The sequence below is a fragment of the Cornus florida genome, unplaced genomic scaffold (genome assembly GCF_030987335.1).
Source record: "Cornus florida cultivar Cherokee Brave unplaced genomic scaffold, ASM3098733v1 CherokeeBrave_3.0.0_Hap2_Chr08, whole genome shotgun sequence".
Taxonomy (NCBI): domain Eukaryota; kingdom Viridiplantae; phylum Streptophyta; class Magnoliopsida; order Cornales; family Cornaceae; genus Cornus; species Cornus florida.
In genome coordinates this window covers 6153783-6225871 of record NW_026775578.1, presented here as the reverse complement: position 1 = coordinate 6225871, position 72089 = coordinate 6153783, and the positions used below count along the sequence as shown (strand labels likewise).

The 72089-nt window shown below is 38.0% G+C and overlaps 1 protein-coding gene across 1 annotated transcript; it reads right to left on the bottom strand.

Annotated features, from left to right (window-relative positions):
• Positions 1-49818: 49818 nt before the first annotated feature.
• Positions 49819-65336, bottom strand: LOC132269095 (uncharacterized). Its single transcript, XM_059770124.1, has 6 exons — positions 64190-65336; positions 57919-57956; positions 57493-57651; positions 56117-56190; positions 55944-56006; positions 49819-50124 (listed from the first exon to the last, which is right to left on the bottom strand). Exons 1-6 carry the CDS (start codon positions 65200-65202, stop codon positions 50074-50076), a joined length of 1398 nt encoding a protein of 465 aa, XP_059626107.1. The 5' UTR covers positions 65203-65336; the 3' UTR covers positions 49819-50073.
• Between the last annotated feature and the right edge of the window lie 6753 nt (positions 65337-72089).

Below are 72089 nucleotides of genomic sequence, written 5' to 3'. Positions count from 1 at the left end.
TGATTTTGCCAATGGAAGGGGCAGCCTTTACTTGGTCTAATGGCAGGGACCCGGTTACTTTATCAAGGCTAGACAGATTCCTGATTTCTAGGGAGTGGGAATAGAAATTCCCGGATGTTGTTCAGGTGGCTCTTGTAAGAGTGACATCTGATCATGTTCCTTTAGTTCTAGATTGCGGGGGGTTTGAGATCTCGACGCATTGCATTCCGTTTTGAGAATATGCGGCTGAGTTTAGGGATTTCCAAGGGAAAATCCAATCTTGGTGGGAGGAGTCGTTGGCCACAGGTTCTTTTAGTTTTGTATTAGCCAAGAAGCTTCAGACCCTCAAAACTAAGCTTAAGAGGTGGAACAAGGAGGTGTTTGGGAATATTGAATGGAGGAAGAATAGAGCTATTGCTGACCTCGCTGAGATTGATCGTCTTAAAGAATTGGGACAGGATGTGGAGTCTCTTTGCGCTCTATGAGAGCTTCCTGTCAGGCTATTTTTGCTGAGATCGTTATTATGGAGGAGATTTCATGGCACCAGAAATCTCGGGCTTTATGGCTCAAAGTAGACCGGTTGGGGATGGTTTCTTTGCGAGTTCTCAAGGTTTGAGACAAGGAGACCCCTTGTCGTCTTTTCTTTTCCTTATCGTATGGAGGGTTTGAGCAGACTAATGACAAGAGCGAAGGATTTGGGTTTTATCAGGGGCTTCAAAGTGGGCAGAGATATAGCTCATCACATGGAGATCTCCATTTTGGCTGTTTGCGTATAATACCTTGGTTTTTCGTGATGCAGATGTCTCCCAACTTAGATATTTGACGTGCATTCTTGTTTGTTTCCAGGCGGTTTCAGGGCTAAAGATCAATGTTGGAAAAAGTGTGCTTGTCCTGGATGGGGATGTTTCGGATATTTCCTCCTCAGCTACACTTCTTGGGTGTGGGGTGGGTGTTTTTCCTCTTCCTTATTTGGGACTACCTTTGGGGGTCTCCTCTAGTAGGGTGGGGAGCTGGGATCCTGTAATTAATAGGTTTGAGAAGAGGTTGGCAGGATGGAAGAAGCAATATTTGTCGAGGGGGGGAAGGTCACTCTTATTAAGAGCACTCTCTCATCCCTTCGCACTTACTTTTTATCGTTGTTTCAAATCCCATGCTCCATCGTGGAAAGGAATGAGAAGATTCAAAGGGACTTTCTCTAGGGTGGAAGGGGTGAGGAGTTCAAGTATCTTGTTAAATGGGAGCAAGTTTGCAAGCCCTAGAAGCTAGGCGATCTAGGTATCCGAAAGTTGGTTCTCTTTAACAGAGCTCTTTTGGGAAAGTGGTTGTGGAGATTCGGTAGGGAACGACATCGCCAGTGGAGAAGGATTATTTCGTGTCATTTTGGGGAGGAGAGCGGTGGTTGGTCCTCCCATGGAAGATTTGGTGTTCGGTCCATGTTCCTATGCCTTTCCAACTTCGTTGGTCCTGCTTTCCCATGGAAGACTATATGGCTCTCCAAGGCTCCACTTACAGTAGCATTCTTTGTTTGGACTGCCGTCTGGAGAAAGATCTTGATGTTGGACAACTTGAGGAAGGGAGGCAACACTATCGTTAATTGGTGTTGTCTATGCAAACGAGACGGCGAGTCTGTGGATCACATTCTTATGCACTGTCCTATGACGTACAATTGTTGGAACCTCATATTCGACATATTTGGCATACATTGGGTAATGCCTCAGTCTTCCAAAGGACTAACTAACGCGTAAAGAGGATGCCTAGTGAGAAGCCAACCTCGCGATTACTGAAGGATAGTTCCACACTGTGTTTGGTGGTGCATATGGAAAGAGAGGAACAATAGAATTTTCAAAGGAAATGAATCGCCCTCGGGGACCTTGAAACTTCATATTCTTCGCTCTATTTTTTGTTATGTGAAAGGAAGCGCATGCTCCTCTACTGATGACTTAGTTGATCTTTTGGACACTATAGGTCCTTAGGTTCAGTTCTTGTTTTTTGTCTTTGGGACCCGTTCCACTTTTGAACGCTTTTCTAATCGATTATTACTTATAAAAATAAATAAATTTTTTTTTTTGAAACCCTTATATTCATCATTTCTATAACTTTCTCAAATGGCACTCCAACTTTGAGAAACAATCACCATCTGGCAACACAGATAGGCCGCAGCACGCACGGAGTATTGACCCTTAGCGATGATCCGATTGAAGAGCTCACCGCCGGCACAATTTGCTGGTTATATTGTCGATGTCAGCGGCGGTGTTTATCGGGTGCTTTGCCATTGACTTACACACTTGGCAAGAACAACAGATCCCTTAGTTGAAGACGCATTGAGCTCGATCAATGTCGGCATCGATGATTATTACGTAATCAATGAGTGGTTGTGGTGTCTTTTCTGCTTTCCGTTTTCCTTGGTTTTTTTTAATCTGGTTTCAATTATGTGCACTGATTTTGGCCCGTGTCTTGGAGTTGAACTTGGTGGTGCACAGAGGGGAAGAAAGATATAGGATAGGAAACTTGGTGATGACGAGATGGAGAAACATAGAACAGAGGGATTGGCGACGGTGGTGGTTCACTAGAATTTTCCGTGACTTGGAGATAGAAAGAGAGCACACAGATCCGTGAGATAAAATCTCGGACGTGAGAAAAAACCCGTAAACTGATTCATATTTATTTTTGACACGTGTCAAGTTGTTAGTGGTCCATGTCAGCACAAGGAAGAGATTCCTGCTTATGCGGCCTAAGGCAAACATTATTCTTCTTTATGTTGCACCTAAATTGATCCCCTTACAATCTACTTATCAAAGGAGACATGAACAATGCATTTCTCTCAACAACTCTGTAATTCACATATTGAACATTCTTCCCTTTAATTAACTAACTATAAGTTGTTCACTTTAAGATAGAAATAGAGAGAGAAGCTGGGAATTCAAAAATAAATAACAAGCAAGGTGGAAGCATTGCTAGATAAGTGGTGAGATTTTTTAATGACAAAAACATTAAAGATGATAGGAAATTATGACATTTCACAGGAAAATTAAATGTCTTTCTGACACCAACTTTTAGTAAGGGGTGTTTCTGTAGGTTTTTTCATACATTTAATATACCTGTAATTAAGGATTACCTCAGGGATGTCAGTGTAATTATATCATTATATCTCCCAGTACCATATCATTGTTTTTTTTTCTAGATGTATGAAAATCATATGTAAGTCTTTTCCTTTACTCCAACAATGTTTAACTATTGTCTTACTAAGTAAATCACCTCCATTGTGGATATTTCTAGCTTAATACCTTAGTTATCAGATACAATAGATTCATTTCTTAATTTAATTCAAAAGCCCTTTTCCATATTTTCATTGCATGACTTATTAATTTATTGCTACAAGTATTTTTGGAACATAAAATTTAAAATTTTGACTGACCTAGTTGATTGACGGGAAGGAGGGTGGTTAGGGTGATTTTGCAAAACCTCAAGGAAGGCTGACCACAATTTTTCAACTAGTTTCATCTGAAGGAAATTTTGAAAAACCACTAAGGATACTTGACCCTAAATTCTATTTCTGAAAGTCCTCAATAAGCCAAAGAATAAAGTTTCTAAAGGTGTAATGGTAAATTAAGAAACAGTACATAGAGTAGGCTGAGCCTAGTTGAGTTTACCTTCGGTAACCCTTTTCTGATGAGATCCTCATCAGTCATGTTTGCAAGACGTGGCATATCAATCTGCAGAAAAAGCAGGAGACATCAAACCAGTGATGGAATTTCTGGGGGTAAGAACCAAAGCAAGTAACATAAAATTGCTGTGAACAAAGGAAAGCTATAAAATTCACACACGTCCTCATCTTTGAATATAAATGAATAGTCTCGAAGACCCAGCGGCTTCAGGAATTCCTTCACCGATTTAGCCTGCACCAAATATGTATCACTTGTGAGTACCAAAAAACACATTATGCTATGTATTTGGTCCCCAATCCCTATTATTACTTTTCATTTTTTTTTTTTAAGTCTACAGCTAAGCTGATGTTTAAGATAATTTGGGAGCAGAATCTGCAGCTTCACCAAGGATAAATATATCCCTCCAGGGTGAATAACCAACATAAGTTTAGGCGATTGTTAGGAGAATTGGTGATAAATTAAACTGTTTCCAGTGAGACATAAGTTTTATTTTAAAGAAATAGAGTGATCGTCTAACCACATGATCAACATATAATAACTATAAAAAACAAGTCAACTCTTGAATAATTTCCGAACGGATTGAAAGAAGGGAGTAAAAAAAAGATATTTAATATGCATTGCACCAAAAGTACCAAGGACTGAAACCTAGTAGCACCTCCTGTACCTCCCAAAGTGGAAGGTGAGGGTTCAAGTCACCATAGGGGCAAATGGGTGTGAGTTTCTTGTTAAGTAATAAATTGCACCAAAAGTGAAAATAAAAATTACTAAATCCATAAACTTGAGTAGCATTTCTTAGCCCTCCCAAAAGGGGAAGGGGAAGGTGAAGGTCCCAATTCCGCTGTCACATTTACACCGATCTTACCCAGGAGAAGAAAGAACAAGCACCACCACCACAACCAAGCCTTTTCCCAATTAAGGCCATAGTTCCAGTCAATCCACCAGCTATTCTTTACTAACTATATCCCCGTTAACTTTGGTCTATGTCACCTTTACTAAACCATGCACTTAAAGGTTTACTTTGCACATCACCAAACCATCGTAACCAATTCTCTCTCATTTTATCCCCCAATTGGTGCTACTCCAACCATCTCCTGAATGTGATCATTTCTAATTCTGTCCTTTCTATTCTTACTGCACGCACATATGTCTCAACTTTCACATTTCGGCCACACCCACTTTATGCAAAATGTTATTTCCTAACTACCCAACATTCAGTACCATAGAGTATGGCTGGTCTAATAGCCGTTCGATATAACTCTCCTCTCAATCATAAAGGCATACGCTTATTACATAATATACTAGATGCACTCCTCCATTTAATTTATCACTTTATTTCTAATGATTAAGGTGATCTCCAATTTCTCCCCCATTATGAATTACTGATCCTAAATAATGAAACACCATAGCAAAATTAAAACCTCATTCTTTGTCACAGTGATAAATGCAACCACAGAAGTAAAATTTTGAAATTTGGAGAACAGTTAGATTAGGGAAATTTCCTTATTTCTTTTACCAGAAACTGAGGCTCAGCTGCCAACTCTTTTTCTAGCAGGTTGACTGCCCACAGGTACCGACTCCAGCTTTGGTGGATCAATGTTCATTTGCTGCAAATGCGTGTAGATACAGGGATCCATAAAGCACCCAGAACGGTCCTTAAGACCTGAAATAAAACCTTTCCACTTCTGAGTTCTCTGCTTAAAAATCCTTCATTAAAGCCTCAAAGTAAAACATATCTAAGACAAACTATACAAGCCATTGACATTCAATCAAAATATTATGTACAAAAGCTGCTATATATTATTATTTTTATTTATAATTACTACACACACACACACACACACAAAACTGCAGCTTTTAGATGAATGCAACTGTATCTCAAACAATTCATACCCGTCCGGCATTCAGACTAGTAGTCATATTGACTCCACCTGAAAAACAAATCACATTGAAACAAATCATATTAGGAAATTTGATAATAAAATTAAATTTCTTTGAATGAAAATATCATTGCAATAACACGGCCTAAGAAGGATTCATCGGCTAAAGGGTTTCCAGTTGCATATCTTCATAAAAATTTCTTTAACTTTATTCGTGTTCTTTTACTTCATCTTCATACCCCTCAACAGTAATATATTTATAGATAAACACATATATAACATTGTCATTTTCCCTGTTTCTTATTTTGCATTGAAATTACACACAATCTGAATGCAAAACATTTCCATTGATACTAGATAATATAAATACAGATTCCTCTCAACAAGTTATGCAAACTTCTAATTTTTGTCAAGCTGGTTACTGCAACAACCAAAAAATATCAATACACTACTGTGAGGGTCAAATGTGCAACTAAAACTTGCCTCTGATACAAGCAACAATCACACTCAGGCTTCCAATATTTAAAACTATTTATCACCAAAACTTACTCTTGTTTTAAAGCCTTGGGGATGAGCAGATCCGGGAAGCTACCCCACAGTAGGTTTGAGATCTCCTTCTACAGGAGATTGGTTGGTGTGCGGGAGTTTCCTCTCCCTAGGAAGGCCATTTGGTGCACAAAAGCCCGTTAAAGGTGACTTTCTTTGGGTGGAAGGTGGGCTTGGTGAGGATCTTGATGACAAAAGACCTAAGGTGAAGAAGATAAATCATTGTTAATTGTCGTTGCATGTGCAATAGAGATGAGAAGTCTATAAACCATCTATTTTTCCATTGTCTGGTGGCTCTGGAGGGTTAGCATTTGCTTCTTGTCATGTTTGGTGTTTGTTGAGTCATGCATTTTGCCACGAAAGATTTGCTCATAGATTGGCGAGGTTGTACAGTGAGGAAGCAAGCTCGAGACGATTGGAGGGTGGCCCCTCTTTGTTTGTGGTGGGGCCTTTGGCGGTTTAGGAATAGGAGATCCTTTCACGGGAAGACTCTTGTTTGGGCTTTAGAATTCTTCATATTTAGAACCTTATTTTTCAAATTCATGGTAGATTTTGTAAATAAGTGGAGGTTTTATTGGTTTTTGTGGATAGAATGAGGATATAGGGCTTTTCGTATATGGGCACAGCCTTTCTATGATATCTATACTTATATAAAATGAAAATAAAAAATAAAAAGAATCAACACAATCTTCATTAAAAGTTGAAATTTATCATTGCCACTTAGTCAACTAAGACATCACTGTGCAAGGATTTTGTGCAGGACCAACTGCGCTGTTCAGGGATGGACTTGAGCGAGGCCCAGTAAGGCACTTACCCCCACTGGATTGTTTTTAAAAATCCTACTTTTACCTATAAAAATCTTGGGTAATTTCATAAACGCCCCATAACTTTTATCTTTTGCCCCATTGCTATTTTTCTTTTGCCACGAGCGCTCATGCACATAAACACTAACCAAGAACTCCATTATCTCTAGTCTCCATCTCAACTATCCATGGCTCTCTCTTGAATAACTAAACAAATAATTTTCTTTCTATTCTTTTCATTGGCAATCCAACTTTGCCTCCAAGAAGTGCAAGTCCTAGGATGGTAAGAAAAGTACTAATTAATTTTTATAGTTGAGACCAAAAAAAAAAAAAAAAAAAACACCAGACTGTATTTATTAATTTATTTGCTTATGACCTAGCCATTGATCCTATTAGTTATGACTGTCACATAGAGAATGAGAAATAAAAATTTGGTATGTTGGTTTTTTTCCCCTGAAAATAACACACCTACACATTTTGCCCTTGTGGGGACTTGAACTCAGAACTTTTCACTCTGAGAGGTAGAGGAGATATCACTGAGTTACTACCCTTGGTGGTATATTTACCAATGTTTTAACATTTCAAAACATAAACTAGTTAACGACGATTGTGAATGTATTTTACAAAAATATTATCAATGCATAATTAAGTTTAATATTATTTAATTGATTTCTTTTACCTTATTATTATTTAAAGTCGCACCCACTGAAACAAAATTTTGGGTCCGTCACTGGCGTTATTGTTGTCAATGAATGCAGCAGAACAATGACAGCAATATAACATTCACAGTATAACATATGGTACTTGCATTTTGGGTATGGTTTAGCAATCATATCGAAATGGGGTAAAGTGTAGAAAACACCCATATTGTATGCTTACAGTGTGTATCACACACCTCATGTACAAAAAACATCCCCTTAAGTATGAATTTGTGCAAATAAGTCCCACCTGACACATTTAAGAAAGACTTTGTCCAAATTACCCATATGGATACAATTTACACATTATTTTAAAAAAATTCAATTTGTGAAATGACAAAAAAGGACATGAGGTGCATCATACGCACTCTAAGCATACTATAACGGTGTTTTCTACACTTTATCTTTCTTTTTTTCATTTTCTATTTCAGTAAAGATTATAAACCAATTTGTTGTTATGTAATGAATTATATATGTGTGTGTGTGTGTGTGTGTGTGAAAATTTAAGGAGTAGAGGGCAGCGCTACGGTATTCTTGGTGGCAGATGAAGGTGGGGGTGATTGAACACCCATTTGTTCCTATATAAGGAATTATATAAATATATATATATGTGAAAAATAATAACTATATTAAATTTCGATTGGGAATAATTTTTTCTTTTTTATAATTATAGAAAGAACTGAGGTTTTCACTCCATATGATATATTGTACATTTGACAACTGTGAGGACAAAGTTATATCTCAATATATACATATATATATATATAGAGAGAGAGAGAGAGAGATATTTTTACTATTATAAAGGACATGAGGGCTGTCATACACACTCTAAGCATACTATAAGGGTATTTTCTACACTTCACCTTTTTTTTTTTTTCTTTTTCTATTTCAGTAAAGATTATACACCAATTTGATGTTATGCAATGAATTATATACATGCGTGTGTGTGAAAATTTAAGGAGTAGAGGGTAGCGATATGGTATTCTTGGTGGCAGATGAAGGTGGGGGTGATTGAACACCCATTTATTGCTATGTAAGGAATTATATAAATATATATATATATATATATATATATATTTGTGAAAAATAATAACTATATTAAATTTTAATTGGGAAATTTTTTAGTTTTTTATAATTATAGAAAGAATTGAGGTTTTCACTCCATATGATATAATGTACATTTGACAACTGTTAGGACAAAGATATATATATATATATATTTAGATTTAGATATATATTTGCATTTGACCCGTAAAAAATACATATATTCGAACTTTCTAACTTATCAGTGGTATTGAGTCCTAAGAAATATGAAACAGTTAACTCATAGAGAGATAATACAGAGAGATAATATACTATTAAGGAACATATATAAAAAGATTTTTTGTTTTGGCAAAGGGGAGAGAAAATCCTTAAAAGTGGGTTAAATACAGATACTTTGCACATAACACCCCTCTACTGTGAGATTACGGTTAATTTCACTGACACCCCTTCAGGTTTGGACAAATATCACATTGAAACGCCTTTCGAAAATTACTATAATTCACATTACAAACGTTTGGTCCGTTTTTCACTCACACCCCAAAAGTTACTTTTAAAATGTGTTTTACATGTAAAAAGACATTGTTACCCCTTTGACTTTTTGTTGACTCATTAAAAAATTGAACTACCCATAAAACCCATATTACCTGACCAAAGTACCCATTGCAACTAGTCTCACACACACACTCTCATCAATAGCCACTATGACCATTGATCCCCACTGTAGCCGCCGCCACCAGTCACGTATATACACGCACATATATTATGGGTATTAAGCTTGTTTGGGCAATCGGCTTATTTGGCTACTCTGCACGTGATAAAAAGAAAAGGAAAAAAAAAAAAAAACTCTCTCCCATCATGTAATGACCACTCTCTCTGAACCACCAATGCCGAAGTGGAGGTAATGTTGCTTTTGCTCTAGGAGATGAAGGAAGTAAAGGAATGCATAGAGAGGGGATCATGTGGCTGGTAGGGATAAAGTGAAAACCTATCCATATGGAGTTGGACTTTCAAATAAACCAAATTAGAACATCACAGTCTCTTATCATGGAAGTTTCTGAAAATTAGTCAGTTTTCCCTATAAAGAGATTTTCATATTAGATGAAGTTCTTTGCATTTAGAAGTGAGTTTTGCATTTGCCACCACCAAAAACGCCCCCACAACCGGTTCACCAACCCCAAACCCATCACCACCACCAAAATCTATAGAAAGAGAAAAAAAATTAGAGAGAAGAGTTATATAAGCTCCACATGTCTCTTCACCAACAAATCGTTCCTACCGTACAACAAAAATGCAAGACCCAACACTGGACTGCCAGTTTCGACACCACCTGAGACTTTGGCATCACTTCTGTCTTCTCATCGTCGTTTAATTTGATGGTGTAATTGGCCGAATTCCAACTCGCAGCAGCGGCGCTCATCCGAGTGCTGCTCGATCGACCTAAATACGCCGTTCCCAGAATTCCAGAACTCGTAGGGGTTTTCCGGAGGCTTCGCCAGCTGTTACAGATGCTAACTCTAGAACACATGCATAGGGGTGTGTATATATATATATATTGGCTTGTGCAATTCCAATCTGTGTACAAACTTGGACGTAATCTTGTTGGTTTCTTAACCAAAGCTCATGAATCCATGCCCTCTGGCATATGATTAGATAATATGGTTAGACTACCAATAAAATTAAGCTATTTTTGCAATCTATATCCGATTATTTATCTGAAGGTCTTGCGCGATTCTTCCATCCAGTGAGTGACTATGAGAGAGAGGGGAGTGTGGAGGTTAGAGGAATGAATGAGCGCAAAATAGCCATTTTAGATTGCTGATATTTTGGAATAAAAATTATTTAAAAATTAGGAGCAAATTTGTCTTTTTGCACGTTTTTAATGGTGTCATTGACGGAAAAGTTATTTTGGACCTAAGTGATAGTAAATTTCGAAAGTTGTTTCAATGTGATATTTGTCCAAACCTGAGAGGGTGTCAATGAAATTAACCCATCAGATTATTACCATACACATCGCCTTGGGCATTTTCACAAGAGTAAATGGGTAAAACGCGCATTATAGCATTACTTATGACAGATTTCTATTTGAGGGGTGTTTCCGCACTATGTTAAATGAATAAGGGGATTATTAACACACTTTTTCAACAAGGGGTGAAAGTGCTACATGGAGTATACATTAGGGGTGTTTTCTGCACTTCACCCTATCGAAATGTATGGTATTTAGGTTTTGGGGTATGGTTTAGAGACATTTGAATTGAAGTTCCAGTCAAAATTCTTCTCTACTTGACTCATCAAAAAAATAAAAAAATCGTCTCTACTTGATATTATTGCTTGCCTAAATCCCTTGTTAAAAAATGGGAAACCTTGAAAGACATTCTTGACTGGGAGCTGAACCTTTGCAGTTCTTTAAGAATGAGACCTTTAACAGCCACTTTGCTAAATGCCTCTTTGGCGAGTATTGAACAATCTCAAATCTGACCTTGACAAACATGATCGATTCGAATATGATGACACTCTGATGGCATTGGGCACAGAGAGAGAAAAAGTTGCCAAGGAAGAACTCTAGGAGCAAATGTACAGAAAAATAGAGTTGTAGAGATTACTAAAATGTTAGGGTATACTAACACTTCAACAAAACTTTTGAACTCTTCCCTTTGAACGCATTCGGGCATTTAATAATAAGGTTTTTTACTTAAAATTCCAACCCTTTTAAATTGAAACTCAATCTTTTTAGATATTATAGTGTTCTTTCCTTGCCAACTTAAGTGCCTTAGTGTGTGTGAGTGTGCAAGCCAAGTGAGGAGAGGGCGAGGGCAACTACAACACTAGTAAGCGCACGAGGGGAGTGTGTTGGCTAAGGTGTGCACGGGAGTTAGGCTGACCAAGTACTTGCGAGAGTGAAAGCAACGTCTTGGTGCCGCACGGGAGCAGCTAGAGTGGTGCTGAAACTCTAAGCCCGTGACATTAGGGTGCGTATTCGCATGTTGCCTTCTATTCAGGCTGAGACAGACCTACTGGACTAGCGAGCGTCCTATAGTGTGTATTATATACATATATGGACTACTCTAGATATTGTTGAGTCTTCCTAGGATGTATCTGCGTATCGGATTACTATTTGGATTGTAGTAGATCAGGACTTGTATGTGGGCCTGACCCACTCCTTTATTTTTCAGGTGTTCGTTAGTTCTAGGGTTAGAGCTTGGACGTGCAGAGCAGATATAGCTATTCATTCCTCCGATTATGTAGAAATCTTCTCTATGTTAGCTTTGGACTTTATTTTTATTATTTCAGTTTTAGTTTGAAAGTTTTAATAAGAGGTCCAATGGACGGAGTCCTGAGTTGTAAACTTATGGAGTTTTGGATTATTGGATTTCGGTATTTATATTTTAAGGATTTTCAATTAACATTCTTTCAATTTATTATTTATATTTCTTATATCGTCTTGCATTCTGTGTTCGGTTACATATTGATTGTTTGATATTTCCCTCGGGTTTGGGTCTGGGCCTGATCAACCCGTGTCCTAGATCTGAGGGGTATCACATAATGTCATTATATATGTATTAAACTATATTGATGCATATTTTGGAGAATGGTTGATGAATACCTATTATTGTTTTATCAATTATGTTATTTGGAGGATTATATGCACCGGTATGGGACGGTGACATACTAGGGACGGATTAGTTCAAATACTAAGTCCTACCTAATCTGGGTTGGGTATGGATTAACTACAAGGGTTAAGTCCTACTCATATTTATGTTACGTCAATAAAATAATTGAATGACCTACTTTGGTTTCTGGATGGATTGTTATACATATGTCAGGCCACTATACTAGATGGATGATATTTTGTATTAGGAGTATACGGACCTTATATATTTAAGTTATGGTGCTATAGTATGAGCTTGAGTCTCAGGATCATGGTTAGGGTGCGTATATCACCTAGGATGGATAATTGGACATAGGTGTTGTTCCCTAGTAAGTCTAGGTACACATGACCACATAATGTGCGATTTGAATGGTATCTCTACTCAGGCTGAGACAGACCTATTGGACTACTGAACGTCCTATAGTGTGTAAATATATACATATATGGACTACTCAAGTTATTGTTGAGCTATCTAGGATGTATTTGCGTATCGGGTTTCTGTATGGATCGTAGTATGATATGACTTGCATGTGGGTTTGACTCAATATATTATTTTTCAGGTGTTTGTCAGTTTCAGGGTTAGAGCTTGGACATGCAGAGTAGATATAGACACTCATTCCTCCGACTACGTAGGATTGCTTTTCATATTTAGATTTAGACTTTATTTCAGTTGTTTCCTTTATAGATTGGGATTTTTATTGGGGGTCCACACGATGGATTCCCCAGTTGTTAAATTAATGGAGGTTTTGGTTTATTGGATTTTAACAATTATGATTTGAGGATTTTTAATTTAGAATTCTTCAGCTTTATTTACTTCTTTCTTATTATTCTCTTTGTATTCCGTGTTTATTTGCATATTAATTGTTTTGGTATCCCTCGGGTTTGTGCCCGAACTTGATCACCCGTGGCTCTAGAATCGAGGGGTATCGTATTATTTACTTATTTTGGTGGTATTATATACGACCATATGCATAGGAGTGAAAAAGCTAATAAATAAAAGTAATTATCAAAAAAATAAAAATACTCTTTTGGTCCAAATTATCCTCACTATTTTTAAATTTTCCACCCGTCTCCTTTCTGTCTCTACACTATCATGTACAGCAATCCACCTGCCACACGGCAACCGCACACCTCTCCATTCCAACCACCCTCATCTAAGACCTAAACCCAGCCCTCCACCATCATAGCAATATACATGAACCAAACCAGTAATGTTGAGTTTTGTGTTACATATTAACTAAAAGGCAATGACACAAAAGTGAAACATTCAAATGGCGGGTACAAAAATCAATTGATATTTATATCATTTTCTTTAAAATTAAGGACACAAAATGATCGAAGAATTAAATTACTTCTAATAGAAGAGGGGGTATTCATAATTAGCTTAATAGTAATAAGAAAGGACCTTAGTTACATTTCAACTAAAGTAGCAGAAGCTTTATGATCGGTTGAGAATTCGATCTGTAATAAATCAACCTTCGCAATAGCACGAATCACTGTAAAATAGGGCTATTGGTCGGGTAAGCCGAACCACTGGGACTGCGCTAATCTATGGCAACCTAAGTGTCTAGAGTCTTTTTAGAATGAAACGGGGTGTTCATAGAAGATTTGTTGGTTGTCACTTAAGCTATGAAATTAAGATGCATAAAATAAGAGCTTGCAGGAATTTAAAGGAGATGGAGTACAAGTAAAGATGACTAAGGAAGTGAATCTACTCCAACCTTTTACACATGCTAAGAATATGATTGATTTGGGGAATTAATATATATATGTGACCATGATACATAGCAACACATGGTTACTACAATATCTTCAAGAAATTCAAATAATCATAAGGTAAGAATAACCTATCAAAGCTTCACATGCTTGAGTTACCTAGACTATGGTGTAACCTTAGACATGCTCACTAAGCTAGAGATTATCAAACCCTAGATTAAATGGTAAAAACACATGGAATCAAGATGCAAGATTAACCCATCAAAGAAAGTCTTAAGCTATGGATTAACAAATTTCTCAAAAACCATTCCATAATCTTGTTTCCATTGTCACTATGGAACTACTAGCCATACAACCATGAGAACAAATGATCTAAAACAAGATAATTGATTCAATATGATCATTTATAAGAAATAATATTCATTACACATTGTAAAATGCTCTAGATTATGAAACTTAGTCCATACATATATTACATTCCCCAAAATAAATCAAAATTAATGCATGCTTACAAGGATGAGCTTCATCACCTTCCTAGATGGAGGTTTAGTTACCCATTAATGCTACAAGGAATGAAGAGGAAGAAGAGGATCCCTCCATTTCTGCACCTTTTGCTCCAAGAACACCTCTCCTTCCTTTAGAACTTAACAAATGAGAGCTTCCCTTAAAAAAATGATCTTCCCCTCTATATACATTAAAACCTACTCCCCATGCTGAAAATCCCGAGCTCCCCCCTCTGCATGAAGCTAGACCACACAAAAGAAGGATAAGGGGACCAAGATGCTGAAATTCAGGGGCAGTTGAGCTACCTGCTGTAGGTCGGCGGGCGCCCGCGGTGGCGCGCGAGGGACTGGAGTGTTTGGCTGGTGCCCGCGATGGAACGACGGGCGCCCGTGGTGGCTCGCAAGGCCCCGCGAGATGGGGCAGAGAGATGAGGGGTTCAGCGGGCACCCGCGGTGGCGCGGCGGGCGCCCGCAGGACCTTGCCTTTGCAACATAACAAGGCTTCTTGCAAGCCTTCTTCAAGCCGGACCGTGGACGCCCTTCACGACGGACACTCCGTCATGACTTCATAAAACGGAAACAGGAGAAGTCAGGTCCAAAAGATGACTCCCCGGCACGGTGCACGTATTTTAACACAATTGATGCCAAATCCGCTTCTTTGATCAAATTCAGGGAGACCGACCTGAAACAAGACAAAAGTGCAAAAATAAATTAAAACTATACATTAAATTCCATTAATGGACTTAACTAATGTAAGAAAGGACGCTTGAATATGAAATATTCGGCGCTTATCACTTTAAAACATTGTTTTGGTTCCAAAAAGGGCAATCCCTACACTACTTCCGAAAAAGCCGGTCAAAAGGCTATTCCTATTAGAAAATGACAAGTAGTGGAAAAGTTGAATGCATTTACCTGTTCTAATCTTGATATTATAATTAATGACATGATTACGTCATTTCCTACTCATATCAAACTTCCCCCTAATAAAGTAAAGTCTATTCCTTTGTGAATGCATGGAGAAGAAAGAGGCAGAACACAGATGCTTACAAGTTACTACTGGGTTTGACTCTGATCACAGAGTTCGAAAGGCTCCAATTATCAGCAACAAACCTTGAGATAGCACAATCAGAGAATGATCGAGATTGGCGTGTTGTCGATCCTTTTTTTCTTCTTATAGGTTTCATCAATTGGCCAGTTGATGTATATGTACATTATTAGATACACACATCTACAGGGTTACAAATGGTACAAAATTTAATTTTCTTCAAATTCTTTTATATGAATTCCAGTTTATTCCAAATAATTAAATGAAATTCCATTCCAAATAATTAAATGAAGTTCCATTTTAATTAGAATCCAATTCCTTTTCCCATTCTTATTTTAAATTCCAAGAGTTCGTTTGGTTAGCGTAAATTAAATTGAAAGGAAAAGAAACATAAAATATTTAAATTTGTTAGTAATTTGGTTCGTGCGAAAGAGAAAATTTTCAGAAAGTAATTTTCTCACATAAAATATAGTGAAATTTTACTCTCTCGCTAATGGATGAGTTTCTTTCTTTTGTAGTTTTTTTTTTTTTTTTTTTTTTCTTAGTTGATAATTAGACACATGTCTCCGCTGACACTCGAACCAAACATGAAAAGGTTGTTTTATCCACCATCTCATTCATCCCTCCTGAATCCTTCCCTCGAACTAAACATTGATAGCTAAAATCAATTTCTTTTCACTTTCATGCTTTCCAAACTCACAAAATAATATCTTCTCACAATTTTTTGGAAAAAATCTCTTGCTAACCAAATGCATGATGAAAAGTTGATTTTCTTTTCCTTCCCTTCACTTTCAATTTCACTTTCCATTAAAAAAATCTATCTACCCAAACCAATCTCAAAAGATTTGATTCGAATCGTCAATTAACTAAACTATAAATAAGTTGTTTACTTGAAGATATAATTAAATAAGGTAAATTTCACCTAGACTCGTGTGTGTTGTCAATACTTCAATGAGACCCTCTCACATTTGCAAATTTTCATTCACACCCGTATTTTTTCTGACACACATCAGTTTTCCCCACTTTAAAAGTCAACGCTGGTCAAACATACTTTTTGCAGACTTTAAAAAGAAAAAAAAAAAAATTATAATGCCTATATTGCCCTCTGTGGATGTGGTAAAGCCACGTCACCTAGTCAAATTTATGTGACCCCCACGACATCATTACTCCAACCAGGAAAGACAAAATCACACAGTTGAGTGTAAGATTGAATCGAGGAGTATAGCGACCCATGCACGAATTGTGACAACCCTTTTAAGTACTAAAATTATATTTTCATCTGATGATTTTTAACTGTCAAAGATTAACTGTTTAATTTTATTTGGTGTTTACTCAATTGAAGATTAATGTTTCATTTTATTTAATTTGGTATTTGTATTACATATATTTATATATATGTAATGTCCATTTGGAGCAGTAGCCGAATTGAGTATGTTGTCTGATCATGAGTTGATGTAGCCGAATTAGAATAAGAAAAATAGCAAAAAGTAATGTAATGATTTTTTTTTTTTTTTTGTGGGACTCACGTGATAGATATTTAAAGAGAGAATGAAATTTGGTTTTGTATACATTGTATATGTATATATTTGTGTTTCTTGTCTGTGGAGAACTGCCAGCCGAGATGGAGGGAAAGGAAATGGGCTATGGCTTTTGCGGGTCCCACATGGCTTTGTTGGTTTTGAAGAGAAATGGGTTTTGACTTGGATTTTTTGCATGTATATAAAGTGTATCACATGGGACATGTATGAAGGAGGGATGCACCTGCCGAATTTAGAGAGATAAATTGATGGGTTTTGATTGTTTAATCACATGGCTTTGATTTTTGTTGTGTTATATATATATATATATAAAGCTTTTGATGGAGCTACGCTAGCCGTGGAAAAGGGAAGGAAAGAATGAAATTGTGAAGTGTGATACGCTAGCCGTGGAAAAGGGAAGGAAAGAATGGAATTGTGAGGTGTGATTTGCGGGTCTCACCTAATGTCATTAATGGGATTAATTTTGTTATATATATATATATATAATTTGATAATAGGAAGAAAAATGGGTGGCTGCCGAAAATTGGCGCCCCGGGGGGGGGTTAAGGTGTGTTTGGCGGGCTCACTTGAATGATGTTAAGAAAGTTGATTTGGTTTTGGTTGTATAATTATATATTTTATATATAAAGTATCTGTTGAGGATAGGAAGCAAAATGGACAGTTGAAGGGAAGGAAAAATAAAGGAGATTGTGATGCATTTGTGGCGGGTCCCACTAAAGAGTTTTAATTGAGCAAGACTCTTTTATCTGTGAATTTCACGTGGGCCGTGATGATATTGTTGTTAATAATGATAGGATAAGAAAGTAATGGGGTGGTGGGTCCACTTTGCATTCTTTTTCTCTTGAAATTGATATTTGTTGGGTGATTACGTCGGCAATTGCTTATATATTGGGTATGTTTGTGCACTAAGCGAAGATACAGAGAAGGTAAGTTAGGCGGATAAATTTGAGAAGCACACTGAGATAGCCGTGATGCACAGAGAGGGCCGGACTTATGAAGTTGTTGGTTCAGTGATGTTATTTCAATTTTGCAGTGTAGGGTCTTTTATACATTGAATTGTCTGGGTGATTTTATCTCAAATATTTTGTGATTATTTTTTTGCTTCAAATTTTATATATGTATTTTGTTTAAAATTATATGTATTATTTTGTGAAGCTAATTTTCATGAAACCCCCTGAGATTCTTGCTATGGTTTTTCTTACTAGGACTTTTCCTGTCTCACCCCCTTCTAGTTTCAGGTATCAAAGATGAGCTTGGATTGCTAGTTTCAGGCTTAGGTGGAAGAGTTGGTGTTGAAGATTTAATTAATTTATTTTTGAGATATTGTATTATTTATTTGAGGAAATTAATTAGTATCAATAAAAGATATTTTATTATTTTTGAGATCCTAGGTGTAATACAGATGTTTTTGGAATTGAATAAATTGAGGATTTTATTTAGAAAATTCGGGGCGTTACATGAATTGTCGGTCGACGGGCCTAGGACCTCGATCCGACCCAACCATGAATCGATTGACGGGTCTAGAACCTCGATTCGACACACATGAATCGTCGATTGACGGGCCTAGAACCTCGATCTGACCCGACCACGAGTTGTTGATCAACGGGCCTTGAACCTCGATCCGATAAATCACGATTCGTCAATCGACAGGTCCAGAATCTCGATCTGACTCAACCACGAATAAGCGATCGACTGGCCTAGATCCTTGATCCGACCTAATAACGAATCGTCGATCGACGGGCCTAGAACCTCGATCCAACCCAATGACGAATCGTCAATCGACGGGCCTATAACCTCGATCCGACCGAATGACGAATCGTGGATCGACGGACCTAGATACTCAAGCCGACCCAATCACAAAGCGTCGATTGAAGGACCTAGAACCTCTACTTAACCTAAGAACGAAGAGTAAATGGTAGAACTACTTTGTTGTTAAGGGGATACAGAAGGGACTTTGGAATAGAGGAATGAAAGCTAGCCAAGTCTTGCAAAGACAAGACCCAATTCGAGAACCAGAGTGAGAGATAGCCGGAGTAAATATCGCTGCCGTTATGCATAATCCTACCTGGGTCATTGCAGGATGAATGTTACACTTATTAAATAGGTCCTAAAGGATAGGATTAGGGCAGCGAGATCTTTATGATTACACAGGCCCTACCCTATCTAGAAGGAGACCCAATAAGTAGGGCTGCAACTCGGGCGGGTTTGAGGTATAACTTGAGCCCAACCCACCATATGAAATGCTAAACCCAAGCCCAACCCTAACCTTATCTTCAACCTTAACTATTCAACCCAAGCCCAACCCATCCTTCTACTTTTAAATTTGGGCTTGCAACTCGGGCTTAGATTCTAGGTAAAAAATTCAGGTTACTCATATGGCTTATCCTTACATCGAAAATTTTATATGATCTTGAATTAATTTTAGATTCATTTACTCTTAAAAAAGAAAAAGTTTAAAGATTTTTTTTGTAGATTTTTAATAAATTACAAACAAATTTATAGAAAATAAATTCTTCTAAATGTCAATATACAATAAGTTAAGATTTAACAAAAGAGGTTGAAAAGAAAAAAAGTAATCATAGTTTAAATATTATATATAATATATTTAAAAATAAAAATAAATGTGAAAATAATATTAGAATTCGGGTTCGGGTTAGCTCGGGTTGCTAGCACTTCAACCCAAGCCCAACCCTAATTAAATTCGGGTTGAGAATTTTTAACCCAAGCTCAACCTTAATTGTAAAAATGATTGTCCAAGCCCGTGAAAAATCTGGCTGAGCTTGAGTTGGGTTCGGGTTACCCAACCCAAGTTACACCCCTACCAATAAGTGCTTCTTAAATGACCTAAGGCTATAAAAAGAAGGAACATGAAAATATTAAGGGTAGGTTATTTTTGGGACCATACGCTCCAGGCATCATCTCTCCTACCGTCACTCCAGTCCTTGCTTTGGGCTAGCTTTCTCTCCCTTCCTCAGTTCTTCTGCTTTCCTTATATTGTTTTAAGTGATATATCCCAGACGTTTTTGACTTTTCAACTGTATCTTAGAAAAAGGGTATCTGCACCCTCTAATGGTCATAGACTATCAAAAAAAAAAAAAAAATGTTTTACCAAACGGTGTCATTTGCATCTTTTTCCCTAATAATGAAAACCCACAACCATCTTTTTATGAATCAAAGCTGCAAATGTCCTTCCCCCCTCTTTCTCTAGAATTTCCTCCTCTTTAGGATCTCTTCCTCATCACGCACCTTCTCACCACCATTAGAGAGACCCACCATTTTAGTTAACCTCATCACAGCGTGTTATGACAAACATAACGAACCCAAGTTGAATCAAGAATCACGATAGAAAAGTAAACACACAACAAAAAGAACATCAAGATTTGTACGTGGTTCAATAACAGCCTAAGTCCACGGTTGGGATCCGGTGAAAGTTTTTACTATGTGTAAAATCGGAGATTACAATATTTCAGCCCTTCACTCTATTTCTGTACGAATTCTAGAGTCTTTCTCCCTCAATCTCTTAATTTTCAACCCATAACATATGTACCTATTTATAGAGTTACAAACATAATTCCTTGTTGGACAAAGATTATGTAATACCCCGATATTTTAAAGGATTTATTAATTGAGATTAATTAATTTTTTTTTATTTTAAAATAATTTGTTTGATTTAATTGGGATTAATTATTTTTATTTTATTTTTTAAAATAATTTGTTTCATTTAAATTGAGTGCTTGAATTAATTATCTTGTTTTAATTAAATTATATGATGATTGTTGTGTGTGTATTTGATTATTGATTGAATTATTGATGTGTTAATTTTATTGGTATGATGTGAATTGATTGTAATTTCTTGTTTTGTTTATGTGCTTCATGTAATTAGTTATTTTACTTTAAGTATTTATTTAATTATTTGATTTATTTAAATTATTTGATTTTGGGCTTAAGGGAAGTTGGACCAAAAGATGTGGTCTTGGGCTTGTATGAAGCTTTATTGGGTTAATTAATAAAGGCCCTTAGTTATTTGATTATTTAAATGATCATTTTTGTATAATTATAAATATATATATATATATATATAATTATATATAAATATAATTAATTAATAATCATTATGGAGGGGTATATATGTCAATATATATATTGATATATATAGGTATATATAAATAAATGATTATTTAAGGAAGGTATTTATATATATAATACAATATATATGTATATAAATATATATATTATTTAAAGATTATTATTTTATTTGGTAATCATAGTAGGAATAGGATTTGGATTTTAATGTGTATAAAATATATACATACGACTTTAGGGTTAAAAGTTTTTCTACGTTAGAAAATAAAAAAGGTAAAGAGAGAGAAGAAGAGAAGGTTGACAAGGAGGAGGCTAGATCTGAAAAAGAGGACGTCGGATTTGGAAGAGGAAATCAAGGCTTAAAGCGTCGGTTTCTTTTCGAAACCTTCAGGCGAGTTATTCTCTAACTTTTCTCTTAGAACTCATAACGATTTCACCTTGAGTATCAAGACTTTAGATTAAATTTTTTAATTTAAATCATGGTTAGAACGGATTAATTAAATACATTAAGTTAATTTTATTTGATTAAAACAGGATTTAATCGGAATAGTTAAAAACATGAATTAACATTATTTAATATTTTTGAAGTTTTGAGGTTTAATTGTAATACATAGGTGTTGTGTAAATTTTAAATCAATTTATATTTTGATTTATGACCCAAGATGGTTATTTATGGTTTCCGGAATTTCTGGAATTTTTCTAAAATTTTCTGAAATTTTCTGATATTTTTGGGAATTTATTAGAATTTATTTTTCTATATTTATTGGAAATATATATATATATATATATATATATATATATATATATATAGGGTTAAGTGGAAAAAAACCTCCCTGAACTATGGGGAAACTTGCAATTAACTCCCTGAACTTCAAAAAATACAAGAAACCCTCTGAACTATGCAAAAAAGTTGCAGATCACCCCATCCGGCCAAGGTTCGGTGAGAATTAGCCGTTAAATTTGGTTGAATTTTTTTAAAAGACCATACTGCCCTTAGAAGCATGAAAGGATCAGAGTGCCCTTAATTTCCAACCTTTGACTCCAGTATCCAAACATGGCATTAACCTTGTGATTATCCAAACATGGCTTAACCGGCGACCACAGTGACAGCGAGAATGTCAGGTGAGCTTGTGAGGATGCCTAATAAGACAGCAAAGAGGGCTTACAGCGATCTCGAAACAGTAGGGAAACAAGGATTCAACGGTGAGCACACGTGACTAGAAATGAACCTCACTGGTGGTTCTATGATTGGGTTGCAATACTTGGCGGGATGAAACGGCGGTGCTTGCGGCGATTCTGAAATCAACAGGTATGGGCATAGAAAGAGAGGGAATGAGCGATCATCAGATGGCCGTAATTGCCCTTCGCCTCAGCCACTCCTGCCCCGGTGACTGTAATTGCTCCGCTTCAGTCACTCTCTCTTTATATTGTAAGATAGATAGATAGATAAATAGATAGATATATACACATACAGACATAAAATCAGGGCTCGCTTCCTCCGGTCTTGCAACCATGGCTAATCCACCTACCATCACCACCGTAACGCCGCCCAACAACCTCCACCCACCATTAAAACAAGCTTAATTCGCATTAGGTTCAGACCAACCCCAACCCCAACTTGGCTGGGTCCAACTCGTCAGCCATTAAAGCTCTAAAACTGAGCAGATCAAACAACGTGAATGACAGGCCTCTGTTACGATCATTCCTTTGGGTTAATGGCTACCCCCTCGCTGGACAGGACATCATTGACCCAAAACAACCCGAACCCCAACTCTACACTACCTCTATCATCTTCGTCGTCATCGCTGTTATAGCCGAGGGGCCAGTTTTTAGGGACAAATAGCTGTTTCTAATCGTGAGGGAGGTTGAACGATAAAGTGAATTGGATTCGCCTGAGTGAGTGAGTTGGGAAGGTATTGAGTGGTGGGTGAGTTGGAAGAAACCGAGTTAAGAAGAAGTAGAAAGAAGATTGGTTAAAAGAGGTGGGTTTTGGTCGGAGAGAGAGATGAGGAGAGGAGAAGTGGTGGGTGGTGGGTGGTGGTGGTGGTGGTGGTGAGCGGCAAGTAGGGAGGGAGAATGGGTGGGAAGTGATGAAGGGAGAGAACGTCCGCAGCGGCGGTGTCCAATGAGGAGAGAGGGTTAGGTTGGATCGATGACGTTAGCGACTGTGATGGTGCCATACGAGTTACGGGCCTTGGGGCATCAATAAGTGAAATTGATATTATTACCAAATTGCATCGTTTTATTAAAAGGGCAACTTGGTCTTTTTCCTTTTCTAGTGGCCTGAGTTGGTAAATTACAAAAAAATGAAAGTTTAGGGGTTTTTTTTGTAGTTCCAAGGGGTTAGTTGCAAAACTCCCATAGTTCAGGGGTTTTTTTTTGCACTTAACCCTATATTATATATATATATATATATACTGTCTATTTATATAGGTATAAGTGGCGTCTATGTACTATCGGCGTAACAATAAGGTTATAATTCAGGAGTAACAATAGGGTTATAATCCAGTGTGAGACGATCCATATTATCATGGTGCATACACTAATCTAGCCCATTGGAGTATTTAAATATATGTGGATTGATTGGGTGTGGTACGAGTTCATGGAGATTCAATGTACCATAAGTCTAAGCCCTAGATGTGGATTGATTGAATAGAGAACGAATTTAGTGCAACGCAGGCACATGAAGAACCATGCAACTACGAGAAAAGATCTGGTGCAGCGCGCACCATCAGAATTGATACACCAGTGAATCAAAGTGCGCCACGTGTCGGAACCTTAGTCTTTAATCTGGTGCGGTTGCTCTTACAGTAGCAATTGACCTCAGCGTATTGTGTTGCTTGTTTTGTTACTTAAAATTGAAACGGTCATAACTTAGTCATCTTAAATCCAAATTGAGTCATTCTTGAGCTCAAATTTAACGATTTTTCGTCCTCTTTCCAATGATACTGATTTCATTATCAGATTCCCATCATACTAGGAGATATTTATGTTTTCGTGAGATGGTGTAAGAAAATTATTTACCGAGATGGAGTATTGATAGGAAACTATTTCTAACGATATTTAGTAGCATTTAAATTGCGTAAATATAATTAAATTAATAATTGGTTATGGAAGGATGATATATATATATATATATATATATTTATTTATGTGTATATATGGTTTATTAAATTTATGAGTTGTATGGATATATATATATATATATATATATATATATATATATAATCGTTGATATATATGTATATGTGATGTTAAATAATTAAGGATTATTAATGAAGGATTATACACATATATGGTATATAATATATGTGTAACTATATTTATGTTAATTAAGATTATTAGTATTATTATTCTTACTTGATATATCTGGATGGACTGGTTATTAAATTAGTGATATGCTTATAATCTGAATGAGATGTCTATGTATGAATTAGTTATCGTTGAGTCTAAAATTGGTACATGAATGAATTGTAGGTAGGAGTGAGTTGTCAAAGGCTTAAAAAAATATTGCTTTATTTATATGAATAAAATATATACATAGGAGGAATGGTTGATTTTTCAATGTATAAATAAATATACCTGTAGAGGCATGGTTGAATTGCCAATGTATAAATAAAAATACTTGAGGCATGGTTGAGTTGCCAATATATAAATGAAAATATTTATAATGGAATGGTTGATTTGCCAAAGCGTAATTAAATTGTTATGTGTTAGATGATTAAAATATCATCTATGGTTATTGTATATATAGATTGAATTAGAATTAGGTATTCTTAAATTAGAATAATCTAGTACTTACTGGTTAGGGTATTATTTTATATTAGTAAAATAATATTGGTGGAGACATGGATGATTTGTCAAAGCTTAGATTTTGGATATGTGATTTAAATAATAAAAATCATTATCGGGTTTTGGGATTAAATATAATATGCCTTTTATTATAATTTATTGTTTAAATGATTAAACAACTTACTAGGATGTGATTAAGGTCAAATGAGTTTTTTTTTATAAAAGAAATGGTGGATTGGTCTAGGTATGATTATTATTTTAATCATTGTTAATATGTTTGGAAATTTAATAAATTTATTAATGGATATGATTAGTGCAGTATATATAATTAGTTATATATATGTATATCATGCCATAAAAAAGTTAAATTCTTTATTAGGTTTGGTTTAATCAGAGATGATCTGCTTATTGGTTTTCAGAGGCCTGGTAGAGAGAGCCTGTTCGTAGGGTTTAATCCACGATTTATTTTTCAGGTTATTAGAAGTTCAAGTCTCAAGGTTGAGGATCCGCAACTGGATGGCTTACCTATTATTTCTCTTGTTATTTCAAAGTAAGATATTATTACTTCAGTAATTATTAATAGATTTAAGGATAATGGATTTTGGTTAAGGGGTCCTAGAGTTACGGGATTCCCGAGTTGTAACCATTGACGTGTTATTAATGAAAATTTTATTTATTAGTTTTTCTTCAGCGTATTATTTATTCTTTTATTTCATTTTGTACTCTGTGCTTGTTTGAAATACTTTAATTGTTTTGATATCCCCTGCTTTTGTGCGCGGACTTGTTCAACCCGTGTTCCGAAATCAAGGGGTATCACAGATTACAATTCCTAAGAGGCTAAGACTTACCAAATAAGAAATTTCCTAATAGAATTCAACTCTAAAATAGAATCCTAATTAGAATAAGAATTTGAGACACTCCACCAATCTCCACCTAATTCCAACAATCTCCACCTTGGCTCAAATTCCATCAAGCTTCTCTTTTTGCCGCCTCTATATTCCCCTAAGTGCCTAAGCAACTGCATGTACCAATCAAGTCCAGACAGTGTCTGAATTCATCATATCTGCTGAATTTTCTGCTGTCCCAATCTTCCTCACTGCAATAGCACCCTGTGCAACCATATCTCGATGAAGTAAAACCTGACATCAATGTGCTTGGTCCTCTCATGGAATATTTGATATTTAATCAATTGTATGGCAGTCTGGTTGTCGCAAAATACAACCAAATTATCCTGCTGTAAGCCCAAATCACCAACCATATAGCTTCCTTCGCTGCCTCTGTAGTTGTTATGTACTCAACCTCAGTAGTAGACAATGCAACTACGGGCTGCAAAGTCACCTTTCAACTGATCACACTCCCACAAAGAGTGAAGACATACCCTGTTAAGGACCCCACCTATCAAGATCTCCAGTATAATCGGAATTAACATATCCAGCAACACTCCTACACAGGTTGCTGCCTCTGTCATAAACTAACCTAACATCTACAGTGCCTCACAAGTATCGTAATATCCATTTCACAGCTTGCCAATGGACCACCCTAGGTCTATCCATGTATCTGCTCACTACACTAAATCCATGTGAAATGTCTAGCCTAGTGCACACCAAAGCATACATAAGGTTACCAACTGCACTAGCATAAGGAATACGAGACATGTGCTCGACCTTCTCCTCGGTTTGTGGGGGCAATTGTGCTGAAAGTCTAAAGTGGACAACCAATGGAGTATTCACAGGTTTTGATGCCTGCATACCAAAGCGTTCTAGCACCTTCTCAATGTATTTCTTCTGTGACAAATACAATTTGCCCACTCCTCTGTCCCTGTGAATTTCCATTCCCAATACCCTCTTTGCAATACCAAGATCCTTCATCTCAATTTCACCATTAAGCTGAGCCTTCAACATGTTGATTTCAGACATGTTTTTGTAAGCTATGAACATGTCATCAACATACAGCAACAAGTACAAATACGAACCATCTGAGGGCTTCCTGTGATACACACAACAGTCAAACTTACTCCTACAGTAGACATTCCCAACCACAAATGTGTCAAATTGCTTATACCACTGTCTAGAAGACTGCTTCAGCCCATACAAGGACTTCTTTAATAGGCAAACATGATATTCCTTTCCCAAAATCTCAAACCTCTCACGCTAATGCATATAAATCAACTCTTCCAACTCACAATACAAGAAAATAGTCTTACATCAAGCTGTTCAAGCTCCAAGTCATACAGAGCAACCATAACAAGTAACACCCGGATTGAGTTATGTTTCACCACAAGAGAAAACACTTCATTGAAGTTTACCCCTTCCCTCTGTGTAAAGCCCTTCGCCACCAAGCGTGCCTTGTACCTCGCATCTTCCACCTCTGGAATTCCTTCCTTCTTCTTGAAGACCCATTTACAGCCCACAAACTTTTGGCCCTTAGGTTTCTTAACTAGCTCCCAAGTATGGTTCTATGAAGAGACTCAATCTCCTCACTTATGGCGACAGAAAATTGTGCTGACTCTCCACCTATGATGGCCTCATGATAAGTACATAGCTCGTCAATATCCTCTACCACACTAAGTGCATATGCAACCGAATCAGCGTGTGAAAACCCATACTTCTCAGGTGGCCTAATATCCTTCCTAGACCTGTCTTTAGCCATACAATACTGCTGAAAATGTGCATCTTCCTCAGCCCGAAAGTACACCTACTTGTGAGTCGACCGAACAAGACTATCCTCTAATTGAACTTCTACATGCTCTACTGTTCACTAACACCTTGAGCTTTCCCTGAATCAACTACCTCCTTCTACGGATTAAGCATCGCAGACTCATAAAAGGTCACATTCCTACTAACAAGTATCTTCTTTCCCGAAGCCTCTGGGCACCATAATCTATATCCCTTGACTTGAGGCTAATAACCAAGAAATATGCATTTCTGATCCCTCAGTTCAAGCTTCCCCTCATTCATATGAGCATACGCTAGACACCCAAATATTCTCAGATTTCTAATCCCTATGGATAATCCTTTTTGAAGTGCCCTTCCTTGTGACAGATGTCCCGTTGATAAGGGAAACCTACTGGAGCAAATGGTGGGAGCCTGTGGCTGCAACTCTTCAACAAAAATTATCAAGAGCCTTCGGCTTCTGCTTACCGAAGGAAGAGTGCTCGGCGCTCGGCCTTGCCGAAGGAAGAGTGCTCGGCGCTCGGCCTTGTCGAAAGAAGAGTGCTCCGCGCTATGCATGCCAAGGGAAGAGTGTTCGGCACTTTAATTGCCGAAGGAAGAAAGCTGAAGGGAAGAGCGTTGGGCTCTTTAATTGCCGAAGGAAGAGCGTTGGGCTTTTTAATTGCTGAAGGAAGAGCGCTGAAGGGAAGAGCGCTGGGCTTATGCTTACCGAAGGAAGAACGTTCGGCGTTATGCTTAAGAAGAGTGTTCGGCGCTATGCTTGCCGAAGGAAGGAGCGTTCGGCGTTCTGAAAGGAAGATCGCTTGGTTTCTCTTTGGAAGAACGCTCGGCCCTTTGGCTTTGGAAGAGCGCTTGATTCTCTTTGGAAGAACGCTAGGCCCTTTGGCTTTGGAAGAAAGATCGGCCCTTTGGCCTGATCTTCAAAAAGCCTTTAAGACTTCCATTTTATTTCTTTTTGGGAAACAAACCTGAAAATAAACAAAAATACGAAAATGAAGATAATCTATATACAATGATCAAATAATGGTCATAACTAATGCAATTAAGGGCACCTGAATATGCAATATTCGGCGCTTGTCAAGAAGCATGGGTGGCGAGGGAAAGGGGAATGACCAGAAGTGGAAAAAGGAGAGGAGGGGAGATGATTGTTTATGGTTCTTAATGAAGCTACGAATTATCACTTGGAATGTTCAATGATCCAGACAAAAGGAGGGTGGTTAAGGTAGCTGTGAGGAAGTGGAGTGCTTATGTTGTTTGTTTGTAAGAAACCAAGATGGCTTCTATTTCTGATGGGGTGGTTAGGAGTCTTTGGAGAGGAAGCTTCATGGAATGGGAAGTGCTGAACGCTTCACGTACCTCTGGCAGAATCCAAATTATGTGGGATCACAATTCGTAAATGGCTGTCAAGGATGAACATATAAAAGGGGAGTTACTCTTTGCCCTGCGTGTTCAAGATGGAGGAGGACAGTTTCAGATGGGTATTCTATGGAGTATACGGGCCAGTTATCGATAGTGAAAGACCTTCCTTTTAGGAGGGGCAGCCTTTACTTTTTGATTTGCCAATGGAAGGGCAGCTTTTACTTAGTCTAATGGTAAGGACCCGGTTACTTTATCAAGGCTAGACAGATTCCTGATTTCTAGGGAGTGGGAAGAGAAATTCTCGGATGTTGTTCACGTGGCTCTTGTAAAAGTGACATCTGATCATGTTCCCTTAGTTCTAGATTGTAGGGGTTTGAGATCTCGACGCACCCCATTCCGCTTTGAGAATATGTGGTTGAGGTCAGAGGATTTCCAAGGGAAAATCCAATCTTGGTGGGAGGAGGTGTTGTCCACAGTTTCTTTTAGTTTTGTATTAGCCAGAAGGTTTTAGACCCTCAAAACTAAGCTTAAGAGGTGGAACAAGGAAGTGTTTGGGAATATTGAATGGAGGAAGAATAGAGTTATTGTTGACCTCGCTGAGATTGATCGACTTGAAGAACGGGGATAGGATGTGGAGTCTCTTTGCGCTCTATGAGAGCTTCCTGTCAGGCGATTTTTGCTAAGATCATTATTATGGAGGAGATTTCATGGCACCAGAAATCTCGGGTTTTATGGCTCAAAGAAAGAGATCAGTTGGGGATGGTTTATTTTCGATTTCTCGATGTTTGAGACAAATAGACCCCTTATCGTCTTTCCTTTTCCTTATCGTATGGAGGGTTTGAGCAGACTAATGACGAGAGCGGAGGATTTGGGTTTTATTAGGGGCTTCAGAGTGGACGGAGATGTAGCCCATCAGATAGAGATCTCCCTTTTGCTGTTTACATATAATAGCTTGGTTTTTTGTGATGCCAATGTCTCCCAACTTAGATATTTGAGGTGCATTCTTGTTTGTTTTCAGGCGGTTTTAGGGCTGAAGATCAATGTTGGAAAGAGTATGCTTGTCCTGGTTGGGGATGTTTCGGATATTTCCTCCTTAGTTACAGTTCTTAGGTGTGGGGTGGGTGCTTTTCCTCTTCCTTATTTTGGACTACCTTTAGGGGTCTCCTCTAGGAAGGTGGAGAGCTGGGATCTGGTAATTAATAGGTTTGAAAAGAGGTTGGCAGGATGGAAGAAGCAATATCTGTCAAGGGGGGGAAGGTCACTCTTATTAAGAGCACTCTCTCGTCCCTTCCCACTTACTTTTTATCTTCGTTTCAAATCCCATGCTCCGTCGCCGAAAGGAATGGGAAGATTCAAAGGGACTTTTTTTGGGGTGGAAGGGGAGAGGAGTTCAAGTATCTTGTTAAATGGGAGCAAGTTTGCAAGCCCTTGAAATTAGGTGGTCTAGGTATCCGAAAGTTGGTTCCCTTTAACAGAGCTCTTTTGGGAAAGTGGTTGTGGAGATTTGGTAGGGAACGACATCGCCAGTGGAGAAGGGTTGTTTCGTGTCATTTTGGGGAAGAGAGCGGTGGTTGGTCCTCCCGTCCGGTCTCCATTGTGGGAGGCATTGGCATGTGGAAATTCATTCGGATGGGTTGGGATGTCTTCTCTTCCCATATCAGATTCAAGGTTCGCGATGGTAGGCGTGTCCACTTTTGGGAGGATTTATGGTGTGGAGATCAGTTGTTGTCTCGTTCCTTTCCTAAACTTTATAGTATAGTCGACGATAGACACGCCTGCGTAGCTCACTGTTATCGGCTTGATAGCAGTGGGATTACGTGAGATGTGCGCTTTAGGTATTCTTTTCAGGATTGGGAGATGGATGAGGTATATGCCTTTTTGGATACGTTCTATCAGGAGGACAAAGTTAGCAGAGGTAGTAATGACATCTTGTGGGTTCCTTCCTCCATGGAAGATTTAGTGTTCGGTCCATATTCCTATGCCTTTCCAACTTCGTTGGTCCTGCTTTCCCATGGAAGGCTATATGGCGCTCCAAGGCTCCACTTACAGTAGCATTCTTTGTTTGGACTGCCGTCTGGAGAATGATCTTGATGTTGGACAACTTGAGGAAGAGAGGCAACATTATCGTTAATTGGTGTTGTCTATGCAAACGAGACGGCGAGTCTGTGGATCACATTCTTATGCACTGTCCTACGGCGTACGATTGTTGGAACCTCATATTCGGCATATTTGGCATACATTGGGTAATGCCTCAGTCTTCCAAAGGACTGATTAACGCGTAGAGAGGATGCCTAGTGAGAAGCCATGCTCGCGATCACTAGAGGATAGTTCCACACTGTGTTTGGTGGTGTATATGGAAATAGAGGAACAACAAAATTTTCAAAGGAAATGAATCGCCCTTGGGGACCTTGAAATTTCATATTCTTCGCTCTATTTTTTGTCATGTGAAAGGAAACGCTTGCTCCTCTATTGATGACTTAGTTGATCTTTTGGGCACTATAGGTCCTTAGGTTCAGCTCTTGTTTTTTGTCTTAGGGATGCGTTCCACTTTGAAACCTTTTCTAATCGATTATTACATATAAAAAAAATAAAAAAATTTCTGAAACCCTTATATTCATCATTTCTCTAACTTTCTCAAATGGCGCTCCAACTTTGAGAAACAATCACCATCTGGTGACACAGACAGGCTGCAGCACGCACGGAGTATTGACCCTTAGCAATGATCTGATTGAAGAGCTCACCGCCGGCACAATCTGCTGGTTATACTGACGATGTCGGCGGCGGTGTTTATCGGGTGTTTTGCCATTGATTTCCACACTTGGCATGAACAACAGATCCCTTAGTCGAAGACGCATTGACCTTGATCGATGTCGGTAGCGGGGATTATTAGGTAATTAATGAGTGGTTGTGGTGTCTTCTGTTTTCCATTTTCCTTGGTTTTTTTTAATTTGGATTCAATTATGTGCACTGATTTTGGCCCGTGTCTTGGAGTTGAACTTGGTGGTGCACAGATGGGAAGAAAGATATAGGATAGGAAACATGGCGATGACGAGATGGAGAAACATAGAACAGAGGGATAGGCGGCGGCGGTGGTTTGCTGGAATTTTCTATGACTTGGAGATAGAAAGAGAGCACACAGATCCGTGAGATAAAATCTCGGGCGTGAGAAAAAACCCGTAAACTGATTCATATTTATTTTTGACACGTGTCAAGTTGTTAGTGGTCCACGTCAGCACAAGGAAGAGATTCCTGCTTACGCGGCGTGAGGCAAGCATTATTCTTCTTTATATTGCACCTAAATTGATCCCCTTACAATCTACTTATCAAAGGAGACATGAACAATGCATTTCTCACAACAACTCTGTAATTCAGATATTGAACATTCTTCCCTTCATTTAACTAACTATAAGTTGTTCACTTTAAGATAGAAATAAAGAGAGAAGCTGGGAATTCAAAATTAAATAACAAGCAAGGTGGAAGCATTGCTAGATAAGTAGTGAGATTTTTTAATTACAAAAACATTAAAGATGATAGGAAATTATGACATTTCACAGGAAAATTAAATGTCTTTCCGACACCAACTTTTGGTTAGGGGAGTTTCTGTAGGTTTTTTCATACATTTAATATACCCGTAATTAAGGATTACTTCAGAGATGTCAGTGTAATTATATCATTATATCTCCCAGTACCATATCATTGTTTTTTTTTCTAGATGTATGAAAATCATATGTAAGTCTTTTCCTTTACTCCAACAATGTTTAACTATTGTCTTACTAAGTAAATCACCTCCATTGTGAATATTTCTAGCATAATACCCAAATTAGTTATCAGATACAATAGATTCTTTTCTTAATTTAATTCAAAAGCCCTTTTCCATATTTTCATTGCATGACTTATGAATTTATTGCTACAAGTATTTTTAGAACATAAAATTTAAAAATTTGACTGACCTAGTTGATTGACGGGAAGGAGGGTGGTTAGGGTGATTTTGTAAAACCTCAAGGAAGGTTGACCACAATTTTTCAACTAGATTTATCTGAAGGAAATTTCGAAAAACTACTAAGGATACTTTACCCTAAATTCTATTTCTGAAAGTCCTCAATCAGCCAAAGAATAAAGAAGTTTCTAAAGGTGTAATGGTAAATTAAGAAACATGACATAGAGTAGGCTGAGTCTAGTTGAGTTTACCTTCGGTAACCCTTTTCTGATGAGATCCTCATCAATCATGTCTGCAAGACGCGGCATATCAATCTGCAGAAAAAGCGGGAGACATCAAACCAGTGATGGAATTTCTGAGGGTAAGAACCAAAGCAAGTACATAAAATTGCTGTAAACAAAGGAAAGCTATAAAATTCACTCTTTGAATATAAATGAATAGTCTCGAAGACCCAGCGGCTTCAGGAATTCCTTCACCGATTTAGCCTGCACCAAATATGTATCACTTGTGAGTACCAAAAAACACATTATACTATGTATTTGGTCCCCAATCCCTATTATTTCTTTTAATTTATTATTATTATTATTATTTTAAGTCTACAGCTAAGCTGATGTTTAAGATAATTTGGGAGCAGAATATGCAGCTTCACCATGGATAAATAAATCCCTGCACGGTGAATAACCAACATAAGTTTAGGCGATTGTTAGGAGAATTGGTGAAAAATTAAACTATTTCCAGTGAGACATAAGTTTTATTTTAAAGAAATAGAGTGATCATCTAACCACATGATCAACATATAATAACTATAAAAAACGAGTCAACTCTTGAATAATTTTCAAACGGATTGAAAGAAGGGAGTCAAAAAAAGATATTTAATATGCATTGCACCAAAAGTACCAAGGACTGAAACCTAGTGCACTACTCCATTTAATTTATCACTTTATTTCTAATGATTAAGGTGATCTCCAATTTCTCCCCCATTATGAATTACTGATCCTAAATAATGAAACACCATAGCAAAATTAAAACCTCATTCTTTGTCACAGTGATATGGTTAGATTAGGGCAATTTCCTTATTTCTTTTCCCAGAAACTGAGGCTGAGCTGCCGACTCTTTTTCTAGCAGGTTGACTGCCCACGGGTAGAGACTCCAGCTTTGGTGGATCACTGTTCATTTGCTGCAAATGCGTGTAGATACAGGGATCCATAAAGCACCCAGAATGGTCCTTAAGACCTGTAATACAACCTTTCCACTTCTGTGTTCTCTGCTTAAAATCCTTCATTAAAGCCTCAAAGTAAAACATATCTAAGACAAACTATACAAGCCATTGACATTCAATCAAAATATTATGTACAAAAGCTGCTATATATTATTATTTTTATTTATAATTACTAGACACACACACACACACACACACACACATAAGTCAAATAAAAGTAAAACTGCAGCCTTTAGATGAATGCAACTGTGTCTCAAACAATTCAGACTTGTAGTCATATTGACTCCGCCTGAAAAACAAATCACATTGAAACAAATCAGATTTGGAATTTTGGTAATAAAATTAAATTTCTTTGAATGAAAATATCATTGCAATAACACGGCCTAAGAAGGATTCATCGGCTAAAGGGTTTCCAGTTGCATATCTTCATAAAAATTTCTTTAGCTTTATTCGTGTTCTTTTACTTCATCTTCATACCCCTCAACAGCAATATATTTACAGATAAACACATATATAACATTGTCACTTTCCCTGTTTCTTATTTTGCGTTGAAATTACACACAATCTGAATGCAAAACATTTCCATTGATACTGGATAATATAAATATAGATTCCTCTCAACAAGTGATACATATTTGGTGCAGGCTTTCCCTGTTTCTTATTTTTGCGTTGAAATTCTTATTTTGCGTTGAAAGTTACGCAAACTTCTAATTTTTGTCAAGCTGGTTACTGCAACAACCAAAAAATATCAATACACTACTGTGAGGGTCAAATGTGCAACTAAAACTTGCCTCTGATACAAGCAACAATCACACTCAGGCTTCCAATATTTAAAACTATTTATCACCAAAACTTACTCTTGTTTTAAAGCCTTGGGAATGAGAAGATCCGGGAAGCTACCCCGCAGTAGGTTTGAGATCTCCTTCTACAGGAGATTGGTTGGTGTGCGGGAGTTTCCTCTCCCCAGGAAGGCCATTTGGTGCACAAAAGCCCGTTAAAGGTGGCTTTGTTTGGGTGGAAGGCAGGCTTGGTGAGGATCTTGATGACAAAAGTCCTAAGGTGAAGAAGATAAATCATTGTTAATTGCCGTTGCATGTGCAAGAGAGATGAGAAGTCTATAAACCATATATTTTTCCATAGTCTAGTGGCTCGGAAGGGTTAGCATTTGCTTCTTGTCATGTTTGGTGTTTGTTGATTCATGCATTTTGCCACGAAAGATTTGCTCATAGATTGGCGAGGTTGTATGGTGAGGAAGCATGCTCGAGACGATATATTGGAGGGTGGCCCCTCTTTGTTTGTGGTGGGGCCTTTGGCGGTTTAGGAATAGGAGATCCTTTCACGGGAAGACTCTTGTTCGAGCTTTAGAATTCTTCATATTTAGAACCTTATTTTTTCAAATTCATGATAGATTTTGTAAATAAGTGGAGGTTTTGTTGGTTTTTGTGGATAGAATGAGGATATAGGGCTTTTCGTATATGGGCACAGTCCTTGAACGCCTTTCTATGATATCTATACTTATATAAAATGAAAATAAAAAATAAAAAGAATCAACACAATCTTCATTAAAAGTTGCAATTTTTCATTGCCACTTAGTCAACTAAGACATCACTGTGCAAGGACTGGACTTCTTTTAAAAAATCCTACTTTGACTATAAAATCTTGGGTAATTTCATAAACGCCCCATAACTTTTAACTTTTGCCCCATTGCTATTTTTAAAAAATCCTACTTTGACTATAAAATCTTGGGTAATTTCATAAACGCCCCATAACTTTTATCTTTTGCCCCATTGCTATTTTTCTTCTGTCACGACAATAACCAAGAACTCCATTACCTCTAGTTTCCATCTCAATTATCCATGGCTCTCTCTTGAATAACTAAATAAATAATTTTCTTTCTATTCTTTTCATTGGCAATCCAACTCTGCCTCGAAGTGCAAGTCCTAGGACGGTAAGAAAAGTACTAATTAATTTTTATAGTTGAGACCAAAAAAACAAAAAGACTGTATTTATTAATTTATTTGCTTATGACCTAGCCATTGATCCTATTATTTAGGACTGTCAAATAGAGATTGAGAAATAAAAATTTGGTATGTTGGTTTTTTTCCCCTGAAAGTAACACACGTACACATTTTGCCCTTGTGGGGACTTGAACTCGGAACTTTTCACTGTGAAAGGTAGAGGAGATATTACTGAGTTACTAGCCTTGGTGGTATATTTACCAATGTTTTAACATTTCAAAACATAAAACTAGTTAACGACGATTGTGAATGTATTTTACAAAAATATTATCAATCTATAATTAAGTTTAATATTATTTTAATTGATTTCTTTTACCTTATTATTATTTAAATTCGCCCCCACTGAAACAAATTTTTGGGTCCGTCACTGGTGTTATTGTTGTCAATGAATGCAGCAGAAGTGCAGAACAATGATAGCAATATAACATTCACAGTATAACATATGGTACTTGGATTTTGAGTATGGTTTAACAATCATATCAAAATGGGGTAAAGTGCAGAAAACACCCATATTATATGTTTACAGTGCGTATCACACACCTCATGTACGAAAAACATCCCCTTAAGTATGAATTTCTGCAAATAAGTCCCACCTGACACATTTAAGAAAGACTTTGTCCAAATTACCCATATGGATACAATTTACACATTATTTTAAAAAAATTCATTTTGTGAAATGACAAAAAAGGACACGAGGTGCGTCATACGCACTTTAAGCATACTATAACGCTATTTTCTTTTTTCTATTTTAGTAAAGAATATACACCAATTTGTTGTTATGTAATGAATTATATATGTCTGTGTGTGCCTGTGTATGGGTGAAAATTTACGGAGTAGAGGGCGGCACTACGGTATTCTTAGTGGCAGATGGAGGTGGGGGTGACTGAACACCCATTTGTTCCTATATAAGGAATTATATATATATATATATAGAGAGAGAGAGATATTTTTACTATTATAAAGGACATGAGGGCTGTCATACACACTCTAAGCATACTATAAGGGTATTTTCTACACTTTACCTTCTTTTTTTTTCTTTTTCTATTTCAGTAAAGATTATACACCAATTTGATGTTATGTAATGAATTATATATGTGTGTGTGTGTGTGAAAATTCAAGGAGTAGAGGGAAGCGATACGGTATTATTGGTGGCAAATGAAGGTGGGGGTGATTGAACACCCATTTATTGCTATGTAAGTAATTATATATATATATATATATTTGTGAAAAATAATAACTATATTAAATTGTTTGGACAAAGAGATATATATATATATATATATATATATATATATATATATAGATTTTTTATTTGCATTTGACCCGAAAAAGAAATACATTTTTTTTTTTTTTTTTGATAAGTAAAATGTATTAGAAGGCTTTCAAAAGGGGAACGCGGCCCAAGCTATACAAAAACCAAAACGGAACCTATGATCTCAAAGAGCCCATAAGGTCCATAATATCCTCAATAGAAGAATAATCTCTTCCCCAACCCCAACAAAAAACAAGTACAAATAAAAAAAAAAATTTTAACACCCCAATTGAGGACTCCTTCCTGTTAAAAGATCTTCTATTCCGCTCTTTCCAAATGCTCCACCAAATGCAAAAAGGGGTCACCCTTCAGAAGACTCTCGCCTGAGCCCCCACCCATTGGCCCCTCCAAATATCCAGCAATTCCCAAGAAGTCCGAGGCATGACCCAATGAATACCAACAGACCCAAAATGAGACTCCAACAGTCATGAGCCACAAGGCAATGCAGCAGTAAGTGATCCACTGATTCCCCATTCAACTTACAAAGACAGCACCGATTAACAATAATATGTCTTCGCTTCCTCAAGTTCCCAAAAACCTCCTTATTCCACCTTTTGAGATTGTTCTTTAGAAGTCGAAGCTTTCCTGCAAGAATAAAACTCGACGTACCTACCACCAGGTTCTCTTCCCACTAAGAATGCACAAGACCCTGGAAATTATCTACACGAAGCCACATGTTCTCAAATCTGAAAGGAGTGCTGCGAGATCTCAACCCTCCACAGTCTAAAACCAAGGGGATGTGGTCCGACGTCACCCTAGCCAACACAGCTTGAACAACATCCGAGAACTTCTCTTCCCAGTAGTCACCAGAAATAAAAAATCTATCAAGGCGAGAAAAAGTTGGTGCTTCCCTTCCACTGGACCAAGTGAAAGAAGCTCCCTCAAGAGGGAGATCAATAAGCTGGTAACCATCAATAAAGTCAGAAAAATGCATCATAGCTTGAGTCCACAGACCACCTGTAGATCTCTCCGCCAGGGACCTAACCACATTAAAATCACCTGCCAAACACCAAGGAAGAGACCACCTCCCCTTCACCCCACTCAACTCCTCCTACAATCCATCCCTCACAACATCATTAACCTGCCCATACACCCCAGAAAAGCCCTAAGTGAACCATCCTCCTTCATCACAAAGGCACAAGACTGAGAAAAAATCCCCCTACAAACATCCACCTTAGCCATCCATCTCCTATCCCACATAATCAGAACACCGCCTGAAGTCCCAACAGAATCCAGCGCCTCCCACTCAATAAATTGGTTACCCCGCAAACTCTTCACCACACGATCAGTCATAGAATCAATCTTTGTTTCTTGAAGACACACCAAATGCACCCCCCATTTCCTCACCGCCATCTTCACCACTTTTCGCTTGCCCGGACCATTGAGACCACGGACATTCCAAGATAAGAGTCGTAGCTTCATGAGGAAACATTCACCCCCTTACCCCTCCCTCCTCCCTTACCACTCCCCTTCTCCTTCTCCTCTTATCATAATTCACATAAGAACACAGGTTCCTTAGCTCCCTTTCCCCTTTCCATGGAGTAAGGTTATTCTTTTTCTGGCTCCTCCTTCAAGAAAATTGAATCATCCCCCCCCCCCCACTCCCCTCTGCCGTAGCCTGAAAATTGCTAAGGCCTGATCACGACTGCCCTTGCAAGAGACACCCAACAGTTCATTAGTGACCCCAATATTGGCCTTGACCCAATCCTTTCCGGTATCCTCAGCTTCCTGTCTGCACTTCCCGCTGTCCAAATCCTCTGAAAGAACAATAGCCAAGGGGTCCACCACCCGTAAGTTAGCATGACCCTCCTCCTCCCACAGAATCAGGTCAAGGGACCTGCTCTCATCACCCTCACTTCCCTTGGCCACCACTGCCTCCTCGACATGAGAAGACCAGTCCTCATCATAATCCAACACACCATCCCAGATAAAAGGGTCAGAATTGCACTCAACAGTTTGATCATCAGGCAAAAAATTGTGCTTCTGCAGCTCCTTTACCAAAAGAGAGGCTGATTCATCACTGAGGGAGATACGGATATCTCTGCCCACATAAACAGTCACCAAATCAGGCACAAAATTCTTCAAACAAGTCACTGGGCCATCTTGTAAAGGAAAACATAGCCCAGCCGTTCCACTTAAAAGAGGCATGGCTGGCCTACCCATTTCCTCCCTTGAGGAATCATTGAACCGAGAAGTGAAAGAAAACTCCGAGCATGTCTCAGCAGTCCCGGCGCATAATCGGTTGAACTCCCTGTCACCAGACAAACAAACCGTCCCATCCCTTTCTGACGGCCCAACATCCCCAAAATCAGGGCCAACCGTAGAGCTCATCACATCCACTGAGTCACCCTCAAGAACAAGCGACAACATCTGTTGTCTTCCATCAAACACCCCCCTGTTACTTCTCAACAACTCACACGGAGGAGTAGAATTAGAAGTAGACTTACCTGGACCCGAATGAGGATCCTTAAGAGCAACCCACTTCTGTTTATCCTTTCTGGTCCATTTTTTTCTGGGTTGCAATTTCCCAGAGAGGCCATCATCTTTCATGGAATCACAGTCACCATTTTTGTCATCTCCCAAGAACCCAGATTGAAGAAGATCAAATATGTTGCCCAAAAGCCGGTTTTGACAACACGATCCATGTTGGAAAGTCATCGGACAAGCCCCAGCCCCTTTCGTCATGATTAAACTCGCATTTGCCCAATTCGCCTTCTCTCTCCTTGACCAAGAACGTGAGGCCGAACTTTTTTGTGACATGTCCGGAGGAGGTTCTTGAAAAGCATGGTTGTGGGTCATTTCTGAATTGGGCTGCCCACCTTGAAGTGAAATTGAAAGACTTTTATTTGGGCCCCATTTAACCACCCTTTCCTTAGCCAATCTTGACTTAATCTGGGCTGGTCCAGTAATAACAAGAGACCCAGAAATCTTGAGTCGTCCATCCTTCTTAACGGGCTTTGAGGACCGCCCCTGCCTAGACGATGGCCTAGACCCACCCCACTCATACGAATCCCTCCTAGACACTTTCGAGCCCTCAAAATAAGCCCCACGTTGGAAAGGCCCAACAACATCTGGCCTAACAAAAGAAGAATTCAAAAAACCTCGAGTATCACGTGGCTTAGCATGTGAAGAAGAAGCAGCTGCCTTCCACTCATAACGGGCGTCATTTCTCCTCCAAACACGTGTCACAGAAGCTTCCATCCCACTTCTACTTGCCTGAGGCGCGTGGCAGCTCCCACGTCCTTGACCTTGAAGCCGACTATGCTGCACCTCCACTTTATGGAATTCCAGCTTAGATCTAATCCCACCACCAGACCTGCGAAACAAACGGGAGACACTAGCCGACGCCGCTGGAGGTCCCCTAATGCCTTTTCGGGAACTTGTCTCAATCAGCGGGACCATGGTCGGAGAAATTTCTTCAGATAATGAGATTCTGAACGCCCACCGACCATCCTCCACCACGATACTCGCCGGAATCACACCCCCATCAGCCACAGTGATCACAATTCTTTCCGTGTCGCTCATCTCGAAGGCCTCCACTTCCCTAAAACTTCCACACGCATCACCAATGGCGATGAAAAGCTTCTGACACCAAAGATGCAACGGCAAACCATACAAAATGACTCGGGGGTAGTTATTCCTCAACCTTAATCCAGAAAATCCAACCTTGTAGTACCAGAGATCAATGAAGAGCTGGGCTTCACCCCAACATTTCTTGCCCCAATCCAGAACCTTATGAGCCTCCAACGCCGACGGGAACCGGAACAACAAAAGCCTATCCGGCAAAGAGTTAACCCTAACCCCGCCCGATATCAACCAGGTCTTCGTGGCCCTATCTTCAATATTCTCCAAGGACCCCACCTCCCTGTCAAAATGCCCAACAAAGCAAGCCCTAAGAACATGTTCACGAGAGGAAGTACCGAGGTTATCCACCCTAAACACATGATCCTTCTAAGAAGGAATCCGTTCCACCTCCCCTTTTAAATCCAGTCGAGGAAGCCGAGCAACCTCCAAATAAGACAATTTTTGACTATTAAGCGCTTTCATGAACAGAACCACAACCAACAAACCAAAACGAAGCCACCAGAGAAAGAGAAAGTAAAAAGGAAAAGTAACAGAGGATTTCACCAGAGTTTATGACTCCGATGACTGGTCGAAGCAATAAACCCCAGCCGCGTCTCTACCAAGGCAAGCTTCCTCCGGTGGCTTCCAGAGATAACGGCATCATCCTTAAGCTCAACTCTGTGCTTTCTATTCCTTCACACTATTATACAATTTAATAATTTAATTTAGCCAACCACACAAATTTTTTACGTAAACTGGCCAATTATGTTGGTCCAATAAAAGAAATACATATATTCGAACTTTCTAACTTATCAGTGGTATTGAGTCCTAAGAAATATAAAACAGTTAACTCATTGAGAGATAATATACTATTAGGGAACATATAAAAAAAGATCTTTTTTTTGCAAAGGCGAGAGAAAATCCTTAAAAGTGGGTTAAATATAGTTAATGTGCACATAACACCCCTCTACTATGAGATTAGAGTTAATTTCACTGACACCCCTTCATGTTTGGACAAATATCACATTGAAACGCCTTTCAAAAATTACTATAATTCACATTACAAACGTTTGGTCCATTTTTCACTAGCACCCTAAAAGTTACTTTTAAAATGTGTTTTACATGTAAAAAGACATTGTTACCCCTTTGACTTTGTGTTGACTTATTAAAAAATTAAACTACCCATAAAATCCATATTACCTGACCAAAGTACCCATTGCAACTAGTCTCACACACACACTCTCATCAATAGCCAATGGAGTGCAGCGCAACAGCAGCCTCTGCGTAGAGGGGGTGTAGTGAGAAGCGACTGAAGTGTGTATTAGGGTATATCTTATCTCATTACTTTAAAAGAACAATCCAACGGTTGAGATCAACTATGTATAGTGTGGCGACCTTGTGGCCAGGTGCGAGACACTGGCAAGCTACCACACTGGGCGAGAATGGTTAAGTGCTTCTATGTGATGGTGTTATCTCCAATTGGTACGAGGCCTTTTGGGGTAAAACCCAATAAATTAATCAATGGGTGTCAGCAACAAACCTTGAGATAGCACAATCAGAGAATGAGATTGGCCAGTTGTCAATCATTTTTTCTTCTTATAGGTTTCGTCAATTGGCCAATTGATGTATATATACTTTATTAGACACACACGTCCACAGGGTTACAAACTGTACAAAATTTCATTTTCTTCTAACTCTTTTATATGAATTCCAGTTTATTCCAAATAATTAAATGAAATTCCATTTTAATTAGAATCCAATTCCTTTTCCTATTCTAATTTTAAATTCCAAGAGTTTGTTTTGTTGGCGTAAACTAAATAGAAAGGAAAAGAAACATAAAATATTTAAATTTGTTAGTAATTTGGTTAGCGTGAAAGAGAAAATTTTCAAAGAATAATCCACAAGTCTCCGCTGAGACTCGAACCAAACATAAAAAGGTTGTTTTATCCACCATCTCATTCATCCCTCCTCAATCACTCCCTCCAACTAAACAATGCATTAGTGTCATTTGATTTTTTCTCTATGTATACAAGTTTTGAAATTGCAATTTAATTCATACACGCACTTTTTTACACAAGAACTTCTGGCAACTTTAGGACTCTAGACTATTTTAGTTCTAACTCCAGGTATATAGAATTTAGAAGTACCAAACTAATTTTGGTTCTAATAACTTTATTTGGTTTAGGCTGAACAACTTTTTTTTTTTTTTTTTGGTTCTTTTTTCTTTTTCTATGACTATATATACATATATTAACATCTACCTTTTATCCTCAAGATTTTCCAAAACAAAATTTTTTATTAATTAAACTTGCACCTATAATCACATATATCCAATTATTAAACATAGAAAAGACAAATACTATAATGTTCATTGTTTCATCCGTAAACTTTAAATTTTACTTTTGTTCATAATTCAGGAGACAAGTTGAGTACAAAGTAATTTATAATTAAAAAGGAAATTTTGAAAGCTAATATCAATTTCTTTTCACTTTCATTCCTTCCAAACTCACAAAATAATATTTTTTCACAATTTTCTTGAAAAAATTTCTTGCTAACCAAATGCATGATGAAAACTTGATTTTCCTTTCCTTTCTTTCACTATCACGTTCACTTTCACTTTCCATTAAAAAAATATGTCTACCTAAACCAACCTCAAAAGATTTGATTCGAAACAAACCGTCAATTAACTTAACCCACAACATATGTACCTATTTATAAAGTTACAAACACTATTCCTTGTTGGAAAAGGATTACAATTTCTTAGAGGCCAAGACTTGCCAAATAAGAAATTACCTAATAGAATACAACTCTAAAATAGAATCCTAATTAGAATAAGAATTTGAGACACTCCACCAATCTCCACCTTAGCTTAAATTCCATACAGTTACTCCTTTCGCCACCTCCATATGCCCCTAAGTGCCTCAGCAAATGCAGGTACTAATCAAGTCCAGACAGTGTCTGAACTTAAGTGTAGGAATGACCTTAGTCATCATATCTGTCGGATTCTCTGCTGTCCCAATCTTCCTCATTGCAATAGCACCCTGTGCAACCACATCTCGATGAAGTGAAACCTCACATCAATGTGTTTGGTCCTCTCATGAAATATTTGATTTTTAATCAAATGTATGGCACTCTAGCTTTCACAAAATACAATCAAATTATCCTGCTGCAAGTCCAAATCACCAACTAAGCCTCTCAACCATATAGTTTCCTTCACTGCCTCTGTATCTGTTAGGTACTCAGCCTCAGTAGTAGACAATGCAACTACTGGCTGCAAAGTTGCCTTCCAACTAATCACACTCCCACAAAGAGTGAAGACATACCCTGTCAAGGACCCCTCCAATCAAGATCTCCAACATAATCCGAATTAACATATCAACAACACTCCCACACGCGTCGCTGCCTCTGTCATCTAACAACATTTGCAGTGCCTCGTAATTATCGTAATATCCACTTCACAACCTGCCAACGGACCTTCCCAGGTCTATCCATGTATCTCTTCACTACATTAACTGTATGTGAAATGTCTCGCCTAGTATACACCACAGCATACATAAGGCTACCAATTGCACTGACATAAGAAATATGAGACATGTGCTCCACCTTCTCATCGGTCTGTGGTGACAATCGTGCTGAAAGTCTAAAGTGGGCAGCCAATGAAGTATTCAAAAGTTTTAATGCCTGCATACCAAAGCGTTCCAGCACCTTCTCAATGTATTTCTTCTGTGACAAATATAATCTGCCTGCTCCTCTGTTCCTATGAATTTCCATTCCCAATATCCTCTTTGCAACACTAAGATCCTTCATCTTAATTTCTCCACTAAGCTGAGCTTTCAACATGTTGATTTCAGACATGTTTTTGCAAGCTATAAACAAGTCATCAACATACAACAACTAGTACAAATACGAACCATCAGAGAGCTTCATGTGATGCACACAACTGTCAAACTTACTCCTACAGTAGACATTCCCAAATATAAAGGTTTCAAAATGCTTATACCACCGTCTAGAACATTGTTTCAGCCCATAAAAGGATTTTTTTAGTAGGCAAACATGATATTCCTTTCCAAAATCTTAAACCCCTCAAACTGATGCATATAAATCTGCTCTTCCAACTGACAATGTAAGAAAACAGTCTTAACATCAAGTTGTTCAAGCTCCCAGTCATACAGAGCAACCATATTAAGTAACACCCGGATTAAGCTATGTTTCACCACAGGAGAAAACACTTCATTGAAGTCCACCCCTTCCCTCTGTGTAAAGCCCTTCGCCACCAAGCGTGCCCTGCACCTCGCACTTACCACACTTGGAATTCCTTCCTTCTTCTTGAAGACCCATTTATAGCCCCACAATCTTTTGGCCCTTAGGCTTCTTAACTAGCTCCCAAGTATGGTTCTTATAAAGAGACTCAATCTCCTTACTTATGGCGACAAACCACTGTGCTGACTATCCACCTATGATGGCCTCATGATAAGTACACGGCTCATCAATATCCTCTGCCAGACTAAGTGCATATGCAACTGTATCAGCGTGTGAAAACCCATACTTCTTAGGTGGCCTAATATACCTCCTAGGCCTGTCTCTAGCCACACTATACTGCTAGAAATATGCATCTCCCATAGCCCGAAACTACACCTGCTTGTGAGTTGACCGAATAAGACTATCCTCTAATTGAACCTCTACATGCTCCACTGCTCACGAACACCTTGAGCTTTCCCTGAAGCAACTACCTCATTCTGCGGATTAAGCATCGCAGACTCATAAAAGGTCACATCCCTGTTAACAAGTATCTTCTTTCCCGAAGCCTCAGGGCATCATAATCTGTATCCCTTGACACCAAGCTGATAATAAAGAAATATGTATTTCTGATCCTTCGGTTCCAGCTTCCCCTCATTCACATGAGCATACACTGGACACCCAAATATTATCAGATTACTGTAATTAGCAGGAGAACCAGACCATACCACTTCTGGAGTCTTACAGTTGATAACAATCGATAGAGACCGGTTCATCAAGTAATTAGCTATAGAAATAGCTTCAGCCCAAAACGCTTTGTCTAACCCTGTATTCGACAACATACACCGTGCCCTCTCCAATAGCGTTCTGTTCATCCGTTCTGCAATTTCATTATACTACGGAGTCTTCTACACTGTGTAGTGTCTCACAATCCCATGAGTCTTGCAGAACTCATTAAATTCTCCATCACAAAATTCCAAGCCATTATCTATCCTCAAGCGTTTGACCTGTTTTCCTGTCTGCTTCTCAATCAAGATCTTCCACTGCTTGAATGTAACAAAAGCCTCATTCTTGTGTTTCAGAATATAAACCCAAACTTTCCAAGAAAAGCCATCAATCAGCGTCATCACATATCTACCACCACTATGTGAAGTAACCTGAGAGGGACCCCAAAAATCAAAATGAATATAATCCACCGTACCTTGGGTCTTGTAAATTCCTGTACTGAACTTCACTTTGCACTACTTCCCAAAGACACAATGCTCACAGAAATCTGGCTTCCCAATTTTCTAACCAGTAAGCAAACCTTACTTACTCAGAACAATTATCCCCCTCTCACTCATTTGCCCAAGCCGCAGATGCCACAATCTGGTAGTATTTGAATCTGGATCTAAGGACGATACGACAATTGAACCCGTGATTCTGCTACCCTACAGAGCATATAAACCATGCTTCATTAGTCCCTTCATCACCACAAGAGCACCCTTGGAAACCCAAAGGACTCCATCTCCAGCCTTATAAGTGCACCCGATGGAATCTAACATACCCAGAGAAATCAAATTCTTTCTCAGTTTTGGTACATGCCGGACATCAGTCAGAGTTCTCACTATGCCATCATACATCTTGATTCGAACTGTACCGATACCTACAACCTTGCATGCCATATCATTCTCCATCAGAACTTCCCCTCCATCAATAGATCGATAAGATGTAAACCAATCCCTATTTGGACAAGCATGAAACGAGCAACCCGAATCAAGAATCCACTCGTCGCAAGAGCTGCCGACAGAAATTGTGGAACATTACCACCATTTGAATCATTACCTTCTGTAACAACCACACTTTTAATTTTAGAAAATTTTACCATTCCATTCTTACGCTATGGACAATCCTTTTTGAAATGCCCTTCCTTGTGACAAATGAAGCATCGCAACACCTTCATTTTGTTCTTAGACTTAGAACGACCTTTGCCGCCAGACCCTCCCTTCTAATTCGTTCTTCCTCTAACAAATAACCCTTCTGCCGAATTTTCTGTATTGCCTTAAAATGCCATTTTCTACAACTCCTTAGAATTCAGAGCTGCCTTCACGTCTTCCATGGACAAGGCAGTTTTACTATACATCATTATATCGACAAATTTCTTATACGAGGGTGGTAGAGAACACAACAAAATAATAGCTTGATCTTCATTCTCTATCTTGACATTAATATTATTCAAATCCATGATGATACTATTTACCTCATCAAGATGGTAAGACGACCCTTCGTGCATCTGAAGAGTGAACAACCACTTCTTTAGATAAAAGTAATTCATAAGAGATTTCGTCATACACCGGAACTCAAACTTCTGTTACTGCCCATCCGCCGTAGTCTCTCCAGTAACTTCTCGCAGAACCTCGTTATTCAAGTACAACAAAATCGTACTGTGTGCTTTCTCCATAACCTCATCTTTGTGCTTAATCTTTTTTGGCAATGCATCCTTTACCTTCAGCGCCTTGGACAACCCTTGTTGAACCAACAAAGCCTGCATCCTAACCCGCCATAGGTTGAAATCGTTTCTATCGTTAAACTTCTCTTCTCCAGAAACTTGGACGACATCCTTACTCCGAATCGGAAGCGAGTTGAATCAAGAATCACGACAGAAAAGTAAACACACCACATAAAGATTTCTACGTGGTTTGGCAACAGCCTACGTTCACGGTCGGGATCCGACGAAAGTTTTTACTGTGTAAAATTGGAAATTACAAGATTTCAGCCTCCTACTTTGTTTTTGTTCAAATTCCAGAGTCTTTCTCCCTCAATCTTTTAATTCTTAACCCACAACATATGTACCTATTTATAGAGTTACAAACATAATTCTTTGTTGGACAGGGATTACAATTCCTTAGAGGCCAAGACTTGCCAAATAAGAAATTACCTAATAGAATACAATTCTAAAATAGAATCCTAATTAGAATAAGAATTTGAAACACAATTTCCAACACCGTGCAAACTCACCACTGCTGGAATTGCGAACTTCTTCTCTTCATCACTACCAATTTGATTTTCTCACCAAACTTACAGGGATAGTAATGAATCAACGAATTTTCAAAGATTCAGATGTGAATTGAATGAATTTGGTGAGCGGTCAATCTCCTCACTCGTGATCTTCCCCAATTTTATCGCTAAAACAAGTGTTTTGCCAAAGAACGACGATGCGGATGGTTAAACTTAAATTGCCGTGAAATTTGATGATTGTGACACATTTCAGTCTCCTCACCCGAGTCCGTTGTTGCAATCTTCAAGTTCAATGATATTACATCACTCCGGCGAGTAAGAGCGGGATGGAGAGAACATATCAGTGTCTACTTACTCCACTTAACAATTATAGTTATTTTATTTTATTTTTTTATTTTTATTTTTTTTCTCATTTTCATGTCATTGCACGACTCTTTGAAATTCAATTTCACTCGTGGTATAACCAGACCTATCATTAAACGGAGCATATATATGGTTGAGACAAAAAAAGGTTTAGAATATTTATTAATTTATTTGCTTATGACTTTTATCATTGATCCTACTAGTTAGTAGTTAGGTGTTATAAGTTGAATTTTTCCTAACATCTGATCCAAAAAGAAAAATGTATGAATATAAATGAGTTGGTATACAATATTACCTAATAGCTTAAGTTTTTGGTTAAATGAGTAAGTACCCACCCGTTACAATTGGTATCGATACCAGACTCAATCCTTGATCCGATACCATGCCAAGCGCTCGGGTAGGCAGAGTGACCCAACCGCGCAAGTTCGGGTGTGGGAGTAAATAACAAGTGAAAACTTGTTCTACATCGAATCCGAATGGAAAAATGTATGAATATAAATGGAAGAGTTACCACCGAATTACGATCCTTGGTAGTATATTTACCAATGTGATACCATTTCAAAATATTACACTAGTTACCTTTTACAAAAATATTGTCAATCCACAAGTTTAATACTATTTCAGTTGATTTTTTAAAATCTTATAATTATTTAAATTTGTCTCCACTTAAACAAATTTTTGGGTCCGACAAATGCAACTGAAAAATGATAGCATTCATACTGTAAAATATATGGTACTTGGGTTTTGGGTATGGTTTAGCAATCATATCGAAATGTTTGGTATTTAGGTTTTGGGGTACTACAAAAGGCTTGACATTAATGTCGAAATCCTTCGTTGACAGCGTCGGCGTAGGGAAAACTATTATGAAATGCCGACCCTCAAAGGAGAGCAGTGTAATAAATGAAAACATAGGAAAACACTGTAATAATGGAATACGTTAGGAAAAGTCCCCCCTAATTATCCCCTTTAAAAAAATGATCATGTTAATGTCAAATGAATCTCTAAGAGTCTTGTACTAAACCTTTAAACACTTCATTCCTTTCCCCTGGTCCCAAAATGGCAGTTCAAAGTACGAAATCGTTTATCATGTTATAAAACAGGCCTGCTGAGTTTTCAGATGTTAGTCCAAAACATTGACACCTCGACCAAAACAAGCAAACCTAGTCAACTCGAAATGTCCTTTTTTTTTTTTTTTTTTGATAAGTAAATAAGATTTAATAAAAAGTGTTCAACGCATCCCAGATACAATAAAAAGCAGGGACCTAAGGCCCCAAGGAATCCAGAAAATCAATAGTCTCCGTAGGGGAGTAACAAAAACTACCCGAACCCCAAAAAGAAAGGGAATTAATAACAGAAGATTTGAGAGCAGCACCCGAAGATTCCTGTCCCTCGAAAGCTCTTTTATTGCGCTCCCTCCACAAACACCACCAAAGGCACAAAGGAGCCATCCTCCGCTGCCCTCTAGTTTGTGTCCTCTGACTTCAATGCCAAAAGTATCGTCTCTCTTGGTCCCTGAAACAGTCAAGGTGATCAAAAGTGAATATAAAATGAGCAAGATACCAAAATTTGCGAGGGCAGGAGTCAAGTCTCTTACAGATATTAACAAAAAAATAAAATTTAAAATGAAAAGAAAAAAAAAAAAAAAAGAGCATTTCCTAAAACACAAACCATCAATCTAAATGCTCCACACATGTTGATCTTCATCTAAACATACTTCATTATAATGTTGTTGGAGTGATGTATGTAGGTGAAGAAAGGTTCTGACACCACATGTAGTAGGGGAATGCTATGATGTAGAACCAGGAGAGAGGAGGAGAAGAGATCTATTTAAATAACTTCATCAAATTTATCTATTTTTGCTCCTACACAAGTAGAGGCCAATCACATACGGCTCATCCATTCGAGTCACATCTCTTTCTCTTCACAGAGTACCTCCAAAACCCCTAATAATTGAAAACTGGATTTGTATTTACCATGAGGCAGAAACTCAGAACTCACATCACGTATAATTTTTACCATCTGGTTAGAAGAGTAATTAGGTTTTAAATATTGCAAATAATTACAAACATATCATGACTCAAAAAGAACATTTCAATGACCGATGCTGCATCAACCAGGAGCTGCAATCATGTATAATTTCGTACCCAATTGACCTGGTTGGATGAAAAAGCTGTTACTATTTTTTTTTTGATAAGTAAAAGCTGTTACCATTTTGAAAAAAGGAAAAACAAGCGATAAACAAAAAACTGAAAAAAAAGGGTGCAGGGCTAAACAAAGAATGCTGTGGTGAAATGAAAAAACTAGTAAAGAATGGCGTATGTAAAGCTTATAGGTACTACCAGTGGATACCATTTTCTACAAAAGTCAACACACATGGTTTCGTCACGCACATGGAAGTTTAAACTAATTATAAGAAGCCATGAGGTTTTATATTCCTACTGGAAAGCTAGAGGACCTGAAGGTTAACATAGAGTTAAGAGAGTGAAAAAGAGGCTCTATACAGAACACAATAGAAAAATATTTTAGCTCACAATAGACATATAGCTCTTAGGGTTAGCAAGATTTCACTTTCTGTGTAGAGGGGTGTAGCGAGAAGCGGCCGAAGTGTGCATTAGGGTATATCTTATCTCATTACTTAAAAAGAACAATCCAACGGTCGAGATCAACTATGTATAGTGTGGCGACCTTGTAGCCAGGTACGAGACACTGGCAGGCTACCACACTGGGCGAGAATGGTGAAGTGTTTGTATGTGATGGTGTTATCTCCAATTGGTACGAGACCTTTGGGGGTAAAACCCAAGAACAAAACCGTGCATGCTCAAGCACAAAGTGGACAATCTCATACTATGTCGAGGAGTGGGTGGTTACAAATAGCTTATGGGCTAACGCCTAATGGGCTATTGAGGTAATGGGTCTGTAAAGATTAAGTAACTGATTGAGGGCCTATGGAACAAGCGTGAATTGGGCTAATGTTGTACATGTGGGTTAAAATTTAAAATATAGTGGGCTTTTAAGTAAACGAGCTTGTTCACGAGCCTAATGAACCAAGCTTGGAGAACTGGGATGCTTAATCAACGATCGTTTGTTTACTTAACAGACGATCCCAAGCCGAGCTTTTAATGAGCACGAGCTGTTCGTGTCATTTGCAGCCCCCCACTTTCTTTATAGGAAAAAGCTTGTCACAGGCTGCATGAGTGGTAATCGCCTTCCGATGTTGATAGGAACCCGTGACATGAAACGTGTCAAAAAAATTTGCCTAAATGATTTGGATCTTTTTCCGGGTCATCCAAAGGAAAGAGCATTGTTTCCTCTAAGAATTGTTTTTTCTTTTCTCATGCATCTGTGACAAACCTAGTAGCGCTCTCTCACTCCTCCAAGTCACGCTTCCTTCTCTCTTCCACCAAATTGCCATTGATGCTCATGAACTCCTCAATTCTGAAATCCTTATATCTCGGGCCACTGGCAATGTAAAAGAAGGGAAGCTATTACTCTCTCTCTGCTAGAAGCGATTTTCGGCAATCAAGGTTTCCTGAGGATTGCTACTTATCAAAAAAAAAAAAAAAAAAAAAAGGTTTCCTGAGGATTGCTGCTACTAACATGGATTAGGGTTTATGGGAGGATCATTCCTTTGAAGTAGTAAATCTACCACTTCTCCTCCTCAACGGGGAGGTTGAATGCTTCCCAACTGAAGATGGTAGGACCTTTAGGGTCGATCATCAAAGTACGCAATGCCGAGAATCAATTCTTAAATCCTGCCTTGTTGGACGCTTCGACAGAGTTGTGGGAAGCATCTAGTCGATTGAGATGCGGGCGACGCAAAATTGGAAGATCGCGCGCAGGGTAACGGTTTCAACAATGCCTGATCATCTTCTCCTATTCAGATTACCATCCGAGAAAGAGGCACAAAGAGTCCTTATTTCTGGCAAGAAGACATGGGGCGCTGCTACTTTGGCAATTGATGTTTGGTATTTTACCGTCGGTTGCTCGGCGGTGAGAACAAGGGGAAAGGGAAGACGAGTGGTGATGTACGGATTGCCCCTTCATCTTCGCTATCAGAGGTTGTTCGAAGCATTTGTGCGGTAATTTTAGAGACGTGGAGGTGGATGATATGGTGGTAGGGAAGAGAATTTTTTTTTTTTGATAAGTAATAAGTAATAATATATTAAAAGGCATTCAAAAAGGGGAACGCGTCCCGAATACAAAACGAAAGAAAGACCTAAGGACCCATGGAGTCCAATAGATCAACGTCTATGGAGGTGGTAGGATAGAGAATTACTCTTTATGTTTCCAATGAAGGTGTGATCCCAGAGTTCATCTTTATCGAAGATCATAGAGTAGCCTTCAAAGTTGAATTAAGGGAGGAATCTTCACCATCCATTCTTCCGAAAGCCTCCATCGATTCATTTGGTAGATCCACACCACATCGTTGTCTTTCCACTAATCCTCAAGGACAGAGACGCATGAGGTTCTCTGGGGTGGAAGGGGAGAGGAGTTCAAGTATCTTGCTAAATGGGAGCAAGTTTGCAAGCCCTTTAAGCTAGGCGCTCCAACCTTTTCCTTTTTTTTTTTCCGGATAAGTAAATTGTATAAAAAGGTGTTCAAAAGGGGAACGCGTCCCGATAACAGAACAAGAACCAAAAGAAAACAAAAAGCAATTAAAACCAAGGAAAGAGGAAACCTATGGACCTAAGGATCCCAAAAAATCCATGATCTCCTCTGTAGAAGAACAATCTCTTCCCATACCCCAACAAAAAAGAGAACAAATGATGGAGTACTTTAAAACCCCAATGGGTAATTCCTCCCCAACAAAAGATCTTCTATTACGCTCTTTCCACAGACCCCACCAAATACAAAAAAGAGTCACCCTCCAGAAATCGCGAACACGAGTTCCCACCCTTTGCCCCTTCAAAACATCAATAAGACCCCGTGTGGTCCAAGGCATAACCCATTGAATGCCGAAAAGACCCAACATAAGGCTCCAACAATCATGAGCAACTGGGCAGTGCAACAGAAGGTGATTCACGGACTCCCCATCGGTCATAGAAAGGCAACACCAATTAACAATAATATGTCTTCTTTTACTTAAATTGTCCACAGTCAAGATCTTACCCCAAACAGCAGTCCAAACAAAGAAAGCCACCTTAAGAGGAGCCTTCGAATGCTAAACCATTTTCCACGGGTAAGAGGAGGCTTGAAAATCGAATTTACAAAAAAAAGAAGACCGGACCTGAAAAATCTCCTGTGAAGAAGGCACCCAAGTCAAGATATCCACCCCAGTACCATCCACTTTCCGTCGGTACAAAAGATCCAACAATTCAAAAACATCATCCAGCTCCCAATCCTAAAAAGCTAACCTGAACTGAACATCCCAAGAAAGCCTACCGCTATCAAGGTGATAGTAGTCAGCAACCATAGCATGACAATCCACAACAATACTAAACAATCTAGGAAACCATCTGCACAATGGACGATTCTCACACCAGGGATCCGCCCAAAACCAAACATTTCGATCTTCCCGAACTCTAAATCTAATATGTTTAGAGAACTCATCCCACCCCTTCCCAATGGAATGCCACACACCCACACCAATAACAATTCTAACCGGTCTAGTAGACCATCCCCCCCTCACCTCCCCAAACCGACAAACAAAAAGCTTCCTCCAAACTCTATGTCTTTCACTACCAAACCTCCAAAGCCACTTGCCAAGAAGAGCCCTGTTGAAAGGTGCCAGTCTCCAAATTTCAAGATCTCCCGAATTAATGGGCCTCCAAACTTGCCACCTAACAAGATGATACTTTAACTCCTCTTCCCTACCACCCCAAAGGAAATTACGTTGAATCATCTCAAGTCTCCTAACAACGGAAGATGGAATCTGGAACAAGGAAAGAAAATAAGTTGGAAGACTGGACAGAACACTGTTAACCAACATGACCTTTCCTCCTTTTGAGAGAGATTGTTTTTTCCACCCAGCCAACCTTTTCTCGAAATGCTCAATAACCGGATCCCAACTACCCGCCCTTCTAGAGGAAACACCCAAAGGTAATCCCAAATAAGAAAAAGGGAAAGAGCTCGTCCTACATCTAAGAACCGCTGCGAGAGAATCCACCTCCTGAACCTCCCCCACAGGAACAAACATACTCTTGCCCACATTAATTCTCAAACCAGAGACAGCCTGAAAACACACCAGAACACATCTCAAGTATCTCAATTGATCAGAGTGATTGGCGGTGGTGGTGGTTCGCTTGAATTTTCCGTGACTTGGAGATAGAAAGAGAGCCCACAGATCCGTGAGATAAAACCACAGACGTGAGAAAAAACCGTAAACTGATTCATATTTATTTTTGGCACGTGTCAAGTTGTTAGTGGTCCATGTCAGCACAAGGAAGAGATTCCTGCTTAAGCGGCCTAAGGCAAGCATTATTCTTCTTTATATTGCACCAAAATTGATCCACTTACAATCTACTTATCAAAGGAGACATGAACAATGCATTTCTCTCAACAACTCTGTAATTCATATATTGAACATTCTTCCCTTTAATTAACTAACTATAAGTTGTTCACTTTAAGATAGAAATAGAGAGAGAAGCTGGGAATTCAAAAACAAATAACAAGCAAGGTGGAAGCATCGCTAGATAAGTAGTGAGATTTTTTAATTACAAAAACATTAAAGATGATAGGAAATTATGACATTTCACAGGAAAATTTAATGTCTTTCCGACACCAACTTTTGGTAAGGGGAGTTTCCGTAGGTTTTTTTCACACGTTTAATATACCTGTAATTAAGGATTACCTCAGGAATGTTGGTGTAATTATATCATTATATCTCCCAGTACCATATCATTTTTTTTTTTTTCTAGATGTATGAAAATCATACGTAAGTCTTTTCCTTTACTCCAACAATGTTTAACTATTGTCTTACTAAGTAAATCACCTCCATTGTGGATATTTCTAGCATAATACCCAAATTAGTTATCAGATACAATAGATTCATTTCTTAATTTAATTCAAAAGCCCCTTTTCCATATTTTCGTTGCATGACTTGTTAATTTATTGCTACAAGTATTTTTGGAACATAAAATTTAAAAATTTGACTGACCTAGTTGATTGACGGGAAGAAGGGTGGTTAGGGTGATTTTGTAAAACCTCAAGGAAGGTTGACCACAATTTTCCAACTAGTTTCATCTGAAGGAAATTTCAAAAAATCACTAAGGATACTTTACCCTAAATTCTATTTCTGAAAGTCCTCAATAAGCCAAAGAATAAAGTTTCTAAAGGTGCAATGGTAAATTAAGAAATAGTACATAGAGTAGGCTTAGTCTAGTTGAGTTTACCTTCGGTAACCCTTTCTTCTTGAGATCCTCACCAGTCATGTTTGCAAGACGTGGCATATCAATCTGCAGAAAAAGCAGGAGACATCAAACCAGTGATAGAATTTCTGAGGGTAAGAACCAAAGCAAGTACATAAAATTGCTGTAAACAAAGGAAAGCCATAAAATTCACACACGTCCTCATCTTCGAATATAAATGAATAGTCTCGAAGACCCAGCGGCTTCAGGAATTCCCACACCGATTTAGCCTGCACCAAATATGTATCACCTGTGAGTACCAAAAAACACATTATACTATGTATTTGGTCCCCAAACCCTATTATTTCTATTTTTTTTTTTTAAAAAAAAAAAAAGTCTACAGCTAAGCTGATGTTTAAGATAATTTGGGAGCAGAATCTGCAGCTTCACCAAGGATAAATATATCCCTCCAGGGTGAATAACCAACATAAGTTTAGCCAATTGTTGGGAGAATTGGTGATAAATTAAACTATTTCCAGTGAGACACAAGTTTTATTTTAAAGAAATAGAGTGATCGTCTAACCACTTGATCAACATATAATAACTATAAAAAACAAGTCAACTCTTGAAAAATTTCCAAACGGATTGAAAGAAGGGAGTCAAAAAAAGATATTTAATATACATTGCACTAAAAGTACAAAGGACTGAAACCTAGTAGTACCTCCTCTACCTCCCAAAGTGGAAGGTGAGGGTTCAAGTTCCCATAGGGGCAAATGAGTGTGAGTTTCTTGTTAAGTAATAAATTGCACCAAAAGTGAAAATAAAAATTACTAAATCCATAAACTTGAGCGGCATTTCTTACCCCTCCCAAAAGGGGAAGGTGAAGGTCCCAATTCCGCTGTCACATTTACGTCGATCTTACCCAGAAGAGAGAAAGAACAAGCACCACCACCACAACCAAGCCATTTCCCAATTAAGGCCATAGTTCCAGTCAATCCACCAGCTATCATATCTTTCTTTACTAACTATATCCCCGTTAACTTTGGTCTATGTCACCTTTGCTAAACAATGCATTTACTTTGCACATCACCAAACCATCGTAACCAATTTTCTCTCATTTTATCCCCCAATTGGTGCTACTCCAACCATCTCCCGAATGTGATCATTTCTAATTCTGTCCTTTCTATTCTTACTTCACACACATATATCTCAACATTCGCATTTCCGCCACACCCACTTTATGCAAAATGTTGTTTCCTAACTGCCCAACATTCAGTACCATAGAGTATGGCTGGTCTAATAGCCGTTCGATATAACTCTCCTTCCAATCATAAAGGGATACACTTATTACATAATATACTAGATGCACTCATCCATTTAATTTATCATTTTATTTCTAATGATTAAGGTGATCTCCAATTTCTCTCCCATTATGAATTACTGATCCTAAATAATGAAACACCATAGAAATTTAGGGAAAAAAAAAAAAAACACCAAAGCAAAATTAAAACTTCATTCTTTGTCACAGTGATAAATGCAACCACAGAAGTAATATTTTGAAATTTGGAGAACAATTAGATTAGGGCAATTTCCTTATTTCTTTTCCCAGAAACAGAGGTTGAGCTGCCGACTCTTTTTATAGCAGGTTGACTGCCCTCAGGTACCGACTCCAGCTTTGGTGGATCAATGTTCATTGGCTGCAAAGGCGTGTAGATACAGCGATGCATAAGGCACTCAGAATGGTCCTTAAGACCTGAAATAAAACCATTCCACTTCTGAGTTCTCTGCTTAAAAATCCTTCATTAAAGCCCCAAAGTAAAACATATCTAAGACAAACTATACAAGCCATTGACATTCAATCAAAATATTATGTACAAAAGCTGCTATATATTATTATTTTTATTTATAATTACTAGACACACACACCCACACCCACATATATATATATACATATATAAGTCAAATAAAAGTAAAACTGCAGCCTTTAGATGAATGCAACTGTATCTCAAACAATTCATACCTGTCCGGCATTCAGACTTGTAGTCATATTGACTCCGCCTGAAAAACAAATCACATTGAAACAAATCATATTTGGAAATTTGATAATAAAATTAAATTTCTTTGAATGAAAATATCATTGCAATAACACGGCCTAAGAAGGATTCATCAGCTAAAGGGTTTCCAGTTGCATATCTTCATAAAAATTTCTTTAACTTTATTCGTGTCCTTTTACTTCATCTTCATACCCCTCGACAGCAATATATAAACAGATAAAGACATATATAATATTGTCACTTTCCCTGTTTCTTATTTTGCATTGCAATTACACACAATCTGAATGCAAAACATTTCCATTGATACTAGATAATATAAATATAGATACCTCTCAACAAGTTATGCAAACTTCTAATTTTTGTCAAGCTGGTTACTGCAACAACCAAAAAATATCAATACACTACTGTGAGGGTCAAATGTGCAACTAAAACTTGCCTCTGATACAAGCAACAATCAAACTCGGGCTTCCAATATTTAAAACTATTTATCACCAAAACTTACTCTTGTTTTAAAGCCTTGGGGATGAGCAGATCCGGGAAGCTACCCCACAGTAGGTTTGAGATCTCCTTCTACAGGAGATTGGTTGGTGTGCGGGAGTTTCCTCTCCCCAGGAAGGCCATTTGGTGCACAAAAGCCCGTTAAAGGTGGCTTTCTTTGGGTGGAAGGCAGGCTTGGTGAGGATCTTGATGACAAAAGACCTAAGGTGAAGAAGATAAATCATTGTTAATTGTCGTTGCATGTGCAAGAGAGATGAGAAGTCCATAAAGCATCTATTTTTCCATTGTCTAGTGGCTCGGGAGGGTTAGCATTTGCTTCTTGTCATGTTTGGTGTTTGTTGAGTCATGCATTTTGCCACGAAAGATTTGCTCACAGATTGGCAAGGTTGTATAGTGGGGAAGCAAGCTCGAGACGATTGGAGGGTGGCCCCTCTTTGTTTGTGGTGGGGCCTTTGGCGGTTTAGGATTAAGAGATCCTTTCATGGGAAGAATCTTGTTCGGGCTTTAGAATTCTTCATATTTAGAACCTTATTTTTTCAAATTCATGGTAGATTTTGAAAATAAGTGGAGGTTTTAATTGTTTTGTGGATAGAATGAGGATATAGGGCTTCTCGTATATGGGCACAGTCCTTGAACGCCTTTCTATGATATCTATACTTGTATAAAATGAAAATAAAAAATAAAAAGAATCAACACAATCATCATTAAAAGTTACAATTTGTCATTGCCACTTAGTCAACTAAGACATCGCTGTGCAAGGATTTTGTGCAGGGCCAACTGCGTTGTTCAGGGACGGACCTGAGCGAGGCCCAGTGAGGCACTTACCCCCACTGGATTTTTTTTAAAAATCCTACTTTTACCTATAAAATCTTGGGTAATTTCATAAACGCACCATAACTTTTATCTTTAGCCCCATTGCTATTTTTCTTCTATCACGAGCGCTCATGCACATAAACAATAACCATGAACTCCATTATCTCTACTCTCCATCTCGACTATCCATGGCTCTCTCTTGAATAACCAAATAAATAATTTTCTCCAATATCTCTAGTCTCCATCTCGACTATCCATGGCTCTCTCTTGAATAACTAAATAAATAATTTTTTTTCTATTCTTTTAATTGGCAATCCAACTCTGCCTCAAAGAAGTGCAAGTCCTAGGACGGTAGAAAAGTACTGATTAATTTTTATAATTGAGAAAAAAAAAAAAAAACAGAGTACATTTAATAATTTATTTGTTTATGACCTAGCCCTTGATCCTATTAGTAAGGACTGTCTTATAGAGATTGAGAAATAAAAATTTGGTATGTTGGTTTTGATCCCCAGAAAGTAACACACCTACACATTTTGCCCTCGTGGAGACTTGAACTCGGAACTTTTCACTCTGAGAGGTAGAAGAGATATCACTGAGTTACTACCCTTAGTGGTATATTTACCAATGTTTTAACATTTCAAAACATAAAACTAGTTAACGACGATTGTGAATGTATTTTACAAAGATATTATCAATCCATAATTAAGTTTAATATTATTTTAATTGATTTCTTTTACTTTATTATTATTTAAAGTCGCCCCACCTAAAACAAATTTTTGGGTCCATCACTGGCGTTATTGTTGTCAATGTATGCAGCTGAACAATGATAGCAATATATCATTCACAGTATAACATATGGTACATGGGTTTTGGGTATGGTTTAGCAATCATATCGAAATGGGGTAAAGTGCAGGAAACACCCATATTGTATGCTTACAGTGCATATCACACACCTCATGTACGAAAAACATCCCCTTAAGTATGAATTTGTGCAAATAAGTCCCACGTGACACATTTAAGAAAGACTTTGTCCAAATTACCCATATGGATACAATTTACACATTATTTTAAAAATATTCATTTTGTGAAATGACAAAAAAGGGAACGACTGGTGTCATACGCACTCTAAGCATACTATAAGGGTGTTTTCTCCACTTTACCTAATTTTTTTTTCTTTTCTCTTTCAGTAAAGATTAAACACCAATTTGTTGTTATGTAATGAATTATATATGTTTGTGTGTGTGTGAGTGAAAATTTAAGGAGTAGAGGGCAGCGCTACGGTATTCTTGGTCGCAGATGAAGGTGGGGGTGATTGAATACCCATTTTTTCCTATATAAGGAATTATATATATATATATATATATATATATATATTTGTGAAAAATAATAACTATATTAAATTTCAATTGGGAATAATTTTTTCTTTTATAATTATAGAAAGAACCAAGGTTTTCACTCCATATGATATAGTGTATATTTGACAACTGTGAGGACAAAGTTATATATATATATATATATATATATATATATATATTGTTTGAGATATTTTTATTATTAAAAAGGGCATGAGGGGTTGTCATACACAGTCTAAGCATACTATAAGAGTGTTTTCTACACTTTACCTGCAGCGATACGGTATTCTTGGTGGCAGATGAAGGTGGGGGTGATTGAACACCCATTTATTGCTATGCAAGGAATTATATAAATATATATATATATATATATATATATATATATATATATATTTGTGAAAAATAATAACTACATTAAATTTTAATTGGGAAATTATTTTTACCTTTTTATAATTATAGACTGAATTGAGGTTTTCACTCCATATGATATACTGTACATTTGACAACTGTTAGGACAAAGATATATATATATATATTTCATTTGCATTTGACCTGTAAAAGAAATACATATATTCGAACTTTCTAACTTATCAGTGGTATTGAGTCCTAAGAAATATAAAATAGTTAACTCATAGAGAGATAACACAGAGAGATAATACACTATTAGGGAACATATATAAAGAGATTTTTTTTTTTGGAAATGTCAGAGAAAATCCTTAAAAGTGAGTTAAATATAGTTAATGTACACATAACACCCCTCTATTATGAGATTACGGTTAATTTCACTGGCACCCCTTCAGGTTTGGACAAATATCACATTGAAACGCCTTTCGAAAATTATTATAATTCACATTACAAATGTTTGGTCCGTTTTTCACTCACACCCCAAAAGTTACTTTTAAAATGTGTTTTACCTATCAAAAGACATTGTTACCCCTTTGACTTTGTGTTGACCCATTCAAAAATTGAACACAAAACCCGTATTACCCGACCAAAGTACCCAATGAAACTAGTCTCACACACACACTTTCATCAATAACCATTATGACCATTGATCCCCACCCGTAGCCGCCACCACCAGTCACGTATATACACGCACATATATTATGGGTATTAAGCTTGTTTGGCTACTCGTGATAAAAAGAAAAGGAAAAAAAAAAATCGCCCCCATCATGTAACGACCACTCTCTCTGAACCACCACCGCCGAAGTGGAGGTAATGTTGCTTTTGCACTAGGAGATGAAGGAAGTAAAGGAGTGCATAGATAGGGGATCATGTGCCTAGTAGGTATAAAGTGAAAACCTATCCATATGGATATCCATTTGGAGTTGGACTTTCAAATAAACCAAATTAGAACATCACAGTCTCTTATCATGGAACTTTCTGAAAATTAGGCAGTTTTCCCTATAAAGAGTTTCTCAAATTAGATGAAGTTCTTTGCATTTAGAAGTGAGTTTTGCATTTGCCACCACCAAAAACGCCCCCACCACCGGTTCACCAACCCCAAACCCATCACCACCACCAAAATCTATAGAAAGAGAAAAAAAAAATTAGAGAGAAGAGTTATATAAACTCCACGTCTCTTCACCAACAAATCGTTCCTACCGTACAACAAAAATGCAAGACCCAACGCTGGACCGCCAGTTTCGACGCCACCCGAGGCTTTGACATCACTTTTGTCTTCTCATCATCGTTTAATTTGATGGCGTAATTGGCCGAATTCCAACACGCAGCAGCGGCACTCATCCGAGTGCTGCTCGATCAACCTGACTATGCCGTTCCCAGAATTCCAGAACTCGTAGGAGTTTTCCGGAGGCTTCACCAGCTGTTAACAGACGCTAACTCTAGAACACATGCATAGGTATATATATATATTGGCTTGTGCAATTCCAATCTGCATACAAACTTGGACGTAACCTTGTTGGTTTCTTAATCAAAGCTCATGAATCCATGCCCTACGGCAATACATCACAAAGATCATCCCATTTTGATTTCTTATTGTGGTGTGTATCAAATATGATTAGATAATATGGTTAGGCTACCAATAAAATTAAGCTATTTTTGCAATCTATATCCGATGATTTATCTGAAGGTATTGCGCGATTCTTCCATCCAATGAGTGATTATGAGAGAGAGGGGAGTAGGTAGGTTAGAGGAATGAATTAGGGCAAAACAGCCATTTTAGATTGTTGATATTTTGGAATAAAAATTAGGAGCAAATTTGTCTTTTCGCACGTTTTTAACGGTGTCATTGACGAAAAAGTTATTTTGGACCTAAGTGATAATAATTTTCAAAAGTTGTTTCAATTTATTTGTCCAAACCTGAGGGGGTGTCAATGAAATTAACCCATGAGATTATTAGCATACACGTCGCCTTGGGCATTTTCACAAGAGTAAATGGGTATAACGCGCATTATAGCATTACTTTATAACAGATTTCTATTTGAGGGGTGTTTCCGCACTATGTTAAATGAATAAGGGCGTTATTAACACACTTTTTCAACGAGGGGTGAAAGTGCTACATGGAGTATACATTAGGGGTGTTTTCTACACTTCACCCTATCGAAATGTATGGTATTTAGGTTCTGGGGTAAGGTTTAGAGGCATTTGAATTGAAGTTCCACTCAAAATTCTTCTCTACTTGACTCATCAAAAAAATAAAAAATATAAAATATAAAATCTTCTCTACTTGATATTGTTGCTTGCCTAAATCCCTTGTTAAAAAATGGGAAACCTTGAAAGACATTCTTGACTGGGAGCAGAACCTTTGCAGTTCTTTTGAGACCTTTAACAGCCACTTTGCTAAGGGCCTCTTTGGCGAGTATTGAACAATCTCAAATCTGACCTTGACAAACATGGTCGATTCGAATATGATGACACTGTGATGGCATTGGGCACAGAGAGAGAAAAAGTTGCCAAGAAAGAACTCTAGGAGCAAATGTACAGAAAAATAGAGTTGTAGAGATTACTAAAATGTTAGGGTATATTAACACTTCAACAAAACTTTTGAACTCTTCCCTTTGAACGCATTCGGCATTTAATAATGAGGTTTTTTACTTAAAATTCCAACCCTTTTAAATTGAAACTCAATCTTTTTAGATGGTATCAAACATAAATTAATTGGAGAATCGCTCAATTTGTTCAAACATAAATTAATTGGAGAGTCACTCTGTCGTGCATTTGTTAAGTTCGAAAAACTCAGCATACCATAAATGATGGAATATGCTCAACAAGCAAGCCATGAATCTAAATGCTTAGACAAACAACACAAAGAATGCAAATACAGACTCGAGATCAAAACAAAGTGATCTTAATTGTGAAACAACCATAATTTATGGATTAGAGCTTAGTGTCTTTACCTCTTTGAGTCAAAATATTATTGAAAAATAGATTGTAGATTGCCTAATGCTTCATTTCTGGTAATACTTAGTGTGTCTTTAATTCGAATGCATATCATTTGTCCCATTTACAAAAGGGGTTGAAAAAACTCACCATACCATTCGTGATATAATATGACAAGCAGGCCATGAAAATAAGGAAAACAAAAAGCAACACAAAGAATGCAAATACTTACTGGGAGTTAAAACAAAGGGATGTTAATTGTGCATAACCTAAGCCATCCGTATTCAAGGCGCAGTCATCTGAACTCAAGATGACCGGTTCCATGCTCTCCGAAATTTTCAGGGTGATGATGGTGACATATTGAACTTTACTACGAGACCTTAAATCGAACTCAGTCCTCGCCACACAAAATTCTCTATTTCCCAAATGAACAAGACATGAGGTGTATCTGTCTTCTGGAAACATTGGTGAATGCAGTCGGGTAATTATCCGTGGAGCACTGAGAGATTGAATGATACCACCGCGAGAAAATCTGACACTAAATGCAACCAACAGACAACAATCTACCAAAAAGAATACCGAATCATCAACACACGCAGCCGTTCCATCGAAGTAGTAATATGTCACCCCCTTTTCTTCCTTTTCGACGACCTGCCACTCCTCCATGGAACTCCCGACTTTGTAACAATGGAATTCAGTTGTGGTACTAGAAAATAAACTTACAACTGAAATGAGAATATTGTCACCGATGACTGCTCGACCCGAGACAAACATGCTTCCAATTTCCTCCGCACGGTACTCAGGTAGGATAGGAGAAGAATCCCAATAGCCTTTAGGATGATCCAAACGTTCAAACGAAGGGGATTTTGTGAGGATGCCGGAACACCTGGTATCTGAAGCAAGCACATAAAACCCTCTTCCATGCACTGCCATCACTCTCGGATAAGGTTTTTTTGCTTTTGGCATTGGCAACTCCATGAGCACTTTGGCATCTGTTTTGAAAACAAGGGGTTCGAACGGGATAAATTTGTGCATATCCAGTGGTCTATACGAAGCCATCAAGCATATCTCCGATCCTATCATATCACAATCAACCACTGTCTTACATCTTTCTTCAAAGCAAGTAAACAATTTACGCGGAGGATCGATGAATTTAGCTCCTCCGTCACCAATTTCGATTTCATAAATTGCACCACAATGTTCGCCATTATAAAAACACGCAACCAAAAACAATGATCTTACCATTGCCGCCGCCAACGGTGGTTTCTTCTCGGAAATTAGGGTTTTCTTGCCTTGAATCCTCTCTTTCGATCACAAAGGGGATTGTCTAATGGTGTCGACGTCGTCAGTCGCGTGCTCTTTAACTAGGTCTCAAACGACATTAATACCCTTTTGAATCTTTTGAAGTAACTATCTACCTATCGATCTTTTTAAATTTCTCAAAACTCCCACTACTTTTTAAATTTGATCATAAAACTCCAACTTGTTTTAAAAAATTCCTACACTTTTAAAAAGTGTGATCGCATTGCCCCAATATCCGAGTCCTACCCGTTAATCGGGCTGTGAAATGACAAATTTAACTTTACTATTTAATGTTAAATTAAAAATAAAATTTTATTTTTTAAAATTACAAAATTACCCATTGGTGGAAAGCTATCGTTTTATTATTTAAGTGCGTATTGTTGATGACGTGGCAAAAAAAATCTGAACATCCAATAGTATTGTGACAACACATCACTTATCACAATAACCACTTCACAGTATTGCCAAACATGGCTTAATTACACTAATAATTTTAGCACCAAACACGGCCTTACCCTCGCTCACTCGCTCTCCCTCTCATTCTCTCTCTAAGCTATCGTCCTCCCGTAACCGAGGATACTGTCGACCAATGGAAAACTCCGGCAGCCGATTTCGCCGACCGGTTAGGTCTTTAAGGAAGTTCACGATCTGTATGATGCTTGCCATAAATTTTATTGATGGTGTATGTTTCTGACTCATCAGAGACTTCACTGGTTTTGGTCCTGCAATTGTGTCATTGATGCTTAGAGCTTCTTGCCGGCAGTCATGGAGTTTAAGGTTGTGCTCTCATCAGTTTCGATGCAATTGCATCATTGATGCTTTAGAGTTTCTCCGGTGATCTCCATCATCGTCACCATGCTCACCCGGGTCAACTCAGTTCCCACCAAACTTAGTCTCAAACTCACCATACACAACCCTTAGCTGTGTGTTGGCCTCTGCAATGGTGAATTGGGGATTGTTGCAAAAAGGATCGCAAACGAACCCTAAAACCAGAGAACACTCATATAGATACCAACGAAGTATACAAATTAAAACACAATTACACCTCTGCAATGGTGGGGCAACTTGTGGAGACGGCGGTCAGCTTGATGGGTCGTCTTCTTCACAGTGATTCAACAAGGAAACAAAAAGTTGAGAAAGCGACTGAGTCAACGGCCATGTGAGATCGCAATAGTCTCGAACAGCCAAACCAAATCCCACCACCGCACTACCACCCCAATCGCCGGAACCGCCACCATCATTCCTACCTCACAACCCCCACCGGCGCCACCGTCACCATCCAACACCATTATAAACGCCTCCACCACCACCTCCTTCTACCCCTTTCATCGAAACCCTAATTTCCCACCTTCTTCATCACTGAGTACCTTCGTCGTTGCCACCATGTATCTATTTGGTCCTTCTTTTATCCCAATTTGATCCCAATTGCTTCAAATTCTGTTATTCCAATTATAAATTTGATGATGGTGGCACCAATTTGATGATGGTGGTTGCGGCTTCCTCGGAGTAGTGATGGTGGTGTTTATGGAGTGAAATGGTGGTCAGGGAAGTGAATGACTTGTTTTGTGCATGAAGGGTGAAATCGTCATTAAAAAACATAATTTTTAAGTTTTAATTTAATATTAAATGGCAAGGTCAAATTCGACATTTCACTACCTATTTAACGGGTCGACTCGAATATTGTGTTACATACTAACTAATGGGTAACGACACAAAAGCGAAACATTCAAATGGCGGGTACAAAAACCAGTTGATATTTATATCATTTTCTTTAAAATTAAGGACACAAAATGATCGAAGACTTAAATTACTTATAATAGAAGACGATGTATTCATAATTAGTTTAATAGTAATAGGAAAGGACCTTAGTTACATTTCAACTAAAGTAGCAGAAGCTTTAAAACATTGTTCCGGTTTCAAAAGGGGCAATCCCTTCACTACTTCAGAAAAAGCCGATGAAAAGGCTATTCCTATTATAAAAAGATACGTAGTGAAAAAGTTGAATGCATTTGCCTGCTCTAATCTTGTTATTATAATTAATGACATGATTACGTCATTTTCTACTCACATCAAACTTCCCCCTAATAAAGTAAAGGTTATTCATATGTGAATGCATGGAGAAGAAAGGGCAGAACACAACTGCTTACTAGTTACTATTGGCGTCTGATCGACTCTGATCACAGAGTTCGAAAGGCTCCAATTATCAGCAACAAACATTGAGATAGCACAAACAGAGAATGAGATTTGCCAGTTGTTAATCATTTTTTCTTCTTATAGGTTTCGTCAATTGGCCAATTGATGTATATATACTTTATTAGACACACACGTCCACAGGGTTACAAATGGTACAAAATTTCAATTTCTTCCAATTCTTTTATATGAATTCCAGTTTATTCCAAATAATTAAATGAAATTCCATTTTAATTAGAATCCAATTCCTTTTCCCATTCTAATTTTAAATTCCAAGAGTTTGTTTTGTTGGCGTAAATAAAATAGAAAGGAAAAGAAACATAAAATATTTAAATTTGTTAGTAATTTGGTTAGCGTGAAAGAGAAAATTTTCAAAAAATAATCCACAAGTCTCCGCTGAGACTCAAACCAAACATGAAAAGGTTGTTTTATCCACCATCTCATTCATCCCTCCTCAATCACTCCCTCCAACTAAACATTGCATTAGTGTTCGTCTGATTTTTTCTCTATGTATTCAAGTTTTGAAATTGCAATTTAATTCATACATGCACTTTTTTACACATGAACTTCTGGCGACTTTAGGACTCTAGGCTATTTTAGTTCTAACTCTAGGTGTATTAGAATTTAGAAGTACCAAACTAATTTTGGTTCTAATAACTTTATTTGGTTTAGGCTGAACAACATTTTTTTTTTCTTTTATTCTTTTTCTATGACTATATATATATATAGATATATATTAACATCTACCTTTTATTGTCAAGATTTTCCAAAACAAAATTTTTTATTAATTAAACTTGCACCTATAATAACATATATCCAATTATTAAACATAAAAAAGACAAATAGTATAATGTTCATTGTTTCATCCATAAACTTTAAATTTTACTTTTGTTAATAATTCAGGAGACATGTTGAGTACAAAGTAAGTTATAATTAAAAAGGGCAATTTTGAAAGTTAATATCAATTTCTTTTCACTTTCATGCTTTTCAAACTCGCAAAATAATATTTTTCCACAATTTTCTTGAAAATTTTCTTACTAACCAAATGTACGATGAAAACTTGATTTTCTTTTCCTTCCTTTCACTTTCACTTTCCATTAAAAAAACATGTCTACCCAAACCAACCGCAAAAGATTTGATTCGAAACAAAGTGTCAATTAACTTAATCCACAACATATGTACCTATTTATAGAGTTACAAACACTATTCCTTGTTGGACAAGGATTACAATTTCTTGGAGGCCAAGACTTTCCAAATAAGAAATTACCTAATAGAATACAACTCTAAAATAGAATCCTAATTAGAATAAGAATTTGAGACACTCCACCAATCTCCACCTTAGCTTAAATTCCATCCAGCTACTACTTTCGCCACCTCCACATGCCCCTAAGTGCCTCAGCAACTACAGGTACCAATCAAGTCCAGACAGTGTCTGAACTTAAGTGTACTAATGACCTTAGTCATCATATCTGCCGGATTCTCTGTTGTCCCAATCTTCCTCACTGCAATAGCACCCTGTGCAACCACATCTCAATGAAGTGAAACCTGACATCAATGTGTTTGGTCCTCTCATGAAATATTTGATTTTTAATCAAATGTATGGCACTCTGGCTTCCGCAAAATACAATCAAATTATCCTGCTGCAAGTCCAAATCACCAACCAAGCCTCTCAACCATATAGTTTCCTTCACTGCCTCTGTATCTATTATGTACTCAGCCTCAGTAGTAGGCAATGCAACTATGGGCTGCAAAGTTGCCTTCCAACTAATCACACTCCCACAAAGAGTGAAAACATACCCTGTCAAGGACCCCTCCAATCAAGATCTCCAACATAATCCGAATTAACGTATCCAGCAACACTCCCACACGAGCTGCTGCCTCTGTCATCTAACAACATCTGCAGTGCCTCGCAATTATCGTAATATCCACTTCACAACCTGCCAATGGACCTTCCCAGGTCTATCCATGTATCTCTTCACTACATTAACTGTATGTGAAATGTCTCGCCTAGTATACACTATAGCATACATAAGGCTACCAATTGCACTGACATAAGAAATATGAGACATGTGCTCCACTTTCTCATCGGTCTGTGGTGACAATCGTGTTGAAAGTCTAAAGTGGGCAGCCAATGGAATATTCACAGGTTTTGATGCCTGCATACCAAAGCGTTCCAGCACTTTCTCAATGTATTTCTTCTGTGACAAATATAATCTACCCGCTCCTCTGTCCCTGTGAATTTCCATTCCTAATATCCTCTTTGTAGCACCAAGATCCTTCATCTCAATTTCACCACTAAGCTGAGCCTTCAACATATTGATTTCAGACATGTTTTTGCAAGCTATAAACATGTCATCAACATACAACAACTAGTACAAATACCAACCATCTGAAAGCTTCATGTGATGCACACAACTATCAAACTTACTCCTACAGTAGACATTCCTAAATATAAAGGTTTCAAAATGCTTATACCACCGTCTAGAAGACTGTTTTAGCCCATAAAAGGACTTTTTCAGTAGGCAAACATGATATTCATTCCCCAAAATCTCAAACCTCTCAAGCTGATGCATATAAATCTGCTCTTCCAACTGACAACGTAAGAAAATAGTCTTAACATCAAGTTGTTTAACCTCCCAGTCATACAGAGCAACAATAGTAAGTAACACTCGGATTGAGCTATGTTTCACCACAGGAGAAAACACTTCATTGAAGTCCACCCCTTGCCTCTGTGTAAAACCCTTCGCCACCAAGCGTGCCTTGTACCTCGCACATTCTACACTTGGAATTCCTTCCTTCTTCTTGAAAACCCATTTATAGCCCCACAATCTTTTGGCCCTTAGGCTTTTTAACTAGCTCCCAAGTATGGTTCTTATAAAGAGACTCAGTCTCCTTATTTATGGCGACAGACCACTGTGCTGACTATCCACCTATGATGGCCTCATGATAAGTACATGGCTCATCAATATCCTCTGTCACACTAAGTGCATATGCAACCGAATCAGCATGTGAAAACCCATACTTCTTAGGTGGCCTAATATCCCTCCTAGGCCTGCCTCTAGCCACACTATACTGCTAGAAATATGCATCTTTCACAGCCCGAAACTACACCTGCTTATGAGTTGACCGAATAAGACTATCCTCTAATTGAACCTCTACATGCTTCACTGCTCACTAACACCTTGAGCTTTCCCTGAAGCAACTACCTCATTCTGCTGATTAAGCATCGCAGACTCATAAAAGGTCACATCCCTGCTAAAAAGTATCTTCTTTCCCGAAGCCTCAGGGCCGCATTATAATCTGTATCCCTTGACCCCAAGCTGATAACAAAGAAATATGCATTTCTGATCCTTCGGTTCCAGCTTCCCCTCATTCACATGAACATACGCTGGACACCCAAATATTCTCAGATTACTGTAATTAGCAGGAGAACCAGACCATACCACTTCTGGAGTCTTACAGTTGATAACAATCGATAGAGACCGGTTCATTAAGTAACTAACTATAGAAACAGTTTCAACCCAAAACGCTTTGTCTAACCTTGCATTCGACAACATACACCGTGCCCACTCTAATAGTGTTCTGTTCATCCGTTCTGCAATTTCATTCTACTACGGAGTCTTCCACACTGTGTAGTGTCTCACAATCCCGTGAGTCTTGCAGAACTCATTAAATTTTCCATCACAAAATTCCAAGCCATTGTCTATCCTCAAGCGTTTAACCTGTTTTCCTGTCTGCTTCTCAATCAAGATCTTCCACTGCTTGAATGTAACAAAAGCCTCATTCTTGTGTTTCAGAATATAAACCCAAACTTTCCAAGAAAAACCATCAATCAGCGTCATCACATATCTACCACCACTATGTGAAGTAACTTGAGAGGGACCCCAAAAATCAAAATGAATACAATCCACCATACCTTGGGTCTTATAAATTCCTGTACTGAACTTCACTTTGCACTACTTCCCAAAGACACAATGCTCACAGAAATCCGGCTTCCCAATTTTCTAACCAGTAAGCAAACCTTACTTCCTCAGAACAATTATCCCCTTCTCACTCATTTGCCCAAGCCGCATATGCCACAATCTGGTAGTATTTGAATCCGGATCTAAGGACGACACGACAACTGAACCGCGATTCTGCTACCCTGCAGAGCATATAAACCATGCTTCATTAGTCCCTTCATCACCACAAGAGCACCCTTGGAAACCCAAAGGACTCCATCTCCAGCCTTATAAGTGCACCCGATGGAATCTAACATACCCAGGGAAATCAAATTCTTTCTCAGTTCTGGTACATGCCTGACATCAGTCAGAGTTCTCACTATGCCATCATACATCTTGATTCGAACTGTACCGATACCTACAACCTTGCATACCGTATCATTCCCCATCAGAACTTCCCCTCCATCAATAGGTTAATAAAATGTAAACCAATCCCTATTTGGACAAGCATGAAACAAGCAACCCGAATCAAGAATCCACTCGTCGCAAGAGCTGCCGACAGAAATTGTGGAACATTACCACCATTTGAATCATTACCTTCTGTAACAACCACACTTTTAATTTCAGAAGATTTTACCATTCCATTCTTACGCTATGGACAATCCTTTTTGAAGTGCCCTTCCTTGTGACAAATGAAGC

Bases quoted from the DNA above. Each gene is read 5' to 3' on its own strand.
- LOC132269095 (XM_059770124.1), bottom strand. From the start codon at position 65,202: ATGGTAAGATCATTGTTTTTGGTTGCGTGTTTTTATAATGGCGAACAT. The intron at 57,957-64,189 runs GTAAGTATTTGC...TTTGTTTTTCAG, and splicing joins TCCCTTTGTTTTAACTCCCA to GCGGAGTCAATATGACTACA. The intron at 56,191-57,492 runs AGGAAATTGCCC...CATATTTGGTGC, and splicing joins TGTTTCTGGGAAAAGAAATA to AGGCTAAATCGGTGTGGGAA.